Consider the following 66417-nt stretch of genomic DNA (forward strand, 5'->3'; position numbering starts at 1 on the left):
AAGGCTCAAACTGACAACCCCGAGATCAAGAGTCACATGCTCTTCCAAATGTGCCTGCCAGATGCCCCCATCTTGCAATATTTTAATAACATTAAAATTCTGACTAGATGATATATTCAACATGATTGATCAAAAAAAGTTATTCTTCCCCCCCGCCCCCCCACTTTCTCTTCCTGCTGGCAACATTTACTGCATCTCTTTCTAGACATCGTATGCAAATATATGTATATATCTTTTTACATCAGTAAAGTGATTCTGTTGTTGCTGTTGATTGCTATATAGTATTTCATCGCACCATCATTTATTTAGTATCTATTGATGTGACATTAAGTCTGTTTCTAAGCTTATTATTATAACAATGCCATACAAAAATGTTTTATGCAGGTCGTTCTACATACATGTGAAGATAGTTTTAGGAAATTCCTAGAGGTTGAATTGCTAAGTTCAGAATTGGGATTTTAAATTTTCTATTGATACCAAGCAACAGGATAAGAGTGCCTACTTTCCCACACTCTTGACAAGATTAAAAAACACACAAGGGCGCCTGGGTGTCTCAGCCCATTAAGCGTCTGACTTCGGCTGAGGTCATGATCTCACAGTCCGTGAGTTTGAGCCCCACGTCGGGCTCTGTGCTGACAGCTCAGAGCCTGGAGCCTGTTTCAGATTCTGTGTCTCCCTCTCTCTCTGCCCCTCCCCTGTTCATGCTCTGTCTCTCTCTGTCTCAAAAATAAATAAAAACATTTTTAAAAATTAACAAAAAAATAAAAAATAAAAAAATCCCAAAATACACATACGACACAAATACAAAACAGGAAACACCTTTATCTTAATTAATTTGAAGGGTAGAAAAATAAAAATGTATGCACATTAGTGTAAATGATATAATGAATTTCACATATTTAAGAGTCATTTGTATTTCCTTTCTTGGGAAGGATATTTCTTGGGATTATTTCTAATTTTCCCTCTGAATTATTAGTCACTTTCATAATGTATTGGCAGACACTTCATATAAAGGAAATGACCTCTTTGTGATGAATTGTATCTATTTCTTCCCCAGTTTGCCATGTTTTCCAGTTTTCATTATGGTAATAGTTTTAGTTATGCAGAACTTTTAATTTTTATGTAGTTAATTTTTATTTTTTTAATTGTGGTAAAATACATGTAATAGTCCATTTTTAATTATTTTATTTTCAGATTCTCCACTTCTGCGGTCCTAGGTGCTCTCTGAGAAGTTAATAACTCTCACATCCCTTCCACAAAAAGGAGAGAAGTAGCGATACACTCTAATGACTGACATAACATTTAGTAGTTTCTAACAAAAAGACATGTAAGGTCAGATTATCCGAAAAACTAACAGAGAAATTAAAACTTATCTTAAGGTCAGGAAGACTTCTTCACTGACAATTAAGTGGTTAAATGTATAAATCCTACAGATGTCACACTATTTCCCTTTTTGGTCATGGACTATTCCAGGAAAATTTAATTATATAATTTTTGAGGAGTTCCAAGAGTATTCAACCTAAAATGTAAAGTGAAATTGCTCTTAGAAAAATACTGGTTTGATGAAAATAGATTTTAGCATATTTTAGAGAAATCTGGTTAGCTTCTGACTAGACTTCATTTCAGCACGATCATTACTCAGAGGGCAATCATTCTTTTGTTGAGAAAGGGCAAACTAAATTTCAAATTAGATTCAGAAGTCTACCCATAATTACCCAATCAATACTGAAGTAGATGCCACCAAATATGCAAAGATTAACAGAATTTCAGTTACAAAATTTGGAGGGAAAAATAATAAGGGTATAAAAATACTGACAAATTTAAGCTAGAATTAGCTCCAGGACATTTTATTATACTTTTATTTTAAAAGGATAAATAACTAGAGATCAGCAGAAATGCTGTTAAAACTGTTATTTGCTTAAAGCTGTTCATATTAATGAACAAGAGATTACATCTCTAAGTTAAATTTCACAAAATGAAATCACTGCCTTCTGATTTAACTTTCAGGGTAAGATGGCAAAACTCAAGCATCAGACTTTTTCTGTCCATAAACACAAATAAAAGTCAGCATCAATATAAATGATAATATAAGGAAATAAACACATGGTTATGTCTCAAGTCCCATAATATGAGATGATATTAATTCCCATTTATTCCCCTAGAATACCAGAATAGTAGAAATGTGAATTCCCCAAATTTCAGGCAATTTAGTAACTGATTTTTATTTTGACACCAGATACTGTGGTGTGAAAAGCCTAAACCCAAATGTTTTCCATGTCATTAAGCAGAGAAAGGAGGAGGGGGAATCCTCTGCCAAACCTCACCTGCTACTCCATCCTAGACCTTGTTTCTAATTATTCACTCAGTTCTAGCGTTTCCAAATTGTCAATCCACCCCACTGAGTCTCACCCCAACTCTTAACTCCTTTTGCAACAAGAGTCTAGTTTCCTTTGTCAACTAATTCCTAATTTTCCAAGAAACTCTGATTTTTCTGATTTCACATTGATCATAAACCATTTTAAATGGAAGAAAATGCTATAATGCTTAAAATAATTAAAGTGGAGATGAAAACTAGATTACTTTAGTGTTATGGAAGATGCATGTCATGTGCTCTGCAAATATATGGGAAAGTTGTAAGAAAACTCCTAACTACCTGGTATAGTATAATCTTACTTTGATTACTAGTTAGGACAAAAAGGGAAGGAGGCAAAGGCCATAAAACATGCATTTTTTGGAAAGAGAATGGCACTTGAAAATTTCTTGGGAGTTCACCAAGGCATTCTTATATCCATAAGGATTGTCCAACAGTATATCACAGTTATTAAAAAAGGAAAGGATTGGGACTCCTGCTTACCACTGAGTTTGGCAGAAACACATTTATATATTTCTCTCTTGTAATCACCAGTCCTTTAATTAAGGACAATGAGTGTGACCACAGAGCAAAATTAACGAAAAAATTTATAAAGATTCTATGATAGAAGAGAGCTTCACAATCCAGCTTTACTAGATTATGAAACACTCCCTTTACCCACACATTACTTCGTATACCTCTGAAACATCTGAAAAATACTTTTCTGTGACGTACTAGGCTGTAGGGAATGAGCACTTTTAGATACATTACAATTATCTCTAGAAGAATTTGGCACCTTTCTCCCATTAACATTAACTGAATGTTTCAACTGGATCTTAAAAGATGGCTGCCAGTTTTCATTTTTTGAGCCTCTCCGAGATTCTGAACGCTCTATATCAGTCTGTCTTTTGAAGTTCCTGTCTTTGGAATTCTTCCTCTGTCCATTTAGCAACTTGTCTGGTGGTGAAGATGTAGGACGTAACTGATACTCATCTGGGGATCCTTTTTGCCGGTTTGGCTTCATTTGTTCTTTATCTACTTGTTTCTGAAGCTGTAATGCTAACAACCTGTCCTGTTCTTCCTGTTTATGTCTCTCAAAAAGTAAGCGTTCCAAATCTATCAGTTTTTGGGTAAAGTTGATTTCTGTTTCCTCTTGGTCTGAGGAAGCTCTGGGGAACATTTTCCTTCTTTTTGCAGAAATGCAGGGATCCCTGACTGCTTCGAATGAAGATTCCTGGTTTTTTCTTTTGGAAATATCTTTACTGGTCAGGAGGCAAGAGTCTTCATTTTCTGTCTCAACTGTGTTACTTTCAATTATCTGTGTCATACCTGATATAGTGTATGCGCTCTCTGTTTCTCCAGAGCATGGAACTCTGGCTTCAGGTCCCTCATGATTCAGGACACATAACTCTTTATCATGATTGCTTGGTCTCATTTTGACTTCTGCTTCAAGGCACCACTCTCTACCACTGGCATATAACTGAGGCATAGGTGACTCTACTGAAGACTTTGCACCTTGTTCTTGAACGTCCATGCCTATTTGCGGAGAAAGTGTTGGCATATCTTCTTCAATTTCTGTATCTTGCCTTGTTGGGCTATTTACAATACTACCGTCAGTTTCCTGTAGAAAACAGAAAAAGACTGAGTGAACCAGGGGAAAACATCTAGTCATAATATAGAAGTCTAATTATACTCATACTCTAGCTTAATTGTAACTATAAGTTAGCATTAAGGGTGCCTGGGTGGCTCAGTCAGTTGATTGTTCAATTCTTGATTTCAGCTCAAGTCATGATCCCAGGGTTGTGGAATCGAGCCCTGTGTCAGGATCTCTGAGCGTGGAGCCTGCTTAAGATTCCCTTTCTTGGGGCATCTGCGTGGCTCAGTCGGTTAAGCACCTGACTGTTTCCACTCAGGTCATGATCTTGTGGTTCGTGGGTTCAAGCCCACATCAGGCTCCGTGTTGATGGTGCAGAGTCTGCTTGGGATTCTCTCTCCCTCTCTCTGCCCCTCCCCTGCTCACTCACTCTCTCAAAATAAACAAACTTAAAAAAAAGAAAAAGATTCTCTCCTTCTCTCTGCCCTTCTCCTCTGCTTGTACTCTCTTTTAAAAAAAAATTTTTTTTAACGTTTATTTATTTTTGAGACAGAGCATGAACGGGGGAGGGGCAGAGAGAGAGGGAGACACAGAATCAGAAGCAGGCTCCAGGCTCTGAGCCATCAGCCCAGAGCCTGACGCGGGGCTCGAACTCATGGACCGTGAGATCGTGACCTGAGCTGAAGTCGGACGCTTAACTGACTGAGCCACCCAGGCGCCCCATGCTTGTACTCTCTCTTAAAAAGAAAAAAAAACACAAAAAACAAAAAAAACACATAGCGTTACTACTAATGATATACATTAATTGTTAATAGTATTTTTATTCTGGGGGTGCCTGAGTGGCTCAGTCAGTTAAGCGTCCGACTCTTGACTTTGGCTCAGGTCTTGATCTCACAGTTGCTGAGACTGAGCCCTGCATGAGGCTCTGCACTGACAGCACAGGGCCCACCTGGCATTCTCTCTCTCCCTATCTGCCTCTCCCCTGCTTGTGTGCATGAGTTCCCTCTCTCAAAATAAATACTTCAAAAAAATTTTTGAAATAGTATTTTCATTCTGTGTGCCAGTTTAGATTAAGGCATTCCCTCATTTTCACTCCCATGAATACCTACAGATTAAAATGTACAAACTGGATTCTATATATGGTCAATAAACTGGCACTAGGACCTGACCTCTCTTTCACCTTACAAACTTCCTCTAGCCCAGAGGTTTTTAGCCCCTTTTTGTGCTAGGGACTCTCTACCTTTCAGCATTTTGGTAAAGTTTACAGATGTCTACTGAATATTTTTCAATATAAAAATAAACACCTAGGATTACAAAGGGAACAACCTGTATTGCAACACAATTATTAAAAATGTTTTACTTTCTGATGTAATAATGTGTCCCCATCAATACACTAAATATTAAGACCTAGTGGCAAGTCTAATAACTTGTAATATTGAAGTAGGGATGAATAACAATATTTCAAGAAACCTGCTATAAATGTAAAGTGATAAAAACCTGTGCTTTCCACTAATGATCAAAGGTACAGCTTTTGCTAATAGTATTATGGTTTCCAGTCTACATTCATAATTAAAGGAATGACAGGTTAGGTGAAAATAAAGATAAACCTTTTCTTCCATTGAGGTTCGTATGTACTCCCCGGATTCTAACTGTAGACCTTATCAGGTTAAGAAACTTTGTTTTTGCCAGTATATTTCTTCTCACCTACAGGTCTGAGGTAAGTAAAGACCTAGGATTAGTTTTGACCTTAAATTTTTTACCTACTCTGCTTTGCATTCCTTATAGCATTTCTTATGAACCAATGTGGTTGGACTGGACAAATTCCAGGTTGCTTACCTAGTTTTGCTGTGGGTATCAACAGGAAAAATATCCCACCCTACAGTGCTTATTCCATCCTCAGTTCCATTTTGAGCCAGACCATGTGGACCTGAATCCTCCCTCTATCATCTCTACTTAAGGGACTTGGTACAAGTCTCATATCTCTGTGTGCCTTGGTTTTATTAACTGTAAAATGGAACAAGAATGAATACCTACCTTACAGAGCTGGTGCTTGTGATGGAAACTGAAGAAAATAATACATACATTATCTGGCACATGGTAAATGCCAATTAAATGATAGGTGAGTTTAAAAAATTTTAAGAACCTCTTAATAAAGTGTTAACAAAACTTCTCTGTAGGAAATCAACCTTGGTGTCAGCTCACTTTTTTTTTTCCTGGTTCTATTTTCCTAGAAACCTGATAAAAGTGAAATGTCACCTGTGTTCATAGGCTACAGAGCTCATGGTAAAAATGAACTTACTTGTGAACTGCATCTATACTGGAAGAACTGTGAATGATCTATAAGCACTTAGCGGGAAGCCAAATCTTAGGGCTTCTGTAAGTGACTTACAACTCTTTTGGTGTATTCCTTACCAGGACCCCTGGAAGCTACACCCATGGGCTGTTACAACAAATAATGGACTTTTATGGGGCACGGGGCTTCTAAGCCGGGGTGGTTTCCAAACTCATTTGCATTGTCTCATTTGTAGGCTGTCCCTTAGGAGCTCTGCAGTGAAGACTTTTGCTGCACAGATATGGCTGATGCTGCCCTGCCAGCATGCTTTGTTTCCCATCCTGTAATCTTCACTGAAAGTGAAGTTAGTACCAGGCACAGGCTGTTTAATTTTGTGAGTTTGATTGTCTAAGTCAGGGATCCATAAACCATGGCCCATGGACCAAATTCAGCTGCTGCTTATTTTTATGAATAGTTTTTGTTGATCAAAGAAAAGTCCAGTTGTTTATGTATTGTCTATGGATGTTTTCATACGAAACAGCACAGTTTAATAGTTGTGAAAAAGACCATACAGGCCACAAAATATTTACTATCTTGCCCTTTAGAGAAGTTTGCAGACTCCTAGTGTAGGTAAGCCTAAGATGACTAAGAAAGGGGGTGATTTTAAAAAAAAAATGAGGGAACTACAAGTATTAGCAATCTATAGCGTTAGTAAACTTGCCAAACTAAGAACATCTTTAGTACCGACATACCTTGGACATGAAGTTTTTCTTGCTTTCTTGCACAACTTCACACTGCGATGCTGATCCAAATTGAGATTTAGGTGACAAATACCTTAACAAAAAAAAAAAAAAAAAAAAAAAGCTTTACCAAAGTTTGAATGCTTTGACAGACAAGTGGTATGTAACCAATATAATACATCACATTAGCTATTTATGTGAAGGTGAAGGTTGTCTGTTTGCTGCTTGGCTGATTTATCAGAAAGAGTATAGTCCATCTCCCTGTCTCAGGTATTTTGGCCTAATTCCAGAGCAAAACTTAAAAGGCCGAATATTGATATTTTAGTGAAAAACAGAAAAGGAAGTAAAATCTAAACATTTCTTAATTCTCAAAAGAAATTCAAAAGGTACACAGCATCAAAACAACTCGACTATATAGTCTTCCCAAAAGTAATGGAAATTAAATTTTAAATCAGGAGAAAGGATATGTTAGTTTCTTTTTAATGCCAGAAATTATGGCTGTTTACTACATTAAAAAGCAGTTTTTTAAATGTTTACTTCTCTTAGAGAGAGACAGAATATGAGCAGGGGAGGGGCAGAGAGAGAGGGAAGACATAGAAACTGAAGCAGACTCCGAAGCTGAGATGTCAGCACAGAGCTTGACATGGGGCTCGAACTTGTGAACCATGAGATCATGACCTGAGCTGAAGCCAGACGTTTAACCGACTGAGCCACCCAGGTGCCCCTGTTTACTACATTTTGAATTGTTACTATTGAGAAAGTATCCATGATTAGATTCTTTACTATTCTGGCATAGAGATTTTGTTAGATACACATTTTATATAAACTATCTGCCTACAAAAATACACATCTATCAATTTATCAGTATAAGAGCATTTCTCTAAATTTCTAAGCATCTTTAATAGGCTGTTTGTCACTGAAAACATGAAGTTTCTAATATGATGAAAAATGCTGTAAAAGAAATGGGAATAAAAGGACAGGTTGTGAGATGGTTAAGTATATTTTTAAAACTGGAAAAAATCCAAATACATACACAACTATGCTTAAAATCTCCTAAAATGCTGGCTGTCTTCAAGCAACGGTAACATCCGGGTGATTTTCAAAGAGTAGCTAGCTATTGTTTTTAGAGTTAAAGAAAACAATGGAAGAACATCTGATTGCAAATAATATGTAAGTTCCATTGTGTCTAAAACACCATAAATTGTGTGTGAAACAATAAAATAAAATCTAGTCCCAGATCTCATATAAAGAACAAATAACATCCCTTATAAACCACGTATTTAGTTGAATCATTTCTAAACACTTACTCTGCAAACTTATAAGTACAAGAACTACCTTTTCAACTGATAAGAGAAAACAGGAGCCCAGTTTAGTCTCATTTAAAATTTTTTTTTTCATAGCTGAAGAAACTCTTCTGCCAATGCTGGATATTAGTTACCAAGATAGAATTATTATGGCATAACAGTTTTTTTGAAATCCACATGTAGAGAACAAAATGTGACCAGATACTTATTCAACATCATCAGGAAAGATTTATGAGCTTGTCCTGAATATTCTTTTTTTTTTTTTTAATGTTTTTATTTTTGAGAAAGAGAGAGACAGAGCATGAGCAGGGGAGGGGCAGAGCAAGAGGGAGACACAGAATCTGAAGCAGGCTCCAGGCTCTGAGCTGTCAGCACAGAGCCCAACGCGGGGCTCGAACTCACAGACTGTGAGATCATGACCTGAGCTGAAGTCAGATGCTCAACCGACTGAGCCACCCAGGCACCCCAGTGAGTATTCTTTATAATAACCAGGTAATGTATGAATATGTGCTCATTGTAAAAAAGTAAACAGAGGGGCACCTGGGTGGCTCAGCCAGTTGAACACCCGACTTCAGCTCAGGTCATGATCTCACAGTTCATCAGTTCAAGCCCCACATCGGGCTCGCTGCTCTTAGTGCAGAGCCTGCTTCAGATCCTCTGTATCCGCCCTGCTGCTCCTCCACTCACTCTCTCTCTCAAAAATAAAAAATAAACATTAAAAAAAAAAAGTAAATAGAAATGTTAGACATATACCCTTTTCCATTCCTCTTTGTTTCCTCACATGTAACCAATTTTTTAAAAAAGCATGATTTCGATACAGTGCTATCTTTTTTAAAACAATCACATCCTTCTGATTTCCTTTTTTCATTTATGTCTTAAAGATCTAAGAGAGTGTATGTGCGTGTGCCTATTTCATAAAAAACAAATAGTTTACAAGAGAACAGTTACAAATATATGAAAGAATCCTAAGAATCACAACACACTGTGGTTCAGGGAGAGAAATACTGAGGGAAAGGGCACCAGTGAATGTTTTGGAAATATTCTGTAGCTAAACCTGGAAAGTAGTTTATCCATATGTAAAAATTCACCAAAAGTACACTTAAGATTAGTGTACTTTAATATATGTATGTTACAATTTTTAAAGTCTTAAACCACATTTATTTTTTTATTATTTTTTTTAATATATGAAATTTATTGTCAAATTGGTTTCCATACAACACTCAGTGCTCATCCCAAAAGATGCCCTCTTCAATACCCATCACCTACCCACCTCTCCCTCCCACCCCCCATTAACCCTCAGTTTGTTCTCAGTTTTTAAGAGTCTCTTATGCTTTGGCTGTCTCCCACTCTAATCTTTTTTTTTTTTTTTTCCCTCCCCTCCGCCATGGGTTTCTGTTAAGTTTCTCAGGATCCACATAAGAGTGAAAACATATGGTATCTGTCTTTCTCTGTATGGCTTATTTCACTTAACATCACACTCACCAGTTCCATCCACGTTGCTACAAAGGGCCATACTTCATTCTTTCTCATTGCCACGTAGTACTGCATTGTGTATATAAACCACAATTTCTTTATCCATTCATCAGTTGATGGACATTTAGACTCTTTCCACAATTTGGCTATTGTTGAGAGTGCTGCTATAAACATTGGGGTACAAGTGCCCCTATGCATCAGTACTCCTGTATCCCTTGGGTAAATTCCTAGCAGTGCTACTGCTGGGTCATAGGGTAGGTCTATTTTTAATTTTTTGAGGAACCTCCACACTGTTTTCCAGAGTGGCTGCACCAGTTTGCATTCCCACCAACAGTGCAAGAGGGTTCCCATTTCTCCACATCCTCTCCAGTATCTATAGTCTCGTGATTTGTTCATTTTGGCCACTCTGACTGGCGTGAGGTGATATCTGAGTGTGGTTTTGATTTGTATTTCCCTGAGGAGGAGCGACGTTGAGCATCTTTTCATGTGCCTGTTGGCCATCTGGATTTCTTCTTTAGAGAAGTGTCTATTCATGTTTTCTGCCCATTTCTTCACTGGATTATTTGTTTTTCGGATGTGGAGTTTGGTGAGCTCTTTATAGATTTTGGATACCAGCCCTCTGTCCGGTATGTAATTTGCAAATATCTTTTCCCATTCCGTTGGTTGCCTTTTGGTTTTGTTGATTGTTTCCTGTGCTGTGCAGAAGCTTTTTATCTTCATGAGGTCCCAATAGTTCATTTTTGCTTTTAATTCCCTTGCCTTTGGGGATGTGTCAAGTAAGAAATTGCTACGGCTGAGGTCAGAGAGGTCTTTTCCTGCTTTCTCCTCTAGGGTTTTGATGGTTTCCTGTCTCACATTCAGCTCCTTTATCCATTTTGAGTTTATTTTTGTGAATGGTGTAAGAAAAGTGGTCTAGTTTCAATCTTCTGCATGTTGCTGTCCAGTTCTCCCAGCACCATTTGTTAAAGAGACTGTCTTTTTTCCATTGGATGTTCTTTCCTGCTTTGTCAAAGCTTAGTTGGCCATACGTTTGTGGGTCTAGTGCTGGGGTTTCTATTCTATTCCATTGGTCTATGTGTCTGTTTTTGTGCCAATACCATGCTGTCTTGACGATTACAGCTTTGTAGTAGAGGCTAAAGTCTGGGATTGTGATGCCTCCTGCTTTGGTCTTCTTCTTCAAAATTACTTTGGCCATTTGGGGCCTTTTGTGGTTCCATATGAATTTTAGGATTGCTTGTTCTAGCTTCGAGAAGAATGCTGGTGCAATTTTGGTTGGGATTGCACTGAATGTGTAGCTTTGGGTAGTATTGACATTTTAACAATATTTATTCTTCCAACCCATGAGCACGGAATGTTTTTCCATTTCTTTATATCTTCTTCAATTACCTTCATAAGCTTTCTATAGTTTTCAGCATACAGATCTTTTACATCTTTGGTTAGATTTATTCCTAGGTATTTTATGCTTCTTGGTGCAATTGTGAATGGGATCAGTTTCTTTGTCTTTCTGTTGCTTCATTATTAGTGTATAAGAATGCAACTGATTTCTGTACATTGATTTTGTATCCTGCAACTTTGCTGAATTCATGTATCAGTTCTAGCAGACTTTTGGTGGAGTCTATCGGATTTTCCATGTATAATATCATGTCATCTGCAAAAAGTGAAAGCTTGACTTCATCTTTGCCAATTTTGATGCCTTTGATTTCCTTTTGTTGTCAGATTGCTGATGCTAGCACTTCCAACACTATGTTAAACAACAGCGGTGAGAGTGGACATCCCTGTCGTGTTCCTTATCTCAGGGTCTTAAACCACATTTAAATAAACAAAGAAATAAATAAAATCCTTTATGTAGCCTCCTCTTTGTCCTCCACCTCAGAGTGTTTCTTATCTCTTGCTTTTAAAAAGTTTTACCACACATTTGTATCCTTAATATGTATTGCTTAGCACTGTGTGATTTTGAATGGAATCGTACTACATGCATTCTACAGTTTTTTTCTTCACCCATTTTCCTGACTCATGCCTGTTGTCCTCAGCTAGATTCATTTTGACTGTTGGACAGTATTCAGTTCTACTTTTGGACATCTGGGTGCTTTTGCTTTTTGCTGTTACAAATAGTACTGCTGGGAACGTTTCTGTACATGTCTTCTAGGGTTTCTTTTTTTTTTTTTTTAACATTTTTTTTTAAAGTTCATTTATTTTGAGAGAGAGAGAGAGAGGGAGAGAATGAGTGGGGGGAGGGGCAGAGACAGAGGGGGACAGGGGATCTGAAGCAGGCTCTATGCTGACAGCACAGAGCCCGATGCAGGGCCCAAAGTCATTAATTATGAGATCGTGACCTGAGCAGCAAGTTGGACACTTAACTAACTGAGCCACCCATGTGCCCCTCTTCTGGGGTTCTTTAGTGTTTGTATCCCAGAGTCCTAGAGTATCAACCTTTTACATTCCCACTAAACACATAAGTGTTTCTTATCATCTGCAACATTTTATATTGCCGGAAACCTTAATTTTTCCAATAGGATGAGTATGAAATGCTACCTCACTGTGACTTTGTGTTTCCTTCTTTTCAAATATATATTAACTTTCAGGGTTTCATTTTCTGTAAAGTCAAAATTTTTTGCCTCTTTTTCTACTGATCTTTTCTTCCTCATAGGTGGGTATTTTTTTAACAGCACACATTTTTTTTTTTCAGTTAAATACCCTAAAATATCTTCTTAAAAGACAGAAAATTATCATTTTATTCTCTAAAGGTATTTTGATAAAGGCATTCTTAATCTTATAATCTAATCATGTTTTGCTCTCTACAATATCCTTCTCCAAAGATAATCTCCTTCATTATCTTCTTAAAGTTTTATTGGTTGTCTTTTTAATGGACCTTTAATCCACCTTAATTTTTTTTTTAATTTTTTTAACATTTATTTATTTTTGAAAGAGAGAGACAGAGCATGAGTAGGGTAGGGGCAGAGAGAGAGGAGACAGAATCTGAAGCAGGCTGTAGGCTCTGAGCAAGCTGTCAGCACAGAGCCCGATGCGCGGCTCAAACCCACAAACTGAGATCATGACCTGAGCCGAAGTCAGATGCTCAACTGACTGAGCCACCCAGGCGCTCCAATCCACCTTAATTTTTATATATGGTATGAGTAGAGGTCCAAGCTCATTTTTTCCTCGTATAATCAACTGTCCCTGTGGCACTTATGGACAAGTTCATCCTTTTCCCACTGATTAAAATGACTACTACTGTATTACCCAAAGTACCCCAAAACTTAGTGGCTTAAAACAACAAACATTATCTCACAGTTTCTGAGGGTCAGGAATCCAAGAGCAGCTCAGCTGGGTGGTTCGAGCTCAGGATCTCTCATTAGGGTCTAGGGAAGATGTTAGTCATCTGAAGTCTTGACTGGGCTTAGAGGATCACCTTCCACGAAGGCTCACTTATGTAAAAGGCTATTCTGGAAGTCCCATTTCGTTATTGGCTGCTGGCAGAAGGCCTTAGTTCCTTACCATGTGGGCCTCTCCACAGGGCTGCTCACAACAGAGCAGCTAAACTTCCCAGAGCAGGTAACCCAAAAAAGAGAAAAGTCACAGTGCCCCTCAGGACTTAATCTCCCAAGTACACAACATCCCTTTGGGTAATTCTATTTGTATACTTAAGTCCAGCCAACATTCAAGGGGAAAGGAATTGGGCTCTGTCTTTTTAAGGGATGAGTATCAAAGAATTTGTGGACATATTTTAAAAATACCAAAGCCATCATGAAAGCACTATAAACTGTTATTTCTAAGCAATTACACTGCCTTAATCATTTTATCTTTGTGCAAAAATATCACATATATTTACTTATAAATTAAAAGCACCCAACTCTCCACCACACATTTTATTTCTCTTTGGTGGTATCTGAAAGTTCTTTCTCTTCCATATAAATTTTTTTTTAATGTTTTTATTTATTTTTGAGACAGAGAGAGACACAGCATGAGCCAGGGAGGGGCAGAGAGAGAGAGGGAGACACAGAATCCGAAGCAGGCTCCAGGCTCTGAGCTGTCAGCACAGAGCCTGACGTGGGGCTCGAACTCACAGACTGTGAGATCATGACCTGAGCCGAAGTCGGATGCTTAACCGACTAAGCCACCCAGGCGCCCCACTTCCATACAAATTTTTAGAGTCAGATGGTTAACCAACTGAGCCACCCAGGCACCCCAAACTCTTATTAATTTAAAAAATGTATCTCTGAACTCTTGGATTTTTCAATGTATTTTCTACATTCCACTTCTAATAACAATGGCTTCTTCTTCTTTTTTTAAATCCACAATGGTAATTTACTTATTTTTTAAATGTTTGTTTATTTTTTGAGAGAGAGAGAGCAAGCATGAGTGGGGGTGGGACAGAGGATCCGAAGCAGGCTCTGTGCAAGCAACAGAGATCCGGCCATGGGGCTTGAACTCACAAACCGTTCATGACCTGAGCCGAAGTCAGACGCTCAACCGACTGAGCTACCCAAACTCTCCTAATTAACAATGGCTTCTTTTTCAAGCTCTTATCTTTTGTTTCTTTTTATCATCTCACTGTGCAGACTGAAATCTCTAACACACACTGACCAGAAGTGGTAAACAGCAGGCCACCCTTGTGTTTTCCCAGTCTTAACAGGATATGATTTCAATTTTCTACCATGAAGTATGATATCTGATATAAATTTTCTAGTAGATATCCTGTAACAGGTTAAGTTTCTTCCTATTCCTACTTCATTAAGAATTATCATTCCCTTTCTCTCTAAAAAATAAACATTAAAAAAATGATCATTCCCATGCTTTTCATATTTAAAGTTAATAGCTTAACATTAATTCATTTTCTTTTTCTTGGTATTAAATATGTTTAGTATCTTTAATAATTCTATTACTTCTAAATCTTCCACAAAAGGGCATTGTAGTTCTTCAGTTTATTGTAAATGCACCTTAAAAAAAAAAAAAAGCCAACCTTAATGTTGAAGCTGTAATACAAATTTTTAATTACTGGCACTATACTATAAAGCAAAGTAAAGAACATCTTATTTAAATAAAACAAGGATAATATTTCACTGGGGAATATATCCAACACATTTTTTTCTCTATATATCTACATCCAATAGTGGTGTTTTATAGACTAATTTAAAAACAAATGCAAATTTTAAAAAGATAAATGAGAGCCATGTTTTTCTCAGGAATACTATTATACACATACCACATAGGTTGTTTTTACAGCAAATACTAGTTTGCCAAACTTCAATGGCAAAACTCTTAAGTCATGAGTTTGGTAGTGTCCACCTAGTTGTTTCTTACTGCCCTGGAGATTCTGTTGGTGGGTAATGTTAAGAAATCATCTTGTTGCTACCATTTCCCTTCTTACAGGTGACTCCACTGTGATAGAATATTCATCTCCTTAAGATGCAAGGCCTAGAAAAAGCCTCCCACAAATCCACTGGATGTCACAATGTTCTGTTTGAAAAATTCTGTTGCTTCCAGGTGCTGCCGTATTTGCTCATTTCTTAATCTTTTCACTTTGTTTACATCTTTTTCAACTCTCTTCCAGTCAATCTGCACATAGCCACTGTGACCGGCAATCTGAAGAAGGCGGCTACCACGTACTACAGCTGCTGCAAGCTTTCCAACTTTCTGGAACAAAAGTCTTGCACACCTTGGGAATGGGGGTTCCGGGTCACCATGGTACTGCCAGCGGCCAGCTATGAAGGTGGTCCCTGCCCATCCCCATTAATTCATGTTCTAATATTAGGCCAGCAATGTATTCCTGGCGTTATCATTTTGAGTGTATTTTCAGCCTTTCTTCTTATTTTCTGATATGGCATTTAAAGTTTTCTAAATATTACTTTAGCCACCTCCCAAAAGTTTTGATGTATATAATACTTTCAGTCCTATTATTTCCACCAAGATTTATTCTTTTTTTCTAAGTAGGCTTCATGCCTTGTGCAGAGCCCAGCACAGGGCTTGAACTCACAACCCTGAGATCAAGACTTGGATGCTTAACCAACCAAGCCACCCAGGCACCTCCCATCGAAATTTATTCTTTAACTAAAACGAGTTACTTAGCAGTTTTTCTTAATTTTCACACTTGTGTAGCCTTTTTGCTAATCATTTGACATCTGAGATGAAATCCATATAACATAAAATTAACCATTTTTTTCCTTTAAAAAAATGTTTTTTAGTGTTCATTTATTTTTGGTGAGAGAGAGGGAGAGAGGGAGGGATCAGGGGAGGGGCAGAGAGAGAGGGAGACACAGAATCTGAAGCAGGCTCCAGGCTCCAAACTGTCAGCACAGAGCCCGATGTGGGGCTCTAACCCACAAACTGCGAGATCATGACCTGAATCAAAGTCAGACACTTAACTGACTGAGCCACCCAGGTGCCCCTAAAATTAATCATTTTGAAGTATACAATTCAGTGGCGTTTTAGTATGTTTACAAAGTTGTACAACCATCACCTCTATTTAGTTCCAAAACATTTTCATCATCCCCAAAGGAAATCATATATATGTTAAGCAGTAACTCCCCATTCCCAGCTTTCCCCAGGCCCTGGCAACTTTTAACCTGCTGTCTCTACAGATTTACCTACTCTAGCTATTTCATATAAATAAAGTCATCTAACAGGCAGCCCTTTTTGTCTGGCTTCTTTCATGTAGCATGTTTCTGAGGTTTATTCATGTCACAGCATGTATCAGTAGGTCACTCCTTTTTAGGGCTGAATAATATTCCACTGCATGGATTATACCACATTTTGTTTATCCATTCATCCCTCAGTGGACATTTGTGTTGTTTCCATCCTTTGGCTGTTTGAAGTACTGACTCAAACATTTGTGTATAAGTATTTGTTTGAATTCCTGTTTTCAATTCTTTTGAGTACATGAGTAGGAGTGGAACTGCTGGCTCATATGGTAATTCTGTTTAATTTTCTGAGCAACTGCCAAATCGCACCATTTTATATTCCCACCAATAATGTACAAGATTCCAATTTCTCTAATCCTTGCCAACACTTACTATTTTCATTTTTTTGGTTTACAGACATCCTAGTGAATGTGAGATGGTATCTCACTGTGGTTTGATTTGCATGACTTACGATCTTGGGCATCTTTTCATATGCTTATTGGCCATATGCACATCACTGGAATAATGTCCATTCATGTCCTTTGCTCATTTTGAAATGGGAATGTTTGTCTTTTGTTAAGTTATATTAAGAATTCTTTACATATTCTAGGGGTGCCTGGGTGGCTCAGTGGGTTAAGCGTCTGACTTCGGCTCGGTTTATGATCTCACAGTTCGTGAGTTTGAGCCCTGTGTCGGGCTCTGTGCTGACAGTTCAGAGCCTGGAGCCTGCTTCAGATTCTGTGTCTCCCTCTCTCTCTGCCCCTCCCCTGCTCACTCTCTGTCTGTCTCTCTCTCTCAAAAATAAATAAATACTAAAAACAAACAAACAAAAGACTTGCATGCTCTACTAACTGAGCCAGCCAGGTGCCCCTATTTTTAAAGTCTAGATTGTGGTTCTTTAACTCTTCCAATTGTTAATTACTATGGGAAAGCTTATATCCTCATAAAATCATCAACTCTACCTACTGCTGGAGGGGCACTGTGAGGAGACTAAATCACTCTACTACTGACTACCTGACTCATGCTTTTTATATAATAGGGAAGTAATATAATGCATAGACTGGGGAAAAGAGGGTAGGGGAATGACCTAGATGCCAAGTTACAACCTCCTTCAGTAAGGATGACCTTATATAAGACCAGCTTTTTCTTATCTGAATCTAGACCAGGAGAAAAGGGAATCCAACTGGTTAATTTTGAGAAAATGGGAACATGAAAATCCTGAAGAATCAAGATAAAGAAGACTTCGTACCTCTCTTCGTGCTAGCCAGGTGTCTAAGCTATGTGAGTAGCAGCCTTATTTTCACTTTACATCAATCTCAGACCATCTCAGACCATCTGGAGAGTTTTCACAGATTTCATGGACTGAATTTTATTTATCAGTGGACTATATGAACAAAAACACCAGCATACAGTAAGTGATCAATAAATAGTTGATAGTCATGTTCACTTACTTCTGAATATCTCCAGTGTTTGTTTGTTTGTTCTTACTCTTCTTTTGAGACTTGGTTGTGACTGTATCAGATTTTCTGGAATTCAAGGGAGAAGTCAAGACACTTCCATCACAGAAATTGTTCTTCAACAAGAGAAAAAGCATAACAGATATTATTTTTAAAATTATAATAAAATAAGCTATTATTTTGACTACTTCAGACTCCACAACAAAATTTTTCAGGAATTATGCACACATTTAAATTCTACATATCCTTCGAATAATAGTGACCATGCAAAAATTAGTATAAATAAGATTCAATCCATCCAAATTGGTCTACATTAATTGCATTTTTACTCTACATTAAAAGCACAAAGGGCATGATATTACTAATATCCATTTTTCTAATGAATGGCTTCATATAATTATAGCTACCTTAATCTATAGGGGAAAATTGTGGCTATGCCTGGAATATAAGCTAATTTTATGTAAAGATAATTTCATTGGGGATTTAAGAACATACCAATATCATAAATATTTACTTGCTGTTACCAGTCTCATAATATTCTTACTACACTACTGGAAAAATTAATATAATTGGTGGTGGTAGACATTTGGTTTTGGACCACAAACTTTTCCAAGTAAACCCAAGAATTTTTAAATTTTTTTTAATGTTATTTTTGAGACAGAGAGACAGGGCGTGAGCAGGGGAAGGATACAGAGGGAGACACAGAATCTGAAGCAGGTTCCAGGCTCTGAGCTATCAGCACAGAGCCTGATGTGGGGCTTGAACCCCCAAACCATGAGATCATGACCTGAGCCGAAGTCAGATTCTTTTTTTTTTTTTTTTACATTTTATTTATTTTTTTGATAGACAGAGAGAGAGAGAGAGAGAGAGAGAGAGAGAGAGACAGAGCACAGGTGGGGGAGGGGCAGAGAGAGACGGAGACACAGAATCTGAAGCAGGCTCTGAGCTGCCAGCACAGAGCCCAACGTGGGGCTCGAACTCACAAACCGTGAGATCATGACCTGAGCCGAAGTTGGACGCTTAACAGAATAAGCCACCCAGGTGCCCCCAAAGTCAGATTCTTAACTGACAGAGCCACTCAGGCACCCCAAGAATTCTTCTAAAATATCAACAGTTCCACTCTTACAATCCCTGTTAAAAACAAGAGGGATCAGAACAAGATTCTTAAAAGACAGGTAAAGATAACCCCAGATTCTCCTCTTTGATGTATTTTCTTACTGATCTCATTTGTTATTCTCCTGGTCGATGTCTTTTATTTAATTTCCTAATTATGTACATTTTTAAAACTAGTCTACTATAATTTTAAAAGAAAAAATATATTAAAAAGAGTATATAATCTAAAACTTGGATACACTAATAGGGCACCTGGGTGGCTCAGCCCAGGAAGCATCTGACTTCGGCTGAGTTTGAGGCCCGCATTAGGCTTTCTGCTGTCACAGCAGAGCCTGCTTCAGATCCTCTGTCCCCCACCCTCTGCCCCTCCTCCACTCACGCTCTCTCTCAAAAATTAATAAACATTTTAAAAAATAAAATAAAACTTGGGTACATTATTATGAACAGTGGGCCTCTCAAAAAAAAAAATCGCAGTTCTGGATATACTTCTTTTTGGTAATTATATTTTAGGATATTTGTTGTTTGAAAGCAGAAGAATTGTTTTTAGAGGCTCTGAAACCCAAAGGCACATCCGACTTCCCTAGATGCCTCTGGGAATGGTACTCCCTAAATCCTATCCCCAGAGATTCTGATTCAGTAGATTTAGAAACGGTATGGGAATTTGTATTTTAAAAGAACCCCAAATGAATTCTGCCACCTTCTTTCAAATCACTAGATCTCACTGTATCCTCAGGTCTTACAGTATGGTTTTATCATCTTTTCTTCTATTCATTTTTCCTAAGGCAATAATTTAACTACAGCAAGGTAATAAAATTCATGTCTACTGTAGTATTTAAAGCTTTAATGTGCTTCACTCCCAAAAAGTGATTTACATTCATAGAATGGAATATTCTGCCACTCTTAAAAAAAAAAATTACATAAGACTGTGTAGTTACACTGGGGCGCCTGGGTGCCCCAGTGTCAGTTGGTTAAGTGTCTGACTTCATTTCAGGTCATGATCTCACAGTTCATGAGTTTGAGCCCCACATAGGGCTCTGTGCTGACAGCTCAGAGCCTGGAGCCTGCTTCAGATTCTGTTTCCCTCTCTCTTTGCCCCTCCCTCACTTGCACTCTGTGTGTCTCTTTCTCAAAAATAAACATTAAAAAAATTAAAAATAAAAAGACTGTATAGTTACATAAAATCTCTAAGACATATCAAGTGAAAAAAGACAAAAAGAACAGTGTGCTTGATACATCCTTTTTAGGTGAATAAGAAAAAATAATAAACTTTTAATAGTGCTAACCTCTGGGGAAAGAGACTGATGGAACAGGAATGGGAATATAGATGTGGAAGGGGAGAGAGCAAGCTTTCCTATATATTCTGAATTTACTAACATACCAGGAAGAATACTTCAATCAGAGCAAATATATAACAACATGCAAAAAAACAAAAACAAGAAAAATGTGTTTTGCTTTTAAGTAGAGCAAATGTCAGAAAAACTCCCTCAGATCTTTGAAAACCACGCAAAGCAACAGGAACATACTTCAAAGTACTCTCCTAAAACTTACAATATTAATGCTTAGCTTTCTTGCTAGTTCTTCATCACTTTTCAGTTGTTCTTCCATCTCTCTTCGCCTCTTTTCTGCCTGTTGTTTTTCCTCCTCTTCTTCCTCTGCCAATAATCTCTGTATGTATGCTTCGCTGGCTTTGTTTTCTTCTTCCTCACTGGCTCGTCGCTCTGCTTCCACCTTAAAAAAATAATTAATAAAGAACACTTCTCTGAACTTTTGATTATACTTGCAATATCTCTCTTTTCTTAACAGCAATTCTTTTTTTCTTTTCTAGAGAGAGAGAGTACAAGCTGGGGAGAGGGGCAGAGAGAGGGAGAGAATCTTGAGCAAGCTCCAGTCTCGGAGCATGGCGAAAGACAAGAACAGACATTTCACTCCCCAAAAATTATAAAAATGTCCCTTAATTATATGAAAAGATAATCTTTCTCATAATAAGAGAAATAACAATTAAATCTACACTAAAATAGGACTTCCAGCTTCCAGTAATGATAGAGCAAAACACTGGTAGAAGATATCTTCCAACAAAAACCGACTTTAAAACCTGGACATTATACTGGGGCACCTGGGTGGCTCAGCTGGTTAAGTGTCAACAGCTCAGGTCATGATCTCACAGTTCATGAGTTTAAGCCCTGCATCAGGCTCTGTGCTGAAAGCTCAGAGCCTGGAGCCTGCTTTGGATTCTGTGTCTCCCCTCTCTCTCTGGCCCTTCCCCACTTGTGCTTTGTCTCCCTTCCTCTCTCAAAAATAAACAAACATTAAAAACAAAAAACAAAAAACCTGGGCATGATAAGCAATTACCGAAGGAACTGGAGAGTGAACATAATCAGACAAACTGCTCCTCCTGGCTTCAAGCCTAGAGCTGACATAATCTGACACTGGTGGAAACTGACCCCACACTTAGAGTCACTTGATATTCTAAAAGGTTCAGAGAGAATTTACTGGGGAAAAGATGCTCGTTACAATACATGGGGGTAGAATATACAATATCTGTATGAGTAAAAAATGAATCTCAACTCCACCTCATGTCATACTCAAAAACTAATGGAATTGATTATATATCAAAACATAAGAACTAAAACAAATTCCAGAAGAAATTTTTGTGACCTTGGGTTAAGCAAAGTTACCAAGCTACATACCTAAAATAAGTAAATTTTCCTATACTGAAATTTACCATAGGTAAATTCTACCTCAACAAAGCTTTTTTTTTAAAGAAACACTATGCCAATACCATTCTCATACATCAGATTAGCAAAAATTCAAAAGCCTGAAGTACTCTATTTTTCTTTCAAAATTTTTAACGTTTATTTATTTTTGAGAGAGAGAGAGCCCACACGAGAGTGGGGGAGGGGCAGAAAGAGAAAGGGAGACACAGAATCTGAAGCAGGCTACAGGCTCTGAGCTCTCAGCACAGAGCCCAATGCGGGTCTCAAACTCATGAACTGTGAGATCATGACCTGAGCCAAAGAAAGCCTGACAGTACTCTGTTGACAAGTGTGTTTCTAAACAGGTACTCTCATTGGGAAGACAAAATGTACCCCAATCAAAGAGAATTTGACAGTTCTAACAAATCTATATATCATTTACCTTTTAACCTGGCAATCTCATATCTAGAAATTTGCCCTGAAGATATACTTCTAATAATATTAAAATATACATGCACAGTATTGCAGTACTATATGTAATTAGAAAATATATAGTATGCAATATTTAATAAATGAGCGGTTATATATATGTTTACTCTTATAAAAGATACCAAAGGAAGGATAAACTACCCAGTGATAAAATTAGTTATCTACAAGGTGGGTGGACACAGGGTGGATAAGATACAGAAGGGAGTTATTCTGAGAGTAACTTTTATGTAATTTTTATGTTTGGGTGCATGTTAATATTCTACACATTCAGGGGCACCTGGGTGGCTCAGTCAGTTAAGCATCTGACTTCGGTTCAGGTCAGGATCTTGCAGTTCATGGGTTCAAGCCCCGTGTCAGGCTCTATGCTGACAGCTCAGAGCCTGGAGCCTGCTTCAGATTCTGTGTCTCCCTCTTTCTCTGCCCCCTCCTGCTCACGCGCACGTGCTCTCTCTTTCACAAAAATAAATATTAAAAAAAATTATTTTTAAGATAAGGAAGGGAAAATGAAAAAAAAAATCACTATCACGTAAGAGTACCAATTATATATAAATAAAAGCTACTTTCTACCTATTTTAAACATGTAAAAAATAAAGCTTTTAAAGTACACTAAAATTAATTTTATTACAATATATATTATTTACATAGGCACATAAAACTGTATGTAAAATCTAAACTTGAAAACACAGCAGAGAATTTTTCCAAAAAAGAATAACCATTTAGGGCACCTGGGTGGCTCAGTTGGTTAAATGCCCGACTCTTGGTTTGGACTCAGGTCATGATCTCATGGTTTGTTAAGATCGAGCCACATGTTGGGCTCCACGCTGACAGCCTAGAGCCTGTGTGGGATATTCTCTCTCTCTGCTCCTCCCTCTCTCTCAAAGTAAATAAATAAACTTAAAAACAAAAAGGGTAACTATTTAGCACCTACCTTGCTTATCTCCTCTTCATATTCTCTTCTCAATTCCCCAGGTTTACTTAACAAGCGAACTGGCTGATAGTCATCAACTGTTAGAGATCAAGGAAGAAAACAATGTTATAAGCAACAAAGAATTTTATGGCTAGCTTTGGTCTTTCATTAAACCTATATTAACCTGAAAATGTGATATTAAATGTACAATTATTAACAGTTATAGCAGTATCTTCTCTACAGAATTCCATTTTAAAAGAAAAGTCCATAGATTTTCTGGTTCAAAATGGCACATAAGTACATATACTTAACTCCTGTCCTAGAATCTGTTAAAATAACAGTGAAAGCAGTTTTAAAAAGTAATCCTACAACAGCAAAGAGATTAGGGGAAGGGTCCATCAGTAAAAAAGAAACTTTAATAAATTTCTACAAAATGGGAGGTCGATATAAAAGAGGTGACTTATATAGCAGAATGAAGAAAAATGCAACCCTTGGAAGTGCGAGACCTGCCCCATATACCTGAAAGGCAGCTCAGGCTCAAAACCACAACGCATAATAGAGACCAGAATGAATGAGTGTAGGACAGGAAATTCAAAGTTTATAATCTGTTAAATCAGAATACTTGGTTGGTAGGCATTTCTTCCTAGATATTAAGTGTACATATCAAACAAAAGTTATTTTTTAAAGAAACTAAATTGTCTGGACAGAGCCAGTGCAGCTAATATGAGAGGTGATGACCAAGAGCAAAGCCCTCTAAAATTTGGCACTCAGGGACAGCAAAGCATAATGGCCAGGTTTAACCTCAAACATTATCTGCCAGTCACCAATGCCAATGTATGCACAAGGAGTTTTATTCTAGGGCCTCATTTTTAAATATGAAAGCAAAACCAAGAATCATCAGACGTTTCAAACAAATCTACAGGACTACAGAAACACTAAGATGCAAAGAAGGAAAAAATAATCTTGAGTTGAATCCAGAAAAAGAGAACACAACTGCTTATTTACAGGGGCAGCTGTTACTCAACTCCAGCTGACTACTGCCACCAGGAAACTTAGGTCTGTCTTTGTTATATTTTCTGATTTTTTCAAGACAATCCAGAAATCTATATGTTAGTGTAAAATCTCTAAATTTTAAATGTTGGCACTGAATGGGTAACAGAAAACATGTCTGTAGCCTTTACATGGCTTGCAGGCCAGTAGTTTGCAAATTCTGCAACAGAGGAACTAAAAACAGTAATGCAACTCCATTACCAGTAGCAAAGAAGTATACTAAATTCTTATTTTAGCTGCTGACGAGGATTCATCTGAGACAATACAGTGGGAAATACAGGAGAGAGAAGTGTAAGGCTCCTGAAAAATTAGTAGGGGTTATAGACAAAGCGCAAGAAGCCAGGAGGGACAGCACTTTAATTATAGCATTTCTAATAAAGGAGACACGGTATGTGTAGAGAGGTAGTGTAATATCAGATGTGACAGCTTAGGTGGTGGGCACACTTTTTCTGTAAAGGGCAAGATAATAAATATTTTATGCTTTGTGGGCAATGCAGCCTTTGTTGCAGTAATTCAACTCTTGCCACTGTAAGCGCAAAAGGAATCATTGACATAGATGAGTACAGTGCCTCTGTTCTAAAAACACTTCATTTACAAAAAGAGATGTGGGCCAAATTTGGCCTGTGGATGACAAAGTTCTCAGAAATGGTGTGTGTGTGTGTGTGCGCGCACATAAGCGCACATGTGCGGTGGTGGTGTGAACATTAAACAAGTGTAGGCAACTGGAAAAGGAAAACTGTTTCCTTTTATCATTAAAGGAGTTCACTTAATAAAGAATAAAAATAGCCAGAATATTATGAAAATTAAAAGACAACCCATAGAATGGAGGAAAATATTTGCAAATCATAGATCTGATAAGGCATTAATATAGAGAATATACAAAGAACTCCAACAACTGAACAACACAAAACAAGCTCAGTTAAAAACATGGGCAAAGGACTTCAACAGATTTTTTTTTTCCAAAAAATATGCAAATGGCCAACAAGCACATTAAAAGATGCTCAATATCACTAGTCATTAGGGAAATGCAAATCAAAACCACAAAGAGATACCACTTCATACCCAGTAGGGTGGCTATTATAAAACAAAATAGTAAGTGTTGACAAGCAGATGGGGAAACTGAAATCCTGGTGCACTGCTGGTGGAAATGTAAAATGGTACAGCCCCTATGGAAAACAATATGGTGGTTGCTCAAAAGAATTAAACAGAATTACCATAGGACCGAGGAATTCCTTTTTGGGTACACAGTCAAAAGGGTTGAAAGCAGGAACTCAAACAGATACTTGTACACCAATGTTCACGGCAACATTATTCACAACAGCCAAAAGTGGAAGTAATCCAAGCATTTATCAACAGATAAATGGATAAATAAAATGTGGTAAATACATACAGTGGAATATTACTGTCATAAAATGGAAGCCAATTCTGATACATGCTATAACAAGGATGAACCATGAAGATACTATGCTAAGTGAAATAAGTCAGACACAATAGGACAAACACCCACTATAATGTTACTTACACAAGATACCTGGAGTACTCAAATCTGACATAAGTAGAATGGTGGATGCCAGGGGTTAGAGGAAGGGGGAATTGGGGAATTATTGTTTAATGGGTACAGTTTCAATTGGAGAAGATGAAAAAGTTCTAGAGATGGATGGTGGTGATGGTTGCACACCAATGTGACTGTACTCAATGCTGCTGAACTGTGCACTTAAAAATAATTAAAATGGTAAATTCTGTTATCTGTATTTTACCACACACACACAAAAAAAACCCAGTAACAAGAAGAAGCAAAACTTCTGTTAAAAAGAAAACCACGGAATGATGGCTTGTTTCCTTCCACTTAGAGAGTCGCATGCTCTTTGTGGTCATTTTGTAGAATAAAGACCATCTTGGATAATCACCCATTGTTAATCTTGTGTGGCAACATTGGATTTTTACTTAAAGATTTAAAATGGCTTTTCAGGGAGCACATGGATGGCTCAGTCGGTAGAGTGTCCAACTCGACTTTGGCTCAGGTCATAATCCCAGGGTGGTGGGATCAAGACCCATGTGGGGCTCTGTGCTGAGTGTGGAGCTTGCTTGAGATTCTCTCTCTCTCTCCCTCTTCCCCCTCTTCCCTGCTTGTGTGCTCTCTCCCTCCTCTAAAATAAAATAATAAATAATAAATAAATAAATAAATAAATAAATAAATAAATGTAAAATGGCTTTGGAATAAACACAAAAAAAGAAAAGAAAAGAAAAAAAGAAAAAACACAGAGGAGCCATAATGGAGTCACTAAAGGCCCCACATCAGTAAATCAAGATTTAATATCTAACCTAAGTTCAGCTTCAACCCCCTCAAACGTAACCTTTAACTACCCAAACTGTAATTTCCTGTAAGCAGTATCCTGAGAGACCCCTTCCTTCTTAGGAGGACAACTTTGCCTAAACACTGCAGTCCTTGCTAATAAATTGTGGTGTTCTTTAAAATTTTTTTAATGTTTATTTTTTATTGAGAGAGAGAGAGTGCACATGCGTGAGAACGCGCAGAGGAGGGGCAGAGAGAGAGAGGGAGACACAGAATCTGAAGCAGGCTCCAGGCTCTGAGCTGTCAGCATAGAGCCCAATACAGGGCTTGAACTCATAGACGGTGAAATCATGACCTAAGCAGATTTCAGACGCTTAACCGACTGAGCCACCCAGGCATCCCTGGTTTTTTTGTTTGTTTGTTTAATGCCTCTTCTCTGCCTTTCCTTTCCTGCAGCTCAGTGGAGCTCTCCACTGTTGGTTAGATGAGATGCTGCCTGATTCATGAATCATTGAATAAAGTCAATTAGATCTTCAAATTTACTTGGTTAAATTTTTTTAAATGCTTCTGTATGATGACAAACATCACAAAATTAAAAACAAACAACAAACTGGGAGAAGTTATTTGCAAATACATAAATCAATAGAGATTTAATGTCCAGAATATAACAAGAACTTTTACAGATTAAGAAAAAACACTACATTAATGGACAAAGAAACATACAATTTACAAAAGATGCTTAACTACTCTATAGTAAGCAGAGAGAACTGTAATTTAAAAAACAAAACAAAACAGAGGTGCCTGGGTGGCTCAGTCGATTAGGTGTCTGACTTCAGCTCAGGTCATGCATGATCTCACGGTTTGCAGGTTCGAACCCCACATCAGGGTGTCTGCTGTCAGCTCTCTCTGCCCCTCCCCAACTTGTGCATGCTCCCTCTCTCAAAAAGAGGGAAAAAAAAACGGAACTACTGAGACTTTTAAAGTTTACTTATTTGTATACAAGGTAAATCTAAACTGAGATCAGTAACTTTCTCAACCAAAGACACAACAAATTAAAATTGTCATAATAGGCTTCTAATGTCCAGGTGCAATTACTTACTATTTCTTAGTTTCTAAGTATATGACGAATTTGAAAAAAAATCAGTTTTATGAGCTAAAACTAGACTATGACAGTCAATTTTTGCCAACTTATCAACACTATGCAATTTTGGTTAACTCAAATTTCTGTTGTGACGCACTCAAATGTTCCCACTGCACTTAATATTGCTGTCTTACAGTGAGTGTTCTTCCTGAGCAGCCAAGATTCATTAAAGGAATTTTATCCCCATACTCTTTATTTTGAAAGAAAAATCCACATTAATCAAAGAACTGAATGTCCAATACTGGACCAAACCCAAAAATAATAAACCTAATGAACAATTAATTAAGCTGTTTATACAAATATTTTTTCATCACTCTATTTGACTCTGCTTACATCTTCATGGAAATAAAGTTTTCTTCTCCTAATTAAATTTGCTCAGCCAATCTTCCTCTGAAGCCTGTAGGGTTCCTTGACTCTTCCTAGTTTCTAGTGGTTTACCAGCAATCTCCAGTGTTCACTGGCTTGTAGATGCGTCATTCCAACTCTCTGTCTTCACACAGTGTTCTCACTGTGGGTTTACTGTGTGTCTGCCTCTGTGTGCAAATTTTCCCTTTTAGAGAGGACACCAGTCATAATGGATTAGGACCCACACTAACGACCTTAACTTGACTACCTCTATAGACGCTATTTCCAAATAAGGTCTGAAGCATTAGGGGCCAGGACTTCAACATCTCTTTTGAGGAGACACAATTCAACATATAACAACGTGTAAATTGTCGTCACTGAAAAACTATAAAACATTACTGAGAGAAATTAAAGAAGACCCAAATAAAGGGAGAAAGAGACTATTTTCATGGGTGCAAGGGCTCTACGTTAAGATGTCAATTCTCCCCAAACTGATCTAAAAATTCAACACAACCCAAATCAACTCCCACTATGCTTTTGGTAGAAACTGACAGGTTGATTAAAATCTACATGAAAATAGAAAGGAGCTAGAATATCCAAACATGAAAAATAATTATAAAGTTGGAGAATTATCACTACATGACTTCAAGACTTTCTATATAGCCACAGTAATCAACAGTGTGAGATTTTTTTTTCTTATAAAGTCTTTTCTAAAACTTTTCTAATGTTTATTTATTTTTGAGAGAGAGAAAGCAAGAGGGAGAGAGATAGAGAGGGAGAGGGGCAGAGAGAGAGGGAGACACAGGATCCGAAGCAGGCTCTGCGCTGACAGCAGAGTCCAATCCAGGGCTTGAACTCATGAATCGTGAGATCATGACCTGGTGCTGAAGTTGGACCCTTAACCGACTGACTGAGCACCTAGGTGCCCCTCAACAGTGTAATTTTAACATTAAAATCAACAAATCAACCAAACAGGCTTGTAAGAAAAGTCTTTTCAACAAAGGTAAAGGAGTAAGTGAAATTCACACAGGAAAAAATTAACCTCAACCCCTATCTCACACAATATTCACAACATTTAGAATGGTCCATAGACCTAAACAGAAAAGCTAAAACTATAAAGCTTTTATTTATTTATTTACGTTTATTTATTTTTGAGAGACAGAGAGAAACAGAGCAGGAGTGGTGGAGGGGCAGAGAGAGGGAGATACAGAATCCAAAGTAGGCTCTAGGCTCTGAGCTGTCAGCACAGAGTCCTATGTGGGGTTTGAAGCCACGAACTGTGAGATCACGACCTGAGCCAAAGCTGGACACTTAACCAACTGAGCCACCCAGGTGTCCCTAAAACTATAAAGCTTTTAGAAAAAACATAGAAATATTTTTATATTACTACAGAAGATAAAGTTTTTCAGAACACAGAAAGTAATAATCATAAAAGGAAAAGTTTATTAATTAGACTTCATGAAAATTAAAAATTTTAGCTCAACAGGGCACCTAGCTGGTTGATTCAGTGCAGTATGCAACTCTTCATCTCAAGGCTGTGAGTGGAGCCCCACATTAGGTGTAGAGTTTACCTTAAAAAATAGATAAATAAAATCTTTTAAAAATTTTTTTAGCTCATCAAGAAGACACCATTAAGAAAATGAATAAGCAAGACACAGCCTGTAAGAAAATATTCACAAAACAACTTGCAAAGTACTGGTATCCAAAATATATAAAGAACTCCTAAAACTTAATAATACAAAGATAAACCTGAGGCAAAAAATTCAGACAGACACTTAATAATGGAATATATATAAATCATCAATAAACAATGAAGATTCAACATCACTAGTCACCAGGAAAATGCTAATTAAAACTACAATGAGATACGACTACAAATCTATCAGTACAGTTAGATAGGTAACACCAAATATTGATGAGCATGTTGTAAATGAACTAAACGTGTCACCTCCTAAATTCTATGTTGAAACTTTAATCCAACTAGATAGTATTTGGAGGTAGAAACTTTGGGAAGTAATTAGGTCAGAAGGGTAGACCCCTCCTGACTGGGATTAGTGCCCTTACAGGAGGCTAATAAACTTAGCTAGCTTTCCACCAGGTAAAGCTATGACCAGGAAGAGGGCTCCCACAAAGAACTCAGACAGTAACTTGATCTTAGACTTCCTAGCTTCCAGAACTGTAAAAAAAATAGATTTCTGTTTAAGCCACCTCGTCTATATACTTCGTTATAGCAGCCCAAACTAAGACAGATGTGCAGAAACCAGAATTTGCAAACATTGTTGCTGGTATTAGACAATAATACAACCATTCTGGAAAATGATAGTTTTTTATATAACTAAGCATATACCTACTCTAAGCAATTTTACTCCTAAGTATTTACCCAAGAAAAAATGAAAACATATGACAACAAAAAAAAAAACAAACTATTATAAGAATCTTCACAGCAACTTTTTTTTTAAATTTTTTAAAAATATTTATTCATTTTTGGAAGACAGAGAGAGACACAGCACAAGCAGGGGTGGGCGGAGAGAGAGGCAGACACAGAATCCAAAGCAGGTTCCAGGCTCCAAGCTATCAGCACAGAGCCTGACACAGGGCTCCAACTCATGAACCACAAGATCATGACCTGAGCCGATGTCGGACGTTCAACTGACAGAGCCAAGCAGGCGCCCCTTTTTTTTTCTTTTTCTTTTTTTTTTTTTTAATAACAGCAACTTTATTCATAAGAGCCAAAACCTGGAAACAGCTGGGACACCATAAACTGGAGAACCACCAACAAAGTATAATACAGTCAAATGGTAGAATGATATTTAAAAATAAAAAGAAATTGGGGTGCCTGGGTGGCTCAGTTGGTTAAACGTCTGACTTTAGCGCAGGTTGTGATCTCATAGCTCGTGAGTTCGAGCCCCACATCAGGCTCTGTGCTGGCAGCTCAGAGCCTGGAGAGCCTGCTTTGGATTCTGTGTCTCCCTCTCTCTTTGCACCAATCCCGCTCACACACTGTCTCTGTCTCTCTCAAAAATAAGCAAACATTAAAAAACAAAAATTTTTTTAAATAAAAAGAAATAAATTACTAGTACCCACAACAAAGATGAATCTCAAATATTATTATACTAAGTAAAAGAATCTTACACTAAAGAATATACAGGGCATGATTACTACTGTGGGTTGAATTGTATCCCCCAAAAAGATACGTTGAAATTCTAATCCCTGTACTCAGAATGGGACCTTATTGGGAAATACTTGTTGTAAACATAATTGAGTTCATACTGGAGTAGGGTGGGCTCTTAATAAAGGAGAGGGACACAGAGAAGAGACAGCAATGTGAAGACAGACACAGCAGGAGAATGCCATATGACTATGGAGGCAGAGATTGGAGTTGTGCAGCAGTAAGCCAAGGAATACCACGAACGGTCAACAACACCCAGAAACTAAAAGAAAGGCATGTAACAGATTCCCCTCTAGAGCCTTCAAGAGAACACGTTCCTGTTGACATCTTGATTTTGGGCCTTTTAGCCTCCAGAACTGTGGGAAAATAAATTTCTGTTAAGCCACCCAGTTTGTGGTACTTTGTTATGTCAACTCTTGTACATTAACAGAATTCCATTTATATGAAGTTCTGGAAAAGGCAAAACTCATCTATGGTGGGGAAAAATAAAAACACTGGTTGACTTGAGGGTAGGGGAAAGATTAACTGGAAAGGACATGACAGTACTTTCAAGGGTAATGGTAATATTCTGTATTTTTATAAGGGTTCATGTTACAAAAGGTTATACCTATGTGAACACTCAATGAAGGTACGATTAAGATTTGCACATTACAAGGGCACCTGGGTGGCTCAGTCGGTTAAGGATCCCGCTCTTGGTTTCAGCTCAGGTCCTGATCTCACGGTTCATGAGTTTGAGCGCTACATCAGGCTCTGTGCTGACAGTGCAGAGCCTGCTTGGGATTCTCTCTTTCCCTCTCTCTCTCTCTCTCTCTCTGCCCCTCCCCTGCTCTCTCTCTCTTAAAATAAATAAATGAACTTAAAAAAAAAAAATACTTGCATATTATATGTAAATTAATATTAAAAGAAAAGTTATAAGCTAACACTGATCTTCAAAATATGTATGCTTACATATTTAAGAGAAAGTGAAATAAATGAAAAAATAAAAAAGACTGACAGGAATAGATGAAAGAGCTGTGACACAGTAAAATATTCTCGTATCTGGTTACAGGTACATGAAAGTTCACTATAAAATGCTTCCAACTTTTTTATATGTTTAAAATCTTTCATAATAAAATGCTGAAAATAGTAAGTATACTACCAAAATTTCTTTGAGAAAAAATAAAAGGAAGAAAGACCAAATGTTGGCAAGAATGTGGTGCAACTACAACTCTCATACACTACTGGCAGGAGTATAAATTGGTAAAAGCCACTTTGGAAAACTGGCAATATCTCCTAAGGCTTACCCTACCTGTAACACCCACCAAGGGGTAGTCTTAGGCTTTACTAAACATTCAGACTCCAAAAATGACCACAGGACCACATTTGGCATCAATCTAACAACATGAGAGCAAGGAAGCCAGATATCCTTTCTCCACAGCAGCAAACATTTCTTATGGCAACAATACAGGCATAGGCTCCCCAGAAAGAACATGCTCAGTTACAACGGTCACTATGCTAGAGGAGCACAAAGCACAATATCCCAATCAGTATTTGTAATTCCCTCCAACAGGGAAGCAATTTGTCAATTAGGGATAATTTTTCTCATTAAGCAACGTTGCCTACTAAACATTAACATTCTTATCCTCAGGTTTAGGGGAAACAAAACTAGAAATTTAATCAAAGGATGGATTCTCATCTAGCACGGAAAGGATTTATTTTCACTCATACTCTGTGGCCCCGAATTCCATTCTTTTGCACTCTCCCAAAAATAAATATTAAAAAAAATGTAAGTATAAAAATACTCATGGTAGCACTATTCATAACAGCCTAAAATGCCTAATGTCAATGGACATAAAATTTTTCATTGCTTTTACTATTTAATATCCACACAACATAGTACCATACAGCAAAGAAAATAAAGAAACCCCAATCACATGGACCAATCTCACCAATATAATGGTGAGCTAAAGATACAAGGGGATTCCTTTTTTTAAAAAAAATTTTTTTAACATTTATTTATTTTTGAGAGAGCATGAGCGGGGGACACAGAATTCAAAGCAGGCTCCCGGCTCTGAGCTGTCGGCACAGAGCCCGATGCAGGGCTGTAACTCACGAACACGAGATCATGACCTGAGCCAAAGTCGGATGCTTAACTGACTGAGCCACCCATGCACCCCAAGATTCCTTTTTTTTTTTAAAGTACGGAGCCCAACGTGGGGCTTGAACTTATGACCCTGACATCAAGACCTGAACTGAGATCAAAAGTCAGACACTTAACTGACTGAGCCACACAGGCACCCCACAAGATACCATTTTTTAAAAGGTTCAGAAATAGGTAAAAGCAATCTACGGTGTTACACATCACAATAGTAGTTACAGGAATGGTGAGCGAACAGAGACTGCAAGGGGGCCACAAGGAGGACTTAGGAGTTTTGGGAAAGTTCTAGGTCTTGACCGGAATGCTGGTTACATATACATTTTCACTTTGAAAATTCACTGAACTGCAAATTTATGATTTATATACTTTTGTATATACGTTACAAATTTCAAAAAAATTTACATGAAAAACAAAGAAGGATCAGCTTCCAGAACAGTAAAGTAAAGATCTGCAGACCTGTTTTTCAATCGGAGAAAGGTATAAATCACTGGTCATATAAAATGCCTTGAAATTGCCCTAAGAGCATACAGCAAAGAAATACTTCCAAAAATTTTTTACTATATCTCAGTAAGAAAAGTGAGAATCTGTGGCACTTGAGCCATATAAGAGGGAGGCTGTGCCAAGGCAGGGCTCCCAGTCTCCCCAGCTCCTGGTGAAGAGCCACAGCAACCCTCCAGGAGGAACAAACTGCCAGCATTTATCCTTTCCAGCTCACTGTTGCAGAGACTGAATTCCAGGTGAGTGGACCTGAGAGACTGTGGGCTACCTTCCTCTATTCACTTCCCACTCACAGAAGGGAAACATGACCCCAGGCACAGCAGGTAGAGAATACTAGGGCCCCATCACCCTCATCACAACTCACTCATAGGGCAAAGGTTCTAGGGCAGGCAAGCCAAGACTGGAGGCTACTGTCTGCCTACTAGCCTATTCACAAAGAGAGAAGTAAGCCATCGTCTCTGCTTCCTGCTCTAGAGCAGTGACTCAGATTTTTGCCCAGGGAAAGAGGCAGGCCATAAGAACCGAGAGCTCCAAAGATCTCCCTCAAAGAAAATGACTTTATATAGAAGAGAATGTGGAGAATTTCAAGCATAAGGGCATTCTTGAAAATAACATCAGTTTTAGTGGTAAAGCACTTAAGGCTGATGGAGTGCTGCCAACAAAATGGCAGAACAGGCAGTTCCAAGCTCTCATCCCTCCACAAAAACATTAAAAAACAAGCAGAAACTATCAGTGCCAATATTGTCAGAACTCTGGAAAACAATCAAAGGTTAACAGCAGCCAAGAAAATGATGAACCAAGAAAAAGGCAACTTCAAAATAGTAGGAAAGTTTTGTGGCAGTTTTACTCTCTCCCCACCTCCTCCTCAGTACAGTGGCAGTCTTGAAGAAGGAAACCCACATTCCTAGAATGGGACACTGGTCCCTGGTTCTGGAGGAGGTGCAGCAGACCCAAGGCAAGACACATGTTTGGAAGACATGTGAGAAGACTCCAAACTTTCACCTTGGGCTGATCCCTAGGCTCAATATAAGCCTGGCTAAGTGTTGAAGGTCCAAACTTCATCTTGGTCTGATCCCTAGGCTCAGTGCAAGCCTGGCTAAGTGCTGAAGGACCATCTTGGCACTGAGCCCATGTTCCAAGACAAAAAGGCACTTTTTTGTTTCATTTCTTTTTGTTGTTGTTTTTTAGCTCCTGAAATTCAAGGAAATCTGTCAAAACACTAAGTGAGCACAAGTTAAGGCACAGAGACTTAGGTGACCATACACAAGGAGGTACAGTCCTTGCAAAAATAGTTTGGGAAAGTTAGCAAACCAATGAACTGTTACAGCTTTCAACAATAAAAAAAAAAAAAAAAAAAGGTAAACTCTGGGGAAAGGGAAGAATCTGACTTTCAGGGTCACCATAGTGTAATATTCAAATGCCCAATATTCTAAAACAAATAAACAAACAAACAAAAAACACAAGGCATACAAGGAAACAAGAAAGAGTATGGATGATTCATAGGAACAAAATAAATTAACAGAAACCATTCTTGGGGAAGTCCAGACATCAGACTTACTAGTTAAAAACTTTAAAACAGCCATCTTATCAACAAATGGCACTAGGAATGCTGGATATCCACATGTAAAAAAAATGAAATTAAACCCTTACCCTGTATCATATAAAAAAACTTAACTCAAAGCAGATTAAAGACCTAAAACTATAAAGTTCCTAGAAGAAAACAGGGAAAAAACTCCATGATATTGAAACTTAGCAATGATTTGTTGGATATGACACCAAACCACAAACAACAAAAGCAAAAATAGACATATAGGACTATATCAAACTACATAATCAGAGTGAAATGGCAACCTATGGAATGGGAGAAAATATTTGCAAATCATACCTGATAAGGAGTTAACATCCAGAATAAATAAAGAACACTATCAACTCAACAACAAAAAATAAACCAATTAAAAATAAGCAAAGGACTAGAATAAACATCTCTCCACAGAAGATATACAAATGGCCAATAACACATGAAAAGATGTTCAACATCATCAGTCATTAGGGAAATGAAAATCAAAACCACAATGAGATAGCATCTCATACTCATTAGGATGGCTTTATCTAAAAAAAAAAAACAAAACAAAAACAGAAAGTAAGGGTAACAAAGTGTTGACAAGAATGTGGAAAAACGAAGGGGGGGATTTAAAAAAAAAAAAGAATGTGGAAAAACGAAAGAGTCCTTGCATATTGCTGGTGGGAATGTAAAACAGTGCAGTTGCTATGGAAAAGAGTATGGCAGTTCCTCAAAAAAAATGCATATAGTTAGCATATGACCCAGCAATTCCTTTCTGGGTACATACTCAAAGGAGTTGAAAGCAAGAACTTAAAAAATATTTGTATCCAATGTTCACAGCAGCATTACTCACAACAGCCAAAAGGTAGAAGTAACCCAAGTGTCACTGATGAATAAACAAAATGTGGTAAATACATTCAATGGAATATTATTTAGCCATAGAAAGGACTGAAATTCTAACACATGCTACAACATGGATGAAGCTTGAAGACATTTAAGTGAAATGAACCAGATACAAAAGGACAAATACTTACTAAGATATCAAAAATGGTCAAATTCAGAGACAGAAAGTAGAATTATGGTTAAAAGGACTGGAAGGAGAAGGAACTGGGGAGTTATTGTTTAATGGGTATGGAGTTTCAGTTTGGGAAGATGAAACTGGTCTGGAGATGGATGGTGGTGATGATTGTAAACCAGTGTGACCGTACTTAACGGCACTGAAGTGTACACTTAAAAAGAACAGGAATCGGGAGCGCTTGGGTGGCTCAGCTGGTTGGGTGTCTGACTTTGGCTCAGGTCACGATCTCACAGTTGGTGAGTTTGAGCCCCACATCAGGCTTACTGCTGTCAGCCTGTCAGCGCAGAGCCCACTTCAGATCCTGTTCCCCTCTCTCAGCCCCTCCTCTGCTTGTGTTCCCTCAAAAATAAATCTTAAAAAAAAAAAAAGTGGGAATTGTAAATTTTGTTATGCATACTTTACCACAATTAAAAAGACACAGATACTAAGATACCACTTCACACCTACTAGGATGGCTATTTAAAAAAACAACCAAAAAACCAGAAAATAAGTGTTGGTGAGGATGTGGAGAAATTGGAACCATTATACATTGCAGGTGGGAATGCAAAATGGCACAGCACCAGGGAAAAGTTTAGCAGTTCGTCAAAAAGCTAAACGTGGAATTACTACATGATCCAGCACTTCCACTCCTTGGTACGTACACAAAAGAACTGGAAAGAGATTCAAATACTTATACATGAATATTCATATCAGCACTACTTCAAATAGACAAAAAGTGAAAACAACTCAAATGTCCATCAGTGGATGAAGGGATAAACAAAATATAATCCATAAAATGAAAAATTATTCAGATCTAAAAAGGAATGACATACTGATATATGTCACAACTGCGAATAACCTTGGAAACATTTAACTGAAAGAAGCCAGGCACAACAGATCATATATTGTATGAATGCATTTATATGAAATATCTAGAACAAGCAAATTCATAGAGACAGAGTAAATAAAAACTGGGGGTGGAGGGGTGGGGAAGGAGAAGAATGTAGGGTTTTTGCTTAATGGTTAAAGAATCTGGGTGATGACAATGTTTATAGCAGCACTATCAACAACAGCCAAAGTATGGAAAGAGCCCAAACGTCCATTGATGGATGAATGGATAAAGAAGATGTGGTGTATATATATATATATATATATATATATATATATATATACACACATACATACACAGTGGAGTATTACTCAGCAATCAAAAAGAATGAAATCTTGCCATTTGCAACTATGTGGATAGAACTAGAGGGTATTATGCTAAGTGAAATTAGCCAGTCAGAGAAAGACAAATATCATATGACTTCACTCATATGAGGAATTTAAGATACAAAACAGATGAACATAAAGGAAGGGAAACAAAAATAATATAAAAACAGGGAGGGGGACAAAACATAAGAGATTCTTAAATATAGAGAACAAACAGAGGGTTACTAGAGGGGTTGTGGGAGGGGGGGATGGGCTAAACGGGTAAGGGGCATTAAGGAATCTAGTCCTGAAATCATTGTTGCACTAGATGCTAACTCAAATGTAAATTAAACAATAAATAAATTTAAAAAAAAAAGAATCTGGGTGATGAAAAACCGGAAACATAGTGGTGATGGTTATACACTGTAAAGACAATTTATGCCATTGACCTGTAACTTAAAATGGTTAAAATGGCAAATTTTATGCTATATATATTTTACCACAACTTTGAAAAAACTGATAATACCAAAACCACTTCACTGTACACTTTCTTTTTAAGTGTTTATTGTCTGGGTTTTTTTGTTTTTTGTTTTGTAATCTCTACACCCAACAAGGGGCTCGAACTCATGACCTCAAGAGTTAAGAGTCACAGCCGCAATCTCTATACCCAACAAGGGGCTTGAACTCATGACCTCGAGAGTCGCACCCTCTTCCCACTGAGCCAGCCAGATGCCCCAGAACTGTACAATGTAAATGTATCAATTCTATGTGAATATCTCAATAAAGCTGTTTTAATAAAGTGTAACTACTGTTGAAAACATCATTAAAATGGCAAATTTGTTATACATATTTACCACAATAAAGGTTAACTCCCCCCAAACAAGGCAAGTACACCAGAGCACAGGCACCTTATTCAAAGCCTAGACAAGAAACTGCATGGCTTATTGATCACCTAAGTGCTAAGTGTGCTAGCGTCAAATGTTCAGCTTGGGGCACACAGCTGCTGAGTCTACAGGGTGGAGAGCTTTAAATAAAAATGACTGATCTAGATGGAACTGGTCACTGAAAGCTATTTTATTAGGTTGCATGCTTAAGAGAGGAATTAAATGGAGATGTACAGTCAAGCAGGCTAAAGAAAATACATGAAAGTAAAAGAATCAGCACTACAGCAATCCAGTACCTTCTATACTTCTCATGTTGCTGTACTGACTACTGCTGATCTGTGGATATTTATGTAACTTTCACACGACTGAAGGCCTATGTGGGCCATTCTTGTGGGTTTGTTTGTTTCTTTGTTTTCATTTTTAACACCAATTGAACGCAGCCTGGGCATTATTACAATGAACACAATCTTGCTATCGACTTCAATCAACATTTTGGGGCCCATGCAACCCAAACCGGGGAGAAAAAAATTAGACAAATATTAGTCGGTTTCTTTTTAATCCTTTTCTCAAATGGATTAGTGGTAATTCACTTAAAGAATTTTGAGTTTCACACAACAAACACGCGGGGTTTTACTCACCGATCTCCTCTGATTCCTGCCCAGAGACTCTAAGCTTGCATTCCTTTGGATAGTGTTTTTGGATTATCTCCCACAGTTCCATGTTGACAAGAGAATTTCTTCGGGTGTGATACCGGGTCCACGAAGAGACCCGGCGGCGACAGAAAGGACAGCATAAACTTGCCTTTTCGACAGTCGATTGGAAGCAGGGATTACAGAGCGTGTGGTTACAAGGCAGTGTTATGGGCTCAATTAGGATTTCCACACAGATGCGGCACTGACATTCCGACAAGGAAGGGATGGCGTTTTGAGTCACAGCCATTTTAATATGCTAACAAGGCATATTCAGCATCAGTACCTGAAAGAGAAAGAGTCTCATTTCCGTCCCAACTACGGAGAAACAGAATTAACAGTTTTGTGTTTAAATATTTTGCCCAGCTGCGTATCAGAATTCAGAGACTGGGAACATCACACAGCGTCCCGAAATAAAAAGGCACCCTGTGATCCAGGTAAACAGTACTACCCTGGAAGGCGGCGTATTTGTCCATGTTTCAGACAAACGTCGGGTAAGGAAAGGAACGTTTTCGTCGGGAAACCTAGACATTAACCCAACCTTTGTGAGGGCTGACTGTGGGCTCCAGCTCTCCCGCGCGGCGGGAGGTACGCGCCCAATTGCCCTCCTCCCTCTTACCAGCTGAGGACGCTCCCTTAGCTCAGCACAGCCAAGCCCGAGACCGCCCAGGCGCGAAGGTACGGGGCCTCAACTCCGAGGAACGCCGTTTCCGCCCAGACGCCGGGCTGCGCGGGAGTAGGACTTCCGTTTTACCGTTGCTGTGGGGGCAGCACGCGAGACCCCACGTTCCAGCTTTCGTGTACCGGGAGCGGTTTCCCAGCGCTCTGAACCCACACTCCCCTTTCCTCGGTCAGCCAAAAAGCCTAATCTTTGCAGTCGTGCTGTAGCAACCCGACGAGGGCTGGTGACGTCACAACTGCTCACCCAAACGGGCCCTCCCACCCAGAGAACAGCCCTAGAGCGGACACATCTGACGTTCGGCTGGGTGGGACTTCCGGGTCCTGTGCGCGCCTCCCGCCCAGTCCCGCTCTCTTCGGCCCCGCAGAGGGTCCGCCCCTTGCGTTGCAGTCCCTTTCGCTCCAGCTGGAGCGAAGACCTACCATCCCCTAGAGCTATGTGCGCCCGGAGGCTGCGGAAACCGGGAGGGTCGCGAGGTTGGTCCCTGGCAGAAAAAGGGAAACCTCAAGACAAATGAAAGACCCAACAGTAATTTTAAAAATTCTTCCCTCTTCTTTTTAAAATTTTCTCAGACTACTTGTCTGTTTCTACCTTGTACCAAGCCTCTTAGGTCGCTTTCTAGAGTTCTGAGGAAGGCATCTCGGAGGTTGATCTCCTAGAAAGATTGTGGTCAGAGAATCCGCAGATTTGCTCCAATTTAACACGCACTGACACTTCCTTCTCTAACCCACCCCTTCTTCAGTCTGAGGCCCAGAGAGGTTGTTTTAAGTTTGCCTTCCCTTCTAAGTATTGTCCAAAACCGACTTCTGTGCTCTGGGGCCGAATTATGTTTGTACATGATTACTTTGCCTAGGAAAGGAGGCAGCAGGCTAATGCCTCCAGGACTGCAAGCCTGCCCAGGGTAAGAGGCTGAGAGGGTTCGACAAGAAAATACAGAATCTAAGCAGTAGCTAAAGGAATCTGATCCGTGCTGCCCGCCACGTTCCACAGGTGTTCAAAGTCGTCTCATAACTAGTGCTGCCATCGGCCATCCAAGGCTCCTTACTAAGTGTCAACACATCGATATCCACTTCTTGGAACAAAAGATTCTACAGAAAAACAAGTGAAGGGGGGAGGGGTCTTCAAGAATGAGGAAGAGAAAAATGTGTTCCGTTTAAAGTCAAGTCTTGCATTAGTGTGTCCATCTTCACTTCCATCCACTTTGACATTTCTATAGCGGTTTCATAAGGGCTTGGAAAACACTGCAGGGCGGCCTCGATCCTGGGGCTTAGCTGTCATGTGCATCATTTATGATATATTCCCGTATTATTAAATTTCAATCTAGAACAATCAAAATTACAAAGCAGGTAAAAAATAATATTTTATGCATTTTAAAATAAGTTTTTCCACGTTGGTATTAAGTTATTGTGCTTATTGTATTGAATCCTACTGTATTGAATTCTATGCAAAAAGTAAATTTTGGCTAGGAAAATGAAGGGGATTAAATAGACTGATACCTGTTATCTAAGAACCAAGTCTAGAGACAGAAAATATGATGGTTGCCAAGGGCTGGGAGAGTTGTTTAATGGGTACAGAGTTTGTTTTCAGATGGATGGTGGTGATGGTCGCACAAAATTATGAATGTGTATGATACACTGAACTGTACACTTAAAAACGGTTCAGATGGTAAATTCTATGTGTTTTACCACAATAAGAAAAATTTTGAAAACCAACCAAAACAAGGCCTGAGTTTTTTGAGGAAATGTTACATAGATGTGGAGAAAGAGAAAAAAAAATCACTGTGCATGAATATAGTCTTTAAGGTCTTTTGGGTTTGCTGAGGTCATTCAGGTGGCGACATGTTTTCTGGATGGAGCCAAAGCAAGGAGGTTGTAGGTCCTTGGTAGAGAGCTTTGGGAGCTTTTGTTTTGTTTTAATGAGAATTCAGAAACTTTTGTTTGTCATCCAGTTGTCCATGGTATCAACACCTTAGCCTGCAATTCCAGGCTCTCTGATAGGTCCTGTGGAATCTCCCATTATTCTCTTAAACATTAAACCATGATCTATATTCCCTGTCATCCAAATCTTGTGCTTTCAGGCCATTGTTTGAAATCATAATTCATCCTAATGAGTTACTTTGTTGCTTTGCCTACTTGAAGGATCACTTCAATGTACTTCCTCCAGGAAATACCCATAGTATTTCTCAATCACATAGTGATAAGCCTCCCAAACTCACCCAATCATATATTGCCTAGTAATAGTGGTTTTTATTGTAGTCTTATTATTTAACTCTTGCCTTTGATTTTTTTGGTTATTTTTATTTTTATTTTTATTTTTTTAATTTTTTTTAACGTTTATTTATTTTTGAGACAGAGAGAGACAGAGCATGAACGGGGGAGGGGCAGAGAGAGAGGGAGACACAGAATCGGAAGCAGGCTCCAGGCTCTGAGCCATCAGCCCAGAGCCCGACACGGGGCTCGAACCCACGGACCGCGAGATCGTGACCTGAGCTGAAGTCGGACGCTTAACTGACTGAGCCACCCAGGCGCCCCTTTTTGGTTATTTTTAGACAGTGAGGAGGGGAGCGAGCAGAGAGAGAGAGAGGGGGAGGGAAAATCTCCAGCATCCTCCATGATCGATCCCACAACTCCAGGATCATGCATGACCTGAGCCAAAATCAAAAGTCAGATGCCCAACCAACTGGACTGAGCCACCCAGGTACCCCTGCATTTTGATTTCTATGTTCAGGTACTTATGTCAGGTATAATGGATATATTTTATGTGCTTCTTCAGATTTCCTTGTTCTTGTCTACTTTCTGGGCCCACAGTCACAGTCCCTTGCTCTGTCTGGAGCTGAGCAGTTACATTTCTAGAGTCTCTGGCTCTTCCTATCACTTCTGGACTCTAGGGAAACACTGTACTGAACAATGCAGGCACCGGCTTCCAAATGCCTGCTGGGAGGGCTTAGATGGTGCATCCTGGAAGTATGGGCAGCGGCGGGGGTGGGGGAGGTCATTCCCCATGGAACAAACTTTGACCAACTGAAAACAATAGACTAAGTGAGCATGACAGAGAAATTCCCTTTCCATCTTTCTTCCAAGGCATGGTTTCTCCAAACAATGTGTCTGGAGAAGGACAAGACTGAGGGCATTTTTTAAAAGATGTTAAGTAATCTCTACACCCAACGTGGGGCTCAAACTTACAACCTTGAGATCAAGAGTCTCATGCTCTACCAACTAAGCCAGCCAGGCACCCCAACACTGAGTGCATTTATCTACCAAGGACGCTTCTGTGTCTCATGGCCCATTTTCAAGGAGGGGTCAGCAAGGTAACATCATTTTGTATTATTTCGAATCCTCTGCCTAATTTGTATCTCCCAGGGTGCCTGGGTGGCTCAGTCTGTTAGGCGTCTGACTTTAGCTTAGGTCATAATCTCACAGTTCATGCGCTCGAGCCCCGTGTCAGGCTCTGTGCTGACAGCTCAGATTCAGCTCAGCCTGTTTCAGATTCTGTATCTCCCTCTCTCTGACCTTCCCCTGTTCATGCTCTGTCTCTCCCTGTTTCAAAAATAAATAAAACGTTAAAAAATTTTTTTTAAATAAATAAAGAAGTGTAAAAAAAAATTAAACGCTAGAAAAAAAAGTTTGAATTTGTACCTTCCAAATAAAGCATAAGCACTCAACCTTTACCTGGAAGACAGACTCCACATTTTTAAATGTTTCTGTTAATTCACAGCACCTAGCACATGGCATTTGATGTTCAATAAATATTTTAATATATAGTCAATGTATTAGAGTTCCCTTTCTAGTGTAAAATAACTGTGGTTCTGTACCAGAGAGAAAATGTACAACATATAATATATATTAGGTGTTTGTATTGGTTTGTCTTTTAATATACTGTGCATTCATATGGTTCAAAATTCAAAATGTACAAAACAGTACATTCTTTAACAGTGAAAAGAATTCCTCCTACCTTTGACCCCTAGCCTCTTTGTTTTTTCCCTGAGACAGCCAAAGTTACCACTTTCTATCTCTCCAGAAGAAGCTTATGAAGTTTATGGGTATATTAGCTTGTATATGTGTGTGTGTAGATATTAATTTTTGCCCTTTTTTCCCTCCACTTAACAATATATAGGAAATCTTTTAAAACAACACATCTTGGTGATAGCTCTGTATCATTGTACAGTTACACAAAGAGCTTCTTCATTCTCTTACACAAAAAGTATCCATTGTATCAATTTATCATATTTTGTTTAAGGTTCCCCTCACTTTTGCTATAAAAATAGGTGTATAATAAATTGTACATACGTTTCCTACCCCCCCCCCATTTTTGTGAGATAAACTACTAGAAGTAGAATCCCTTCGTCATAGAGTAAAGTTAGTTTCTGGCTAATGGTATCAACTCTTTTAGGGGGGACTTTTGGTTTTCAGGGGCCTTCACTGCTTTTCCCTTCTCAATGACCTGCACAGCCCTGAGCAAACCATCCTGCAAAGCCTGGTTCTTTACCATGTTAGTGATCAGGAAAGTGACATCCTTGATATACATCTGCCTCACTTTAGCAACATAGTATTCTGCCTTGTTACCATATGCAATAAAGAAGGTACAAAGTGCTGTGATATCTCCTTCTTCCAGCCCACTTTCCTCCAGGACAGACTCCCAAACACCTCTAATACGCTGGTTCTTGACTTTTCGTCTTAGGACAGAGGCTAAGGTGGGAAGACCTCTCACCAGGTCTGGCAGCTTCTCAAGCACACGAGTGTGCAAGCAGATGAGTACTTCCATGACGTAGCTATATAAAATACTCAGTTCCATTGAAGTGAATCTACAAAAAATGTGGAGAGCTTTGTGAGCAGTGGAACTCTATGTACAAACATAAAATGAATTCTATTAGAATACAAACCCACTAGAAGAACCAGCTGCTGTATTTTAGAAAATACTTACTTTAGAAATAGGGCCTGCACTATACTGGATAGCTTAGTTCTCAGGCCACTCATACTACACATTTCTCAATGGCAGGGGAGTTACGTCAGCCATCTCTGTATTAGTAAGACATTGGCAAGCAAGAGACTCTGTGATGAGATGTATATGGCAGTGCTGGCATATCAACAGGTGCTCAAATTAATCTCTTTTGAATCAATTAACCTAAGAAAATATGATTTCTTCACAAGCCATGTTAAAACCATATTAAATTCAAGTTTAGAATGTCCCCTGCAAGCTCTCACAAAGCCATGAAATTCCACTGATTTCTCATTGGATACTCACTTGAGTGCCAGCACTGCTGTCCACAGTTCATCGTGGGCTGCCTGGTTTGCCAAAGCCTTGCTATGATGTTCAAATTTCTGTGTCAGGCTATCCTTGGTGAAGTCCAGTTCTTTAAACTGTGCTTCTAAAACTTGGAGTTTGTGGTCTACTCTACAGGATAAAAGAATCAAGGGGCACTTTAGGTCGAGAGACAGTACTAAGGTTTTGCCTTAAGATAAGGCTCTATTACATTGTTTATAACCACTATTAATTTGGGTAGCTATCTAAATTTAAGCTTACGAACAGATGTTTCCATTTGCTATTCTCTCTAGCCATCATCCCAGTTCTTATATTCCTTATATTGCCAAACTTCTGAATTGTCTAATTACTTGAATTATCTAACATATCATGTTTTTGTATTGAACTTTATACTTTAAATAAAGTATTTTAGGGGTGCCTGGCTGCCTGAGTCAGTGAAGCATGCGACTCTCAGTTTCAGGGCTGTGAGTTCAAGCTGCACATTGGGTATGGAGCCTACTTAAAAAAAATAGTTTTTATTTTTAATTTATTTTTAATTTTTTTAAGTTTATTTATTTTGAGAGACAGCACGTGTTCGCGAGAGAGTGGGGATGGGGCAGAGAGAAAGGAGAGGGAGAAAATCCTAAGCAGGCTCCATGTTGCCAGCTCAGAGCCCGACACAGGGCTTGAACTCTGAACCATGGAATCATGACCTGAGCCAAAATCAAGAGTCAGACATTTAACCAACTGAGCCACCCAGGTGCCTGCCCCCAAAAGTATTTTAAATACAAGCATTACTTTGATTCTCACAATAACCATAAGAAGCGAAGCAGTCATTTTTATTATTTTACAGATAAATTGAGTCTCACAAAGATTGAGATCTAATGTCATAGCTACTTAGTGCTGGGACCACTATTTAAAAAGGTGCCTTTCTCTATTCTGACTGCCCAAATTGTATCCTACCTCACTTTCCACACTGTTTGCTTATATCCCCTAGCCTTTCTGCCTGGAGATCGCCCTGACTACTTCATTTTCACAGGGACTGCCTCTATTACCTGTCACTCCTCACCTCCTGCTTTATTTTTAGAGTTAGGATTTCATGAACAAAATTGTAAACTGTTGGAGAGGGGGAATCAGAGACTATTTCTTGGACATCTTTATGCCTGTCCCCCAATACCTAGCAAAGGCCTTACACAGAAGTAAGAAAATTCACATCAATAATGTGAATGAGACGCTGAGCCGTGTAACCCAACAAGGGCATTTGAGTAGCTCTGAACAACCTTAATCATCAGAGGGCACTGTGGCACCAGAATTATGTCAAACTGAATCACACAGAACTGGAACCACACAACTCACTTGCCTGAAGGCACCCACATTTTCATGAAAGAAGTGATACACAAATTCAGGTACCACTTCTATGTCCTCAGTGACCTGAATACTTTGTGGTTGCCCAGGTTCCATCCTTGACCATGTTCCCTTCTTGGCGCTCAGTTTATCTCAAGGCTAATTCAGCTTCAGGTACCACCTCCTAAGCTCTAGAGCTGTATCTTTTTTTTTTTTTTTCAACGTTTATTTATTTTTGAGACAGAGAGAGAGCATGAACAGGGGAGGGTCAGAGAGAGAGGGAGACACAGAATCTGAAACAGGCTGCAGGCTCTGAGTGGTCAGCACAGAGCCCGACGTGGGGCTCGAACTCATGGGCCGTGACATCATGACCTGAGCCGAAGTCGGACGCTTAACCGACCAAGCCATCCTGGTGCCCCTCTAGAGCTGTATCTTTATGTTTTGTGCATCTCCAAACCCAACCGTCCTAAACTGAACCTACTCACTATCCCTCTCCCTCATCTTCGGAAATTACTATGGTTAGAATTTTCTCACTGCTTTGGATATTTTACTTACATATAGATAAGGCCCACTACGAAATGTGTTTCATAGGAGTGTAAGCCTGCGTGACCTAATATGCCAGCAATCTCTGTCTACATATGAAAACAATGTCATCTGGCGTACTGTCTGTAGTAACTTTGACACCTTTGAGACTATATTGCTTATAGGTCCTCTCTAGCTTGAACTCTAGCTTGTCAGTCAGTATAAAAGTTCACAGTTTTGGAAGCCTCTCACAAAAAGGCATTCCCACACCATTTGAAATAAATGCTGAACAACATGTCTGCAAATCCAAGTCTGTTTTTTACTATAATTCCCCAGCTCAGTTAGTGACATCACCATCTATTCAAGTGCTTAAACTAGAAATTTCAGAATAATTCTTACCTTTTTTTCTTCCTCTCCACTAATGCCTCTAAACTATACCCTCCTCTCCATCACCACTAAACCAGTTAATAATTGTCTTTCACTTTGACTTAGGATTACAGTAGCCTAACTGGATCCCTGCTTTCGATTTCTGCCACCTTGAATCCATCCTTCCAGAAATGTGATTCTAAAATATAATTCTGATCATGTGACTCAACTGATTATGTATGCTTTGTGCTACCCTGACTTGTCCAAAGACACAGTTATAGCCAAATTGGCTATTCTCAGGAGGAAACATAAAGCCCTTAACGCTTTGCTCCCATCTTCTGCCAATCCTCTCATACCCTAGTCGGTAATCACACGAGACATCTAGAAGCTGACGGAACACAGTATGTGATTCCAGGCTTCTGCGGCCTCCATGTTCCATTATGTGTTCCATGTACTGTTTCCTCAGCCTAGAATTCCTTCCCATATTTTTTTTTCTCATAGACTTTTACTCACACTTTAAGATCCAGTTTAAATGTCCCTCTATGAGGGGCACCTGGGTGGCTCAGTCGGTTAAGCGGCTGACTTCAGCTCAGGTCATGATCTTGCGGTCTGTGAGTTCTAGCCCTGCATCGGGCTCTGTGCTGACAGCTCGAAGCCTGGAGCCTGTTTTGGATTCTGTGTCTCCCTCTCTCTGACCCTCCCCTGTTCATGCTCTGTCTCTCCCTGTCTCAAAAATAAATAAACGTTAAAAAAAAAATTAAAAAAAATAATAAATGTCCCTCTATGAAGGGTTCCTTTTTCTGGTGTCAAAGGCAAATAAATTGATCCTCTCTTCTGTCCTCATAGCCCTTTATGAACATCACCATTACAAGGTCAATCACATTAAATTCTAAGTATTTTTGAATAATTCTCTCTATAGGCTTTGAGATCCTTGAGGATAGGAACCACATTTTACTTATTTTGTATACCTAGAATATAGCACATACATTAATTGAATGGAATTCACCTGGGAGTGTATTTTTCTTTATTGTTTACACATATATATGGAAGTTAAATATATATTTAATATATATGTTAAATGTATGTGTTTAAATATATATGTTAAATATATATAGTAAATATATATATTTTAACCTGGAAGACTTATACCACTTTAAACAGACACAGAATTTTAATTAGCATGTCTATACTTCTTTGCCTATTTTTATTCCTTATTCTTCTCTTACCCATCTTCCCAGAAAAGCAGACCTATGCTTGTTCCCGCCCTGTAGCCCTTAGCAACCTTTTCATTGCCTCCTTCAAGGATATCAGGGTTGTGGTTTCATTGTTCATCTTCTTAAGGCAAAATGAAAGGAAACAAAACAAGGAAAATAAAAACCTAATGGAGGGTTTTCTGCTGTCTTCCACTCAGCAACAAGCAGCAGCTTGTGTGACTATTTGATCTGAATTCTGCCTCAAAGGTCACTCAGTACAAGAAGCTTTTAATAGCTTGTACATCCAAATATAGTTTCAGAGAACTGATCTTATGAACACAGGTGTCCTAGAACCCACTATAATGTTTGTCTTTGTAAAGTGAGCTTTAGTACATCAACATAGCACAACCATCAGATGTAATTGTGGCTCTATGTATATTCTGATAAATGTATATATGGGTATACAAATATGTACATATACTAGGATTAAATTTGATGGAAATATTACTCTCAAATTTTAACAGCTTAATTAGTTATAATCTAAATGAGGTTTAAAGAGAGCCCCAGACCTTTTATGATATACCAATGCTAAAAATCTAATCATCCTTAGAAACTAATAAATATTCATTGAGAGCTTCTAGTATTAGATTAAGTGTTGAAAATGGAAACAGACATCAAACAGGATTCCTGAATTCAACATGTTTACATTCTAATTGGGAATAAAGGACATATACTTAAAAAGAAAATGTATATAAAATGTTGTGCACTTAATAGGTACAGACCATAAAAATCATAAATGAGAGACTAAGTCACCGAAGTCTTGAATAATTAAGAAATGCTCACACTGAAGGTAGGATTTGGGCTTAGCCTTAAAGGAAATGTAGGTGTCTGATTATCAGAGAAGAGAGAAAGGGTATTTTAAAACGAGAAATTACATGAGCAAAATCAGAGAGGCAAGGTACATGATGTGGTCAGGAAATAATGAGTGGATATGCCTTAAGCAAAAGTCATGTGAGGAAAAGAAAAACAACAATTAAAAAAAAAAACCATAACATTTAAACTAATAAGACCCAGGTCATGGATTTACTTATTCAATGAATAATTTGTTCACTTATCTCAACAGAATTCAAATATTGTTCAAGTATTGGGCAGCCATGTGCTTCTGGGCAGGCTGGACCCCTCCCCAGTCACAAGGGGGGTGAATCTTGATTAGATTAAGTCAATCATAGTAATTTCACTATTGTTGCCGTTATCATTAGTTTAGGAATAGGCAGGTGGCAGAATTCTGGCCTACGAAATGTGAGAGAAAGTCTACTATGGGATTTCTGAGAAAAGCTTATTTTTACTTGTTATAAAACATATAACAAAATTTACCATTTTTGGTGGGGATGGACAAATTGGGTGAAGGTAGTATACCCCCTTTTTGTACAAAAAGGTACAAACTTCTACCTGTAAAATAAATAAGTCCTGGGGATGTAATAAGCAGCATACAGACTATAGTTAACAATATTGTATTGTATATGTGAATGTTGCTAAGAAAGTAGCTCTTAAAAGTTCTCATATCAAGAAGAAAGTTTGGGGGTGCCTGGTTGGCTCAGTCAGAAGAGCATGTGACTCGATCTTGGGGTCATGGGTTTGAGCCCCACGTTGGGTGTAGAGATTACTTAAATAAACAAAACTTTTTAAAAACAAAAAGAAAGAAAGAAAGAAAGAAAGAAAGAAAGAAAGAAAGAAAGAAAGAAAAAAAGAAAGGAAAAGTTTGTAACTATGTGTGGTGATGGATGTTAACTAGACTTACTGTGGTGATTATTTCACAATATATATTTATATTGAATGATTAGGCTGTACACTTGAAACTAATGTTATATGTCAATTAAATCTTAATTTTTAAAATGTAACCATTTTTTAACCTTTTTTAAGTGTACATCTCTGTGGCATTAAGCACATTTATACTGTTGCCCAGTCATCACCACCATCCACCTCCAGAACATTTTCATCTTCCCCAACTGAAACCATGTACCCATTGAAACCCTGTACTGCACATTCTCCCCTCTCCTCCGCCCTGAAACCACCATCCTGCTTTTTGTCTCTATGAATTTAACTCCTCTAAATCCTTACTTCCTATAAGTGGAATTGTGACTGGAAGGAAAGTTTTTCTAATGATGAAAAACACACACAGTAGAAATAGTTTCTCTTCATCCCTCATATTACTGAGTCTTCCTGTAATGCCTGATACTGCAGCGCTCACCCTTTTATGACATGAGGGGAACCGGCCACAGAGAGCAAGCCAGGACAACAGAGCAGACAGATGAAAAGAATCTGTCACGATGGAAAATAGCATGAAAGTTCCTCAAAAAACTAGAACCAGAACTATCGTGTGGTCCAGCAATCCCACTTCAGGGGATATGTTCAAAGAAAATAAAAAGAGGGTGTTGAGGGATCTGCACTCCCATGCTCACTGCATCATTGAATCATAATAGCCAAATGATGGAAACAACCTAATTGTCCAGAAAGAAGGAAATCTTGCTTTTTATGACAACATGGATGGAACTTGAGGGCGTTATGCTAAATGAAATCATCCCAACAAAGAAAAACAAATACTGCAGGGTATCACCTACATGTGGAATCTAAATAAAAAGCCAAACTCAGAAACAAGAGAGTAGAAAAGTGGTTTGCCAGGGTGGTGAGTGGGGCAAATAGGGAGAGGTTGGTAAAAGGGTAAGAAAACAAACAAAAAACTTGTCACTGAATTAACCTCCCCTAGGATAATTCCATTGCTAATGTGCTTACGTAAGGAGTAACTGCTTTATCAGTTAAGACTTTTATAGTTGGGTTTCTGTTCTTAAGGAGTGAACAGTTCAGTGAAGGATACTTTATCAGGTTCCTTTTTGCTGAGGCTTCCTCTGAAGCCCTTCATTTTTCTGGAACTAATACTAGTTTTCTTATAGTAGATCAGTGGCCAGAACCTTGACAAAGAAATAAAACAGAGAAGGAAGGAGAGAATAGTGGAGACTCTGATTTAACCTGGTATCTCTCTGTCTTCTCACTCAGAATAAGCCATTATGGAACCCTGCCCCCCAGAAGAATGTTTAGAACAGGGCAAAGAGTAGAGTTCTGCTCTGGGATCAGAGCCTACCAATTCCACTCGCCGGTACTATTTCCTCTAATATGCTGCCTGTCTATCCAGACCCAGTATTTGTTTTTTTCTCCCCACTTTCACCGACTGCCTCTTGTCTGTGTAGACCTGAACAGTACCCGCTGATCACTCTGTCCTTGATTGCCTCTCTATATTGCCTTTTGTCTGTCCAAACTTTTATGATTTCCTCATCTCTTCTGCCAGGCTCATCTCTCAGACCCGCCTGGTCCCCTGTCATATTGCTTAACTAAGAGCAATTTTAGGTTCCCAGCCAAAAGAACGCAAAGTATAGCAGAAAGTATACCCTTACCTTTATACAGGCACGACTTCCCCCTGCTATAGACACCCTGAACCACAGTGGTTACATTAATTACTTCTGATGAACCTACATTGACTCATCATGATTGCCTATAGTGTACAGGTTAGATTAGGGGTTCACTCTTGGTGTCGTCCATTCTATGGGTTTTGACAAATATATAATACCGTGTATCCATCATTGCAGTACCATACAGAATGGTTTCACTGTCCTAAAATCCCTCTGTGCTCTGCCTACTTGCCTGTCCTTCCCTCCCACCCCCAAAACTCTGGTAGCCATTGATCGTTTTACTGCCTCCATAGTTTTGCCTTTTCCAGAATGTCATATAGCTGGAATCATACAGTATGTCGCCTTTTCACATTGGCTTCTCTCACATGTACTATGCATTTAAGTTTCCTCCATGTCTTGTCATGGCTTGATAGCTCAGTTCTTTTTAGTGCTGAATAATATTTAATGTCTGGATGTGCCATAGTTTCTTTATTCACTCACCTACTGGAGGATGAGTCTTTTCAAGTCATGGCAATCATTAATGAAACTGCTATGAACCTGTGTGCAGGTTTTTGTGTGGGCATAAGTTTTCAGTTTATGTGAGTAAATTCCCAGGAGCATGATTGCTGGGTTGCACAGTAAGAGTATGTTTAGTTTTGTAAGAAACTGCCAAATTGGGGGCACCTGGGTGGCTCAGTCGGTTAAGTGTCTAACTCTTGATTTTAGCTCAGGGCATGATCTCACAATTGATGGGTTCAAGCCCCATGCTGTGCTCTGCACTGACAGTGCGGAGCCTGCTTGAATTCTCTGTCTTCCTCTCTGTCCCTCCCCGGCTCGCGTTCTTTCTCTCTCAAAATAAATAAACTTAAAAAAAAAAAAAAGAAACTGTCAAACTGGGCGCACCTGGGGGGCTCAGTCGGTTAAGCATCTGACTCTTGATTTCAACTCAGGTCATGATCTCTCAACAGTTCATGGGTTGGAGGCTCTGTGCTGACAGTGCAGAGCCTGCTTGGGATTCCCTCTCACCTCTCCCTGCCCCTCCCTGACTCATGCTCTATCACGAAACAAACAAACAAACAAACAAACAAATATAAAAATAAAAAAGAAATTGCCAAACTGTCTTCCAAGGTGGCTGTACTACTTTGCATTTCCGCCAGCAGTGAATGATAGTTTTTGTTGCTCTACATCCTTGTCAGCATTTGGTGTTGTCACTGTTTGTATTTTGGCCATTTGAATAGGTGTGTAGTTGTCTTATAATTTTAATTTGCATTTCCTTGATGACAAATGATGTTGAACATCATGGCTTACTTGCCATCTGTATATCTTCTTTGGTGAAGTGGCTGTCCAGGTGCTTTGCCCTTTTTAAAATCAGGTTGTTTTTTACTGTTGAGTTTTAAGGGTTCTTGGCATATTTATCACTTGTATCTTTATCAAATATTTTCTCTCACAAGCTTTTTTATAACAAAGTTGCAGCCAGGATTCCTACCTGCTTTTTGTCACAGGGTATAGATCTTTGGAAGAATGCTGTATTCAAAAGCTAAGCAGCAGTGCTGAGAGATAAACAGTACTTTGCTAAAACAAAGCATCTAAAGCTGCAGCAGGTTTCTGCTGTTTGTTGTAGCGCTGAATCAAGTATTAACAATTGAATACTTTGAGTCCTATGCTTTGAGTGCTAAACTCAAAGTGCTGAACTCCAAGTACAGATACTAATAGAGTAATGTTACTTGCAAAGGCTTCCAACTCAGGGGAAAAGATCTAGGAGTTTTTGCCATTAGTAAATTTACTAATGGTCACCTTGCCCCAAGAGTTTTGTAATAGTAGCACATGTGGATGGAAAGAGAATTTGTTAAAATGATACTTTGTCAGCAAGCTGCCAACCTGGTTTTTTCCACTTTGCACTTTGCTCTTAGTGCAATCTTCTGGAAGATGCATTCAGCCCAGATACTTACCTACACCAATACATCAGAGAAAGGAGTCCCTCAATTTGTGAATTTATACAGACTACAGAAGGATTCATCTACAATGTCTGAGCTTTCTTTCTAGAAAGAGAATTCCATACATTTTATCAGTTCCATCACCAGACTCAAACCGCACCCGGCCCAGTCACCATATAAAAACAAGATCCAGACAGCAGTGCTGATTCTAGGCACTCACTCTATTTGCTTGCAACCTTCTTGTGTTTGCTTCCTTCTCCCCCGTTTCTAGATTCCAGTTTCTAAAACCTGGTTTAGTCTCCTGGAGACTAAACTATTCTTGGCTCTGATCAGATTGATATAAATTCTTGTTCCACCACTTCTTAGCTCTGTGAGCCTCTGAAGAGTACTTTAATATCTCTCAGTCCCTATTTCTAGATTTATAAAATGGGGATCATAGCAGTAGCAAAAAACCTTTGGAGGGGTTGAGCCTCAGTTACTCACAGGGGGAATTTACAGTTCATGTACTGCTCTGTGTCGAGTTCCTTTCCTTCTCTGTCTCATTCTTCTTCTGTACGATGTGCTTCCTGGAATCGCCTCAGTTCTCATTTATGTGAATTTGTGCAATTCTCATCTTAGGTCTTGCTCTAAACCAAATTAAGACTACATCCCTAGTGACTGTGTGATGTTTTTTGTTCAAGCATTAATCTCAAAGAAACTTGGCAGACCCTATTAATTAGATCAACTATTAACTTCAAAATGTGTGTTAGTTTCAATTTTATTTTACAGATGTAGGCATATTTGTAGATAGTGGGGTTCTTATGGAAGCTTCCATTAAGGAACTGATTAAAAAAAATACAAATTATTTACCTGAATATTTTAAAATTAATAAGATATTTTATTTTATTTTATTTTGTTTTATTTTATTTTATCTTATTTTTGAGAGAGAAGATCCTGTACATGAGGAAGGCAGAGGGAGAGAGAGAATCTTAAGCAGGGGCTTAATCCCACAACTCTGGTATCATGACCTGAGCTGAAATCAAGAGTCCGACACTCAACCATCTGAGCCACCCAGGCACCCTAATAAGACATTTTAAAAATTGAAGTATAACATATACACAGAAAACTGTTATGTCATAAGCTTGATGACTATGATGTGATATAATAAATTTATATTTGGTCTTTATCCCAGCTCTGGGCACAGAGATAATCAAACTCTTGTAACTTCCTAAGTGATAAGAACCATAGGAACATCTTCTGTTATATATATTTTTTGTCCCCAGCTCCTAAAACAGGTGAAAGGAGCATCTTTCACTATAATATTTGGTTTTTACCCCCAGTTACTGAAATAGCTCTAGAATGGTAAAAGTGAAGGAGTGCCTTTTGTTGTTTATAACAAGCCCTTTTCAACCACACCTCAGTTTATGGTAATGAGGCAATTTTTAGAAAGCTTCTAAGGATGAGGCCTGGTAGCTAGTAAACTGACCATGTGATTGGAGAGTTGGAATTTTCAGCCCCACCCCTCAACCTCTGGAGAGGGAAGAGGGCTGAAGTTTAATTTTTTTTTTTTTTTTTTTAGTTTATTTATTTTTTGAGAGAGAGAGTGAGCAGGGGAGGGTCAGAGAGAGAGGGAGAGAGAGAATCCCAAGCAGGTTCTGCACTGTCAGCACAAAGCCCAATATGGGGCTCAAACTCACAAACCGTGAGATTATGACCTGAGCTGAAATCAAGAGTCAGGGGCTTAATTGACTGAGCCACCCAGGCGCCCCTGAAGTTTAAGTTAATCACTAATAGCCAACAATTTAATCAATCACGCCTACTCTAATGAAACCTCCATAAAAATCCTAACCAAAAGCATTTGGAGAGCTTCTGGGTTGGTGGACAAGAACACAGCCATATGTCAAGAGAGTGGTGTAGCCCAAACTCCACATACTCGGGACCCTTCCCACAGAAGCTCCCATACTCGGGACCCTTCTGGACCTCCCCTTAGGTATCTCTCACCTGGCTATTCATTTATATTCTTTAATATATCTTTTGTATTAATCAGTAATAATGAGTAAACTGTTTCCCTGGATTCTGTGAGCCATGCTAATAAATTATCAAATTTGAGGAGGCGGTAATGGGAACCCCTGATTTATCATCAGTCAGAAGTACACATGACAACTTGGGACTTATGACTGGCTTCTGAAGTGGGGGCAGTCTTGTCGGACTGAGCTCTTAACCTCTGGGATCTGTGCTAACTCTGGGGAGTTAGTTTTAGAATTATATTAAATTGTAGGACACATCAGTATCGCCAAGGACTGGAGAATTGCTTGGTGTGGAAAACCCCACACATTTGGTGCCAGAGTATTGAGCTTGGGTGTTTTTCCTTTGAATGATTTATTACAAAGTGAACACTCTTCATATAACTTTAACCAAAGTTGAGAAATAAAATATTACCTACATGCCAGAATAGGCACGGACCTCACGGCCCCTCCCTACTATTGCTCTCCTTTTCTTCCCAAAAGATAACTACCATGTCTCATTATACATTAGTTTTGCCTATTTTTGACCTTTTTGTAAATGGAATCATATGGTACATATTTTAATAGCTTTATGGATATATAATTCATATATCATACAACTGACCCATTTTACATGTGAATTCAAGAGTTTTTAGCATACTCACAGAATTGTGCAATCATCACCACCATCAATTTTGAACATTTACATCACCACAAAAAGAAACCCTGTACTCATCAGCAGTCACTCTCCCTTCTTCCTAATCCCCCCATCTCTGCCCCAGCACCAACAACCATTTATCTACATTTTGTCTCTGTAGATTTGTTTATTCTAGACATTTCATGTAAGTGGAATCATACAATGTAGTCTTTTGTGACTGCTTCTTTTACTTAGCAAAATGTTTCCAACGTTCATCCATACTATAGCATATATCTACTTCGTTCCTTTTTACTGCTGAATAATATCCCATTATGTGGTGATGGACTAAATTGTATCCCTCAAAATTCATATGTTAAGACCTTTACCCCCAATGTGACTATATTTGGAAATAGGGACTTCTAAGAGGTAATTAAGGTTATATGAGGTCATAAGGGTAGCGGCCTAATCCAATAAGGCTAGTGTCCTTATAAGAAAAGGAGACACCAGGGATGTGAATGCACAAGAGAAAAAGCCATATGAGGACACAATGAGGAGGCAGCCACCTGCAAGCCAAGGACTGAGGTCTTGGGAGAAACAAACCTACAAACACTTTGATATTGGGCTTCCAGCCTCCAGAAATGTGACACATAAATTTGTGTTTTTTTAAGCCATCCAGTCTCTGGTATTCTGTTATGGCAGCCCTAGGAGATTAATACAAGAACAAATGGAAATTCTTGAGCTGAAATGTGCCACATCTGAAATTAAAAAGGCACTGGATAAATTAGGAGCTAGAGATGAAAAAGAAAGGATCCATGAAGCTGAAGACAGGTCAATAACAACTCTTTAAACTGAAGCACAGAGAAGTAAGGCCGAAAAATAATTAACAGAGTCTCAGTGATGTGTGAGACAATATCAAGAATTCTCACATTTCTATATTAGAGTTCTAAGAAGAGAGGGAGGGAGGTAGAAAAAAGATTTGATGAAAGAAATATTTCCAAATTTGATGACATAGGTAATTTCAAGAAGTTCAAAGAAGCCCAAGCATCATATATATAAGGAAAAGCATACCAAAGGTGACTATAGTCGATGACACTGTTGTGCAATTGAAATTTGCTAAGAGAGTAGAAATTAAATGTTTTCATTGGGAAAAAAAGTCAAATATGTAAGGTCATGGACGTGATAATGAACTACATGGAGAGAATCCTTTGACAATGTGTGCGTATATCAAATCATCATATTGTGCACTTTAAATATCTTACAATTTTATTTGTCAATAACACTGAAAAAAAAAAAAAGAAAGAAAACCATACCAAAGCACATCAAAATCAAACAGTTGAAAGATAGTGATGGAGAGAACATTGTAAAAGCACCAAAGAGGGGCACCTGGGTGGCTCAGTCCGTTAAGGGCCCAACTTCGGCTCAGGTCATAATCTCACAGCTCGTGAATTTGAGCCCCATATCAGGCTCTGTGCTGAGAGCTTGGAGCCTGGAGCCTGCTTCAAATTCTGTCTTCATCTCTCTCTGCCCCTCCCCTGCTCACGCACTGTCTCTCTCTCTCTCTCAAATATAAATAAACATTAAAAAAAAAAAAAGCACCAAAGAAAAAAGATGCATTACATACAGAGAAACAAAAATAAACATTTCTGCTGATTTCGCATAAGGGACAATACAAGCCAGGGGGAATTGGATTGACATTTGAAAACAATAAAACAAAACAAAAGCAAAGGGAAAAAGCCTACCAACCTACAATTCTCTATCCAGCAAAAATAACCTTAAAAACTGAAGGTGAAATAAAAAGACATTCACAAACAAAACAGATGAGATTGGACTAGGGTGGGACTTTAATCCAGTAAGACTAGTATTGTCTTAGTCCTGTCAGACTGCTATTAAAAAAAATACCATAGACGGGCTAGCTTATAAACATAGAAATTTCTCACAGTTCTGGAGGTTGTAGAGTCCAAGATCAAGGCACCAGCATAGTTGCCTTCTGGTGAGGGCCCTCTTCCTGTTTATAGCTGGTGCCTTCTTGTGTCTTCATATGGTGGAAGAGGCTAGGGATTTCTCTGGAGTCTCTTTTATAAGGTATTAATCCCATTTATAAGGCCTCCACCCTCATGACCTAAGCACATTCCCAAGACCCCACCTCTTAATACCTTTGGGGTTAGGTTTCAACATGTAAATTTTAGGGGGACACATTCAGACCATAGTAAGCATCTTTATAAGAAGAGAAGAGATAAACACACAGACAACACATAAGGGCAGACTCTTATGTGATAACAAAGGCAGATTGTAATCCTATAGCTATAAGCCATGGAATGCCAAGGATTGCTAAACTAGCAAAATGCAAGGAAGTATTCTCCCCTACAGGCTTCAGATCCTGATGACACCTTGTTTGTAGACTTCTAGCCTCCAGAAAATTCTTAAGACATATTCAGTTTATGGTACTTCATTATGGCAGTCCTAAGAAATTAATATGCCATGTGTCCCTTGAACAATTAAAATGTATATCTACAAATATATATGAATGTTTACAGCAGCTTTATTCATAATAGCTTGAACTAGAAACAAGTCTAAGTTTCCACCAATCGGTGGATAGCTTGACAAAATGTGGTATATTCATACAATGGAATATTACTCACCATTAAAATTGAATATCCCATTGGGAATGCAAGCTGGTGCAGCCACTCTGGAAAACAGTATGGAGGTTCCTCAAAAAACTAAAAATAGAACTACCCTACCACTCAGCAATTGCACTACTAGGCATTTATCCACAGGATAGAGGTGTGCTGTTTCAAAGGGACACATACACCCCCATGTTTATAGCAGCACTATCAACAATAGCCAAAGTATGGAAAGAGCCCAAATGTCCATCGGTGGATGAATGGATAAAGAAGATGTGGTATATATATACAATGTAGTATTACTTGGCAATCAAAAAGAATGAAATCTTGCCATTTGCAACTACGTGGATGGAACTGGAGGGTATTATGCTAAGTGAAATTTGTCAGTCAGAGAAAGACGAAAATCATATGACTTCACTCATATGAAGACTTTAAGAGACAAAACAGATGAACATAAAGGAAGGGAAACAAAAATAATATAAAAACAGGGAGGGGGACAAAACAGAAGAGACTCATAAATATGGAGAACAAACAGAGGGTTACTGGAGGGGTTGTGGGAGGGAGGATGGGCTAAATGGGTAAGAGGCACTAAGGAATCTACTCCTGAAATCATTGTTGCACTATATGCTAACTAATTTAGATGTAAATTAAAAAAAATAAAAAATAAAATTAAAAAAAATTGAATATCCCATGGATAAATATAACAAAATATGAAAATCTCAAGATCATTATACCAAGGGCAAAAATGGGGCTATACTGTATGATTCTATTTTCCTGGTTTAAGAATAGACAAAACTAATCTATCATGAGAGACAGTGGTTCTATGATAGCAATGCAGATAAATGGTTGTAAACATTTGTCAAAACTCACTGAGCTACATACTTAAATTTTTACTTATGTAAATTATACTCAACATGGTTGACCAAAAATATATACCATAAAAACTTGTAATGAATATTCATAGCAGCATTATTCACAATAACCAAAAAGTGGAAACAACCCAGATGTTGTCCATCAGTTGATGAATAGGTAAAATGTGGTTTAGCCATATGTGCTAGTCTTCTGTGGCTACCATGACAGAATACACACAGGCTGAATGGCATTTCATCTTCTCATAGTTTTGGTGGCTGGAGGTCCGAAATTAAGGTTTTGCAGGTTTGATTTCTCCTGAAATCCTCCATGGCTTGCAGACATCTATCTGCCTTCCTGCTGTGTCCTCACCTAGCCTTTTCTCTTGCATATTCACCTCTCTGGTGTCTCTTCTTCTTATAAGGACAGTAGTCATATTGGATTAGGGTCCCACCCTTATGACTTCATTTAACCTTAATTACCTCTTTAAAATCCCTACTTTGAGGGATGGCTGGGTAGCTCAGTTGGTTAAGCGTCCAACTATTGATTTCAGCTCAGGTTATGATCTCATGGTTTGTGGGATAGAGCCCCATGCTGTCAGCCTCAGCACAAGGCTGCTTAGGATTCTCTTTCTCCCTCTCTCTGCCCCTCCCCTGCTCATGCTCTCTCTCTCCCAAAATAAATAAATAAAACTTAATAAATAAAATCTCTATTTCCAAATACTGTCACATTTGGAATTAAGGTTTCACCGTGTGAATTTGTGAATGTTGAGGGGAACAATTCAGTTCATAACAGTTTTTTTTTTATAGTTTTCATTTCTGTCCTTATTTGTTCATCTTTTCCTTAAATCCTTGACAACATTTATTTATTAAAAATTTTTTTTAATGTTTATTTTTGAGAAAGAGACAGAGAGACAGAGCGTGAGTGGGGGCGGGACAGAGAGAGAGGGAGACACAGAATCCAAAGCAGGCTCCAGGTTCTGAGCTGTCAGCACAGAGACTGACATAAGGCCGGAACGCACGAACCACGAGATCATGACTTGAGCTGAAATCTGTCCACAAGATCATGACCTGAGCCGATGTCAGACGCTTAACTGACTGAGCTACCAGGCGCCCCTCCTTGACAACATTTATAATAGCTCTTTTAAAAAAAGATTTTAGGGGCCCCTGGCTGGCTCAGTCAGTAGAACATGTGACTCTTGATCTTGGGGTCATGGGTTTGAGCCCCACATTGAGGGTAGAGATTACTTAAAAAAAAAAAAAGATAGAAATATTTAAATAAATATAAAAACAGACACTAAATGTCATTTAATTCTATCATATATTTCATATAAACTTCTGTTTCTCCTGACTAATTTTTCTCCTAAATATAGGTCATTTTCTTGATTCTTCAATATCTAGAGGATTTTTTAAAAATGTCACCCATTTGAAGTGACAATTCAATAGATTTTAGTATATTCACAAAGTTGTGCAACCATCACCAAATCTAATTTTAGAACATTTTCATTCACCCAGAAGGAAATCCCATGCCATTAGCAGTCACTCTCCAATCCTTTCATCCCCCAGCCCTAGGCAACCACAAATCTACTTCCTATCTCTATAAATTTGCCTATTCTTGCCATTATCTAGTGATTTTGATTGGATTCTGGTCATTATGTCTGTTACATTGTTGAATTTATGGATTTTTGTTGTGTTCCTTTTAAAATGCTGAGTTTTAGGGGCGCTTGAGTGGCTCAGTTGGTTAAGCGTCCAACTTCAGTTCAGATTATGAACCATGGTTCATGAGTCAAGCCCCAAGTCAGGCTCTGTGCTGACAGCTCAGAGCCTGGAGCCTGCCTCGGATTCTGTGTCTCCCTCTCTCTGTCCCACCCCCACTCATACTCTGTGTGAGTCTTTCTCTAAAATAAATAAACATTAAAAAAATTTTTTTAAATATTGAATTTTATTTTGGTAGGCTATTTAGTATAAATCAGAGTGGTCCTTTCAAGGCTTGTTTTTAAGCTTTCTGGGTTTTGTTGTTTGTTTCTTCTTTTTCTTTCTTTTATTTAGTTGTTTATTTATTTATTTAGACAGAGGGCCCGAGTAGGGGAGGGGCAGAGAGAGAGGGAGAGAGAATTCCAAGCAGGCTCCACACTGTCAGCACATAGCGCTGATGTGGGCCTCAAATTCACGAAATGTGAGAGCATGACCTGAGCTGAAACCAAAAGCCGGTCACTTAACTGAGCCACCCAGGCACCCCTATTTGTAAGCTTTGTGATGATAGCTCTAGAGTAGCCTTTTCTATAGGTCTGACTTAGTCCTACTGAATGCATCAGGTCATCAAAGTCTCTCAACACCAGTCTCCCAACAAGATCTCTTAATACCAAGGTCTCTCTGATGGCTGTTCAGCTTGCAGTTTTCCAGTAGGTTTTCTCTGCTCAGCCTCACAGGGTCCCATTCTGCTCTTGTACAGCTTTGTATTTGACCAAAGACAGGGAAACTCCCATGCAGATTTCTGAATCTCATTCTCTGTATAGTTCCCATCTCTCTGGTATTCTGCTTTATAATTTTTTTTTTTAACGTTTATTTATTTTTGAGACAGAGAGAGACAGAGCATGAACGGGGGAAGGTCAGAGAGAGGGAGACACAGGATCTGAAACAGGCTCCGGGCTCTGAGCTGTCAGCCCAGAGCCCGACACGGGGCTCGAACTCACAGACCGCGAGATCATGACCTGAGTTGGCCGCTTAACCGATTGAGCCACCCAGGCGCCCCTGCTATTCTGCTTTATAACTTTTAGCTGTCTCAGTCTCTACAGGCTCTTTTTTCTCCTCAGATCATCAAGTCTGCCATGCCTTGCTTGGGATCCTCCTTCCTATGCTGATATTTGGTAAACGACATCAGGAAGAAAGCTAAGGAAACCGTAGGACTCACTTCATTTTGTTCCCCCTTCTCTCAGTAATGACTGTCCTGTGCTGCCTTGGTCCAATGACTGAGAATAACTATTTCACATTTATGGTACAGTTATCCAGTTGTGTATGACAGGAGGGTTAGTCTGGTACCAGTTACTTTGTCATGGCTAGATGTGTGTGTTATTTTTTGACTGGCTCCCTTTTTGCTCAATATTATGTTTGCGGATTCATGCTTATTGTTGAGTGAAATATTTAGCTCACTTCTTATTTCTATATGGTATTATATAACTGAATATATCACAATTTACTTATATATTCTATTGTTGGACATTTGAGTAGTTTCCATTTTGGAGCTATTGTAAATAATGCTGTTATAAACACTCTTATACATGTCTTTTGGTATATGAACTCCTGTTGGGCATATGTCTAGAAATGGAATTGCTGGGTAGATTATGCATATAGTCAGGTTTATACATATTGCCAATTAATTTTGCGAAATAGTTGTACCAACTTTCATGTTCATGTACAGTTGTATGTGAGTCCCAGTTACTCCATGCTTCATTAACACTAGGTACTGTCAACTTTTTATTATTATTACATTTATTTATTTTTGAGAGACAGAGAGAGACAGAGCACGAGCAGGGGAGGGGCAGAGAGAGAAGGAGACACAGAATCTGAAGCAGGCTTCAGGCTCCGAGCTGTCAGCACAGAGCCCGATATGGGGCTCGAACTCACAAACTGTGAGATCGTGACCTGAGCCGAAGTCAGACGCTCAACCAACTGAGCCACTCAGGTGCCCCTGTATATTTATCTTTTTATTCAACAACCTTACTAAATCCATTTTTAATTTTAGCAATCCATCTCTAGATTCTTTTGATTTTCTTCATACAGAATCATGTCTATAAATAACTGTTTTACTTCTTACTTTCTAATCTTATGGCTTTAATTTCTTTTTCTTATCATATTGTACTTTTTAGGACCTCCAGTAGAATGCCAAATAGAAATAATGGTGAACATATCCTTCATCTCTTGTGCCCAATATCAGGGAGAAATGTGTCAATTATTTGCCATGTTTCCAAATAATCCATGTATCAAAGAATAAATCACAATGAAAATTTAAAATGTTACATTGAAAAAAATGTTACATTGGAAGTTAATGAGTATGGCATATGAAACTAGAAGGATATAGCTAAAGCCATACTTAGAAGAAATTTTATAGCCTTAAATGCATATACACCAAAAAGGAGGAGGGCTAAAAAATCAATGAACTAAGCATCCATCTCAAAGTGTTAGAAAAAGAGCAAATTAAACCTAAAGATAGCAGAATGGAGGAAATACAATTAGGGCAGGAATTAAACAGAAAACAAAGGATTATCAAAGACAAATATTGGTTCTTTGAAAAGGCTATAAATATTAAAAAACTCCTGACAAGAACAGTAAAAGAGGATATTATAAACAAATTCATGACAATAAGCTTGAAAATACACGTGAAATCCAGTTTGCTACATGCATCAATGGTTTGTTCCTTTTTATTCTCAGTAGTATTCCACAGTATGGATATGCCGCAGATTGTGTAATCATTTATCTGTGTAAGGAATCTGGGCTAATTCAAGTTTGGGGCTATCATGAATAAAGTTGCTATAAATGTTCGTACACAGGTTTTTACGTGAACGTATGTTTCAATGCCCAGGAGAACAACTGCTGGCTCATATGGTTCTGGCATATTTTGTTTATAGGCAAATGCAAACTGTTTTCCAGAGTATCTGTACCATTTTACATTCCCACCATCAACAGATGAGAGATTAGTTTCTTCACATCCTTACCAGCATTTGGTGTTGTCACCAAATTTTTTATTTTAGCCATTCTTACAGGCATGCAAATCAATTAAAAATATTTCATTCAGATTATTTAGTATATTTTTAATGATATTATTTTTAAGTAATCTCTTCACCAAACATGGGGTCAGACTCACAACCCTGAGATCAAGAGTCACATGCTCCACTGACTGAGCCAGCCTGGTGTCCCCAAATTATTTAGTAATTTTGGAGGGTGAGTTGACCTGCAACATATTTAACCTTTATAATCAGTGCTGAATTGGGTTTTGTGGGATAGGACCCAGACATCTGGATATTTTAAAAATCTGCATTGGTGAATCTGATTTGCAGTTAAGATTATGAAGACACCTTCATCTCAGAGGACACAAGCTTTGAAGAAAAAGTCATCCTTTGAAGAAACAGCCATATCTAATGATGGGAATATCATAGACAATGAGAATATGTGGTAGGATAGTAGAGCTGAATGACATTTCAGAAATAATAACCAAGGATTCTATAACCATGGAAAATAATGTTTTTTGGAAAATAATTTTTTAAACTTTTGAAAGTTCAAAATATAATTTTAAAGGGGTCTAAGTAGACCAAAAAATAATTTTAAATTTTAAATTGATATCTAAATTTAAAAAATGGTTACTTAGAGCCATGGAGAATTTCTTATTACCAAGAAAGTTCAGGTAGGGATGAATCAAGTTATTTGACTAATTTGAGGCTATCAAAATCTCTGACAACCAGGAAAATTGTGGATTATGTCTCTAGAGGGCGCTGAACCTCTACAGAGCAATGCAGGAAAGGAAAATCTTGAAAATTCTAAGAACCAAACAAAAGTAATGCTTCATGAATAGCAGTAACATCAATTAGAAAATTAGAGTATATTATTAAGAAAGGAGCAAGTCTAAGAGTAAAAGGTTTAAGGGAAACAAAGAGAAAATGTCTGCCTAGTTCCCACTCTGGCTTAAGGAGTCCAGTAAGATTCCAAATCACCCCGACCTCTCCAGTGCAACCAGACTCCTGACTAATAACAACACCTATATGCCATTTTGGAGATGATGGTCATGACACCAGAATGGCAAGGGCCAGTCAGGGCAGATTAGGTAGGTCTAAGTAGTCAAACCTGCCCATCCTCTTGTGCTCACTACCTGAAATTATGGCCGTAGGATCCACCCAGTCACTGAAACCAAAAACTTGGGCTTCATTCTTGACTCTAATACTTCCAACTGATAATATGACTAGTTTTCCTACGTGACTACTTTAGAATTTATTCTGAACAATCTATGCTTCTCCAAAATATCCTCTCCCACAGCAAACTATGGGTTCCACCCTTGCTATTTCCCCACATTCCCCAGCAACATCACTTAGTCCTAGTCTCATATGAAGATGCTAAAGGTCACTCAAGAAGATTTTCAGGATTCTGTCTACAAGTCGATTCCTTTAAGCTTGAGTACTGTAAGGTTTTAAAAGAAAAATTATGAGACTTCTAGGATTGATTAGTAATTACCTGTTACACGGAAATGACGTTTTAGTATAATGTTGCTTAAATATGTCCAAATCCAACATTAAGTATAGACTTCTTATAACTCTTATGTGACCATAAAATCAAAAGAAACCTACATATTGGGTGCTTGGGTGGCTCAGTCAGTTAAGCATCCTACTCTTGGTTTGGGCTCAGGTCATGAACTCACAGTTTGTGAGTTCAAGCCCTGCATCGGGCTCCACGAGGACAGTGCAGAGCCTGCTTGGGATTCTCTTTCTCTCTCCCCCTCCCCTGCTCTTGGGCATACACTCTCACTCACTTGCTCGCTCTCTCTCTCTCTCTCAAAATAAATAAACTCAAAAAACCCCTACATATTAAATACAAACCAAAT

General features: G+C 38.5%; 2 protein-coding genes across 3 annotated transcripts; both read right to left on the bottom strand.

Moving 5' to 3' along the window:
- Positions 1 to 802: 802 nt before the first annotated feature.
- RNF168 (ring finger protein 168) lies at positions 803 to 40024 on the bottom strand. The gene is made up of 7 exons (XM_015085761.3): positions 39647 to 40024; positions 38977 to 39313; positions 23031 to 23107; positions 20469 to 20648; positions 17802 to 17923; positions 6969 to 7050; positions 803 to 3971 (listed from the first exon to the last, which is right to left on the bottom strand). Exons 2-7 carry the CDS (start codon positions 39275 to 39277, stop codon positions 3036 to 3038), a joined length of 1698 nt encoding a protein of 565 aa, XP_014941247.1. The 5' UTR covers positions 39278 to 39313; positions 39647 to 40024; the 3' UTR covers positions 803 to 3035.
- Positions 40025 to 43436: 3412 nt separating this feature from the next.
- Positions 43437 to 54653, bottom strand: SMCO1 (single-pass membrane protein with coiled-coil domains 1). Of its 2 annotated transcripts, none has more exons than XM_027061111.2 (3): positions 54227 to 54653; positions 44948 to 45097; positions 43437 to 44507 (listed from the first exon to the last, which is right to left on the bottom strand). In XM_027061111.2, the coding sequence occupies exons 1-3, from the start codon at positions 54244 to 54246 to the stop codon at positions 44063 to 44065; spliced, it is 615 nt and encodes a 204-aa protein (XP_026916912.1). In that variant the 5' UTR covers positions 54247 to 54653; the 3' UTR covers positions 43437 to 44062. The 2 variants fall into 2 exon arrangements, with proteins under 2 accessions (XP_026916912.1, XP_014941250.1); XM_015085764.3 differs by lacking the exon at positions 54227 to 54653 and adding an exon at positions 48459 to 49066.
- Positions 54654 to 66417: the final 11764 nt, after the last annotated feature.

The sequence above is a fragment of the Acinonyx jubatus genome, chromosome C2 (genome assembly GCF_027475565.1).
Source record: "Acinonyx jubatus isolate Ajub_Pintada_27869175 chromosome C2, VMU_Ajub_asm_v1.0, whole genome shotgun sequence".
Classification (NCBI taxonomy): Eukaryota; Metazoa; Chordata; class Mammalia; order Carnivora; family Felidae; genus Acinonyx; species Acinonyx jubatus.

Excerpts from the sequence above, each read along its gene's own strand:
- RNF168 (XM_015085761.3), bottom strand. The coding sequence starts at position 39,277 with ATGGCTGTGACTCAAAACGCCATCCCTTCCTTGTCGGAATGTCAGTGC. Across the intron at positions 17,924-20,468 it reads GAAAGCTAAGCATTAATATT|AACAATTTCTGTGATGGAAG; the intron begins GTAAGTTTTAGG and ends CTCTTGTTGAAG. Across the intron at positions 7,051-17,801 it reads AACACTGGAGATATTCAGAA|GTATTTGTCACCTAAATCTC; the intron begins GTAAGTGAACAT and ends TTTTTTGTTAAG.
- SMCO1 (XM_015085764.3), bottom strand. The coding sequence starts at position 48,508 with ATGAACAATGAAACCACAACCCTGATATCCTTGAAGGAGGCAATGAAA. Across the intron at positions 45,098-48,458 it reads TTGAAGGAGGCAATGAAAAG|AGTAGACCACAAACTCCAAG; the intron begins GTTGCTAAGGGC and ends TTTATCCTGTAG. Across the intron at positions 44,508-44,947 it reads ACAGCAGTGCTGGCACTCAA|ATTCACTTCAATGGAACTGA; the intron begins GTGAGTATCCAA and ends CATTTTTTGTAG.